General features: G+C 44.4%; 4 protein-coding genes across 5 annotated transcripts in view; all 4 read right to left on the bottom strand.

The window, feature by feature from the left end:
* Positions 1–10,055, bottom strand: part of LOC120707060 — an 11,940-nt gene extending 1,885 nt beyond the window's left edge. Inside the window, exons 1-7 of one of the 2 annotated variants that reach the window (XM_039991831.1) lie at positions 9,785–10,055; positions 8,804–9,151; positions 8,408–8,623; positions 1,743–2,392; positions 1,008–1,104; positions 871–924; positions 678–790 (exon numbers count right to left, since the gene is read on the bottom strand). In XM_039991831.1, the coding sequence (XP_039847765.1) occupies positions 678–790; positions 871–924; positions 1,008–1,104; positions 1,743–2,392; positions 8,408–8,623; positions 8,804–9,151; positions 9,785–9,967 (1,661 nt within the window). In that variant the 5' untranslated portion in view covers positions 9,968–10,055. The remainder of the gene's footprint in view (positions 1–677; positions 791–870; positions 925–1,007; positions 1,105–1,742; positions 2,393–8,407; positions 8,624–8,803; positions 9,152–9,784) is intronic. The other variant, XM_039991832.1, reaches the window with a different exon arrangement.
* A 16,440-nt stretch (positions 10,056–26,495) lies between these two features.
* Positions 26,496–29,005, bottom strand: LOC120707059 (transcription factor MYBS1-like). Its single transcript, XM_039991830.1, has 2 exons — positions 27,557–29,005; positions 26,496–27,358 (listed from the first exon to the last, which is right to left on the bottom strand). Exons 1-2 carry the CDS (start codon positions 27,979–27,981, stop codon positions 26,911–26,913), a joined length of 873 nt encoding a protein of 290 aa, XP_039847764.1. The 5' UTR covers positions 27,982–29,005; the 3' UTR covers positions 26,496–26,910.
* Positions 29,006–30,945: 1,940 nt separating this feature from the next.
* Positions 30,946–44,770, bottom strand: LOC120707058 (transcriptional regulator ATRX homolog). Its single transcript, XM_039991829.1, has 11 exons — positions 44,188–44,770; positions 42,445–42,785; positions 41,648–41,722; positions 41,450–41,552; positions 36,742–36,830; positions 35,757–35,868; positions 35,398–35,451; positions 35,020–35,068; positions 34,043–34,143; positions 33,819–33,934; positions 30,946–31,622 (listed from the first exon to the last, which is right to left on the bottom strand). The coding sequence occupies exons 1-11, from the start codon at positions 44,713–44,715 to the stop codon at positions 31,295–31,297; spliced, it is 1,896 nt and encodes a 631-aa protein (XP_039847763.1). The 5' UTR covers positions 44,716–44,770; the 3' UTR covers positions 30,946–31,294.
* A 4,036-nt stretch (positions 44,771–48,806) lies between these two features.
* LOC120707057 lies at positions 48,807–55,242 on the bottom strand. The gene is made up of 9 exons (XM_039991828.1): positions 55,063–55,242; positions 53,351–53,524; positions 52,400–52,805; positions 52,007–52,272; positions 51,649–51,717; positions 51,515–51,571; positions 50,485–50,537; positions 50,332–50,407; positions 48,807–50,212 (listed from the first exon to the last, which is right to left on the bottom strand). Exons 1-9 carry the CDS (start codon positions 55,104–55,106, stop codon positions 49,153–49,155), a joined length of 2,205 nt encoding a protein of 734 aa, XP_039847762.1. The 5' UTR covers positions 55,107–55,242; the 3' UTR covers positions 48,807–49,152.
* Between the last annotated feature and the right edge of the window lie 16,395 nt (positions 55,243–71,637).

The raw sequence follows: 71,637 nt of genomic DNA, 5'->3' as shown, positions 1-71,637 counted from the left end.
ACATAATTGTTATTTTAGGAAGAAACTCTTGTCCCTGGATAACTATACCATATATTGAGTTCCCTCATGTGTTGAGTGATTCGAAGGACTAAAATAGTTTTACGAATATTAATCAATTTAGACATACTAACACAATAGGGTAGTTTCCTAATTGCAGACCTATTCTATTTGCAACATGTATGCATAAGACTTAAATATTACATATAGACCAATGGAAGAAGACCCAATGGTATTTTTATGAAGGTTTTTTGGTGTTCTTACCCCTACTTTGAAGTGCAATTGTGATTTTGCCCTCATTTTTTTAACTTTGTGATTTTACCCTTCATTTTTCACAAGTTGTTGCGGTTTTGCCCTTAATCTCTGCATATTTGCCCCTGTTTTGACCATTGATTAGGGGTAAAATTGCACTGATTTGTAAATAGTAAAGGAAAAAATCACAAAGTTAAAAAAATAAAGGCAAAATCACAATTACACTTCAAAGTAGGGGTAAGAACACAAATGCCCTGAACTATATAAATTCAAGAAGATGTAAAATAGGTAATCTTACACCAATTTCTAATATGTACGTGTAAACTTAAAAAGGCACTAGCTTAAATGAGAGTAGGAACTAAAGATTTTCTATGAACTAATAAAGTGAAAAAAAATGTCAGAAGCATAGCCATAAGGCTGTGATGAACCTGGCCATCTCTTGGTTTACAAATGTATGGGAAATGACACTGTTTCCTGTAGCTGTATCACCTTGAATACTCCTCTCAGCACTGGTTACATCCTCATGAGCATAGCTCTCCGGCTAACAAATTGAGTGTATTAGACTGCAGTGTTTCAATAAGCACCATAAGTACTGCTGATGTGCAAAGAAGCCTAACTCACCGCAGCAACCATGTTAATCCCCATGTCAAACATTCGAGAAAGTACACAAATCATCTGCATGGAATCTGTAAAGTTAGAACCCTAACCATGATAATGTAACAATGAAAAGTAAAACAGGTCATGTTGCTGCCCAATACCTTCTCTAGTTGTTTCACTGGGGTATTTGGATCCTTCACTGTATTTACAAGCAGTTCAAGTCCACCATCTGCTTTGATTTTCTGACATATGGTGGCACTAAAAAAGGACAGCAAGGAACATATAATAGTCAAAAACGAAGCCAGCAACTAACAAAAAACATACTAAACAGGGTTAAATAGCATCCCCACTATATCTGTGATAATATCATAAAAGCATTTTTTGGCTGTATACTATCACATGCAAAATACTTCACCACTATCCATATATGAAACAGTATACACTATTATTTGTTAGTATAGAACCAACATTACAGATAGCTAGGCTTTATTATCTGTTTCATCAGCTAGCCTGAACAAATATTAGCACAAAGTGCACTCAAAACAATCGAAAATCTTAGACTATTGTCAAAATGAACTTTATGAAATCCATATGGCTCCTAAAATTCTCAACATGCTTTGAAACACGCAGACTTTCTACCATTAGCCAAATGAGTAGATGCAAACAGACAGAAATGTATCTGTAGTTTCTAGATAGATACCTACATAATTAGAATGTGAAACTCAAGAAGATGATTCATAGTTTAACATGATAAGTCCATAACCTAGAGAAATGTATTACTGCATTATAAATTACAGCATCCAAAACAGAGTCTAATTACCATCTATATTTATACTAAACAATGTTATGCAGTATGATTGTGTTGATTAAAGAAGAACAAATGGATAATAATATACCTGACACTTAATTTTTCCAATGCATAAGCAGCAGCTTCTCTGACAGACACATCACCGTGTTTCAGCAGCTGAAGTAGAGGTTTAACAGCCCCAGCTTCCTTGAATGAGGTGCGCATATGTTCATTTATTGATGCATCACCTATCGCTCTAGCAGCTTTTTTAATTGCAGATACATCTTCAAGACCACCAAGAATCAAAACTAGCCTTGCAACACCATCAACCCATGGCAAAATGGTATAGAGGTCACTCTTTTCAGATCCAGATTGCTCATTTCCTTCATCATCCAACTCAATAGCTCCAACACGTGCAAGAAATTGCTGATTAGAGCGCCCTATCATAGCATTAATTTTAGCTTCGTCTGGCTTTGTATCCTTCTCATTGACACTCAAGCCAAGGAGCAGTTCAGTAGCACCGTATTTTGAGGGGCGAGAACTCCGTTGAATCTCAGATCCATCAGGAAAAGTGGGCCACGAATGAGGGAGAGGTTTAAAAGCTTTATATGCAGCTGAGCCAACCAAAGGAACCCGAATAAGACCCTCCTCTATTATAAGGCTGAGGTAATGATCATCATGGGCTAGCAGAATCAGCGAACTTCGAGCTTCCTTTCTAATAATCTTATAGTCATCTTCTTTGGTTTGCAAAAGATGAACCTATAAAAACAACCATAATGATTATTTTGAATGAATTTCAGGAAGTGCATAACACCAGGTGAAAGATACACTCTGTAGTCCGCCAAAACATTCCTAGACAATCGATCGAATACAGAAGTTAAAATTAGGCACATTTTAAAATATGAGCCTACATACTTAGATATTGCTGAAGTTCTGAGCAACATATCATCAGATGTTCAGAAGCCACGCATCATGGTGCTTTGATTAAAATGGCATATTAGGATTTAGGACCTCATTTACTCCAAGAGATTGATTATATATGTGACTCTAAGTGTACCAACCCTTATCATGGCTAATACTCAACTTCCCTCCCTAAAAGGAACGATCAAATTACGCTACGGCCACCCAATCTCGCGCCTCCCGCTGAGATGCCCACCACCCACTGCACCAATAAAAACGTACCCCAAATTTCGCCTGTGTAGAAATCAATGGCTCTGGATCATCCAAACACCATCCAACGGACCGAGATCATCCGCTTGAAGCGGAGACCCCATCGCCCGCGCGTCGCCCGCCCCTCCGCCGCGCCCCGCGTTCGAATCCCGCGCGCCGACCCGCCCGCGGCCGTCTTCCAACTCCTGCTCCGCCTCCGGGTCCCCCGCAGCCTTCTGCGCCGCAGCAGCCGCGCCGGCCTCCTAGACGCGCCGGCCTCCCGCTCCGCCTCCGGCCTCCCGCGGGATCTGGATCTGGCGCGGCGCGGGGCACGGAGGGAGGGTTCAGCCCGACCTGCGCCGCCGCCCCGCCCTGCGCCGGCTGCGGGCTCAGGCCGCCGCCGCCGGGATGCGCGCGGGCAGCGGGCTCCGGCTGCCGACGCCGCGAGCCCTCCTGCCGCCCCCCGCGTCGTCCGCGCCGGCCGCGGACTCCTCCGGCCGCCGCGCCGGACCCTGACTCCGCGCGCCGCCGCCGGGCCGCACCTCCACGCGCGCGGCTCCAACACCCGCGGGTTGAGGCCACGGCGGGCAGGGTGCCGTCGCTACTTGGCGAGGCCGCGTGGGTTCGCTGCCGAGCCACGCGCTCCTCCATTGCACATCCACATCCACATGCAGTTCTTCTCATTTTTGGCTCGATTTCTTAAATCCAAGCGTTTGGGGAGTTTTTTGTTGGTTTGATTCGTGCAAAGACATGTGTTGACGCTACTCCATGAGTTAATTTGATTGAATCAACACGAGCACGAAGAATCGAACCAATTTCATTTTGGGGAGAAAAACTGCATTCTTGCACGTGATCTGAAATTCCCAGAGTTTGAGTTCGATTTGAGACATGACTCTTTCGAGATAGTTTACCAACTCCATGGAGATCACCTATGCAAAGTTTGGGAGCGATTCGTTTTGATTCGGTCGAGTTTCGGGCGTTTTTCTCTTGCACCCGTCATCCTTCTCTTGCCGCTTCCTCCTCTGTTTGTTGCTCGCGGTTCCTCCGCTTCTTCCTCTGATGATTCTCATGCTGTCTTGGGAGCAGGGGGGCAGGAGGAGCGGGCTGCGACTTTGCCGGCCAAGGGCGCCGAGTGCGCGTGCGACGCCAAGGCACTGATGGTGTAGGTCTTCGATACGGTGGTCGCCCTCACAATCCTGGTGCTTATCGCAGGTATTGTACCAAACCTAGAGTGCTTCTTGCACTGCATTGAGCGCTGAGGCTTCGAATGTTTTATCGTTAACATCCTCGGGAGGTGTAGGATTGTTCAGTTCTGCGGTAGGGGACTGCTTGGGGACTGGGGTCCTAAAAGCGTCTGAGTTATTGGTTAAGTTTCTTTTGTTGTTGTTGATTCACGGCTGTAGAATAAACTAGCTGTGGACATTGACTTCCACATTTAGCTATAGTGTGTGGTCTGGTTCACATATATTAGTTTTGAAACTTTTAGTTGTACTGAGGAAGGAAGCAAAGAGAGCACAATTTTCAGATTGGTTAATTCAGAAATCAGATTATATATGCTCTGAGGTGTCGCTGCCTTTCTGCCCCACAAGTTTCCAACACGGTAGTTATGAAGTGCTACTTTATAGAACAATAAAAGATTAGGACCATGATTTTTTTAACATTTGTTAGAGTGATCTTGCAGATGCTTACATATCTAAAATAATTTAATATTTATGAGTTGCTGCACGATGTGGTGTAGTATGCCCTTGTCTGCTTCCTCACCTCATGGATTCAAGCATGTCATTCAGTTCAAGCTCCTAGCAATTGTGAAGACTAGGAACAGGAGTGATTTGTCTAACACTCTAACGTGATGTCTTTGCTCGAGGCAAATGTTGTGGTGATTAATCAGGTATTTTCATCAGTTTTAGGGGTTTCTGTGGTTGGAAAGAAAGGTTGATGGAAATGCTTCTTGTCTTCCCTAAGAATGTAATATGTGAATGGTTCCACCTGAGCATCAGCAATCCATCACTCAACTGATTGGTAAAAAATGTAATATGTACATGTGGTCATTGTATTATTTTTTTTGTTTTTGCATATTTCTTCCATGCATGTGATGTTAGTTCCAGTTAATTTATCAACATATTACATTGACATCTAAATTAAAACATATTCAATGTGTGGAATTGTATAGATGGACTTGTAAGAGAAGAGATGCAAGCTATTTGCTCGGGCTCCTGGTTTTATCACAACCCTGTATGCATTCTTTCTGAGTAGAATTATGTGATGCTGCACTTACATATGTTTGTTTTTTTCTCATTGCAAGAATCGTTGCCACATCACACCACCCTGCTGCAGATCCACGCCGGGGCCGCCGCAGATTGATGCCGAGATCCACCCTGCTGCGGATCCGGCCGGGGCCGCCGTCGTCCGCGCCACGCCGTCCTTCGGCTGCCGGAGCTCCACGCGTCGTCGGGACACGCAGCAGCACGCCCCGACGCACAAAATCCTAGAGGTCGTGGGTGCGGCTTCCAGGTCCAAGTCAGGTTAGAGAAACTTATGGTGTTGATATTAAAAACATGAGCAACTTATGCGAACCAAAATTTATACATTTGATACACCGATGCAGAACTTACACTAACCTGAAGATACCATGTTCTGGAACTATACTAACAAATACATACGTGATCCAGGGGATCATACTTGATATTTGTTTAACACAGTGCTAATGCCCGTTTCATCCATAAATCAATTTTGTTCCCTGATGAATGTAGTGATGCACTTTGCTTTCTCTCTATTTTTCAAATCCTGTATAATGCTCCTCTCCTTTTAATCTAATTGATTGATAAATGAATATATGTTTCCTGATTTGGAGGGCAGAGGTGTATATGCCTCGAATAATAGTTAAGATGCGGGGATCAGATTAGCTCATCACCCATGAAGATAATTTTGTTTTGGTTGATTGGTATGACAGGCCTACATCCAGAATCTTGAGATGATCCGGATGAAGTTGGAGTAGCTGGAGCACAAGCTCCATCGAGCCAGACAACAACAGGTGATAAGCGAGGCTTCCATTACTGAATTCCCAGTCATATGTTTGTTTGTTTTATGGGTCAGGTGATAATTCGGAAACGCGGGTCAGTTGCAGTTCCAAATATGAAATATTTGTCAATGTTTGCCTTACAGTGTTGTAAATAGGGAACTTTAGCTAATGTTTCAGTTGTGCAGAAGCTTTTTATGTTAAGATTGTTCTTCTAGCGGTGATTGGGTTCATATGTTCATTCAATTTCTGTAAAAACAAAGACTGAACAAAACTGGTTTACAAGTTCAGAGTTCAGATGCGGTTCAGTTTTAGTCCCTATTTCAGTTTCTTCCTCTTCAGTTAGATTAGTTTGTTCCTTCGTGATGTCACGGTGATGGAATTTCAGTTTCTGCGGTAGGACTGAGGGTTTGATACTTAATTTTACCTGTGGCAATCGTTCCATTGTTTTTCTTGTCTGTAAAATTGTGTCTTTTATGGTTCGCCACGCAAACAGTTGCATATCCTCAGCTACCATTAGCAGTTTACACAGTTAGAACACCCATGGTGGTGTTCTACGCTGATCTTTCTAATATCCTGCATTTGAGGAGTGCCTAAACGTTGGTTTATTAGTATCCTGAAACCGTTCAGATTCGGCCCTATTACTCTGTAGCTATTTTTTAATGTTTTATGCGTGCTTTATGGATAAGTGAGATGCCGACTCTTTTTTTCTGGATTTGGTCAGGTTAGGGAAATTCTCAGCCACATTAACAAAAGGGTGAAGCACATGCCTGAGATTCCACTGCTGATGCTGGATTTACAGAATCTGCTTCCTTAGCAATTGAATGGAACTTTTGCATATATATTGAGATGGAGTTTGAACGCCTGCCAACTGAGGTATTCTCTTTTCCTTTGTTAACCTCTAATTTTCTCTAGAGCTGCTTCACCATTTCTGGAAAAGTTAGCTGTATCACCTGATATCTTGACCAATATATCAAATGGTGCAGCTCGGCATCAAGGGATCATCTTGAGACTTGTGACAAAAGGTCAGTCATGTCCCTACTGGAGTGATCGCATTCTAACAAGCTGTGAAGTATTTTATCTGCCATTTTGTACTGCTGTGCGTACATTCTATAACACTTGAACGTTTTTCCCTTCTAAATTTGCTTCTATTGTCGGCCAGGCTATCCATAAGGTGGATGGCAATATTGCTTCAAAATATCAAGCAATAAGTAATAACTGAATCCAATGATGGTTTAATATTTCCTGACTTTTGCTTCCATACATTATTGTATCAAACACCACCTCAGTGGTATGTATTCCTTGCTGAATTAAGTAAAATGTATAGAACAAATTTTGAGACTTGGACATTTGAATGCTGTCAAATTCTACAGTATTGGATGTCCATCAGGACTTTCAGTTGCACAATCAGATCATGTTACTGGAAAACTACCACTAAAAGACGACATACTTGCATCAAGAAAGGAAATACAGAAAATGTGTAATCATGTCTGCACTGGACAAGCGCACACACACATTTTAGTTGTTGAGTGTACTGCCTGCATAATGCACCTGGCCTTCTCATGGTTTAATTTTTTGTTCAACCTCTTCAGCTAGGAATCTTGAATGTCATTCAAGCTATGAACTTTGCACCTGAGATTGTCTACCCTCTTTATTTATCTGCTGCTTCAGATAGGTATTCCATTTCAGAATTTTGTCTAAAATATATTGGAATTTTTATGTGGATTGACAATGATGCTAACCACTGTTTCAACGTAGTCAAAGAATCAGTTTCTAAGAAAGGAGAGGAGTTGTTAAAGCGCAAAGCATCAACTGTGAATTTAGAAGATCCCAACCTCATCAAGAAATTGTTCACGGTGTTTAGTGGTATGCATTTTCTATTTTTAGGATCTAGATCGATGTAGTTTGAATTTCAACCCCTTCGGTTTTGCTCTCTCAATTTGTGTATAAATATTTTGTTTCAAGCCTTGCTCTCTGATAGTGTTCTCTGTTGAGGCAGGTACTGTGGGTGCAGAAAATATAGCAATAATTTGAGTTTCATGATAGTGCTCTCTGTTTTTCTTCTTTTTTCAGCTTGATTTATGCTATTTTGTATGGCCTGGTTTCATGATGCACGTGAAAACTCGAGTTCTGGATGGGGGTTGGTGTCCTTCACTAAAGATGAATAAAGTAACTACAGGATCGATCTTGCTCTGCCATAAATATGTGGAAACAAGAAATGACATTGCTCCACCATAATTAATATATCTCAAACATAATTCTGATGTATGTCAACTGAATTTACGTGACTCTTTCCACCATAACTTATACTTTTCTGTCTATTTTACTCCTCACCGCTCTATGGACTTTACCCTATGGATGTGTTTGTGTTATCAACATAATACTATTTTCTTTGTGTGAAATTTGTGTAATCAACATAATGCTATTTTCTTTGTGTGAAACATATATTTGTCAGTTTGGACTATGGATCATGTGTATGTGTTGTTTGGTGTATGTTTAATTTACCCGTGGCGTTAGCACGGGCACCTAACTATCAACATTAAAGCAACAGCATAAATTGCAATTATTTGCACTGGGTCTTTGCTAACGTGGAACACAATACAACTTACCAATTTTGGAATCACTCCTGCTTCTACCAAAGCTCCATGATTAGAGGGACTCAAAGCTAAATTTGATATGATACCACCAGCAGCTTCTTTGACTTTTATATCTTCTTCATCTAGGTATCTAACAATCTTTGTCAGGACATCACTCCTCAGAATCTTGTATCTCCAGTTTTCATCAATAGAAAAGTTCCAAATGGTACACAAACACTGCTCCATCATCTGCAAGAGAACAGTATGTGCATAATACATTAGGTAATTCAGTACTCTCCCGACATGTAGCCTGGCTATCAACTATTTACCACACATGCCAAACATGGTAAGAGTCAGCTATACCATTTTACAGCAAACAGAGCAGGGAGAAGAGAATCTTGGAGTGTTGGTGATTGTATTTGCAGTTACCTCGGGGCTTATTGTAGATTTACACAGAAGACTAATGACTTCTTCCATTGCTCCACTTTCAATGGCCATCTTCCTGTATATTTGAACTGACGTTATGTTACGCAGAAGACCAGCAGCTGCTTCACGGGCTCGAGTGGACTCTGACTTCAGGAGGCTAATGATTATGACAATGCAACCAGGGAATTGCATTATCTCATCAATGCTCTTCCGGCCACCAAGAGAGTATTGATAAAGTGTGCAGACAGCATGCTCCCTATCACGAGTGTCATTGTCCAAACCAAGCAATCGAACAAAGAGACCAAGGTATGCAGATCCAGAACTCGTAGTACCAGTAGAGTAATCAACATCCTAACAAAATCAAGCAATGTATTGAGACAACAACTCTAAAAGAAATTGCAACTCAAGAAAGTTCATGCTGAATTCGCTATCAAAACTGCTAACAAACATGAGATTTTAAAAGGGGAAAGTCCATATGATTTTCACAAATTTGTTAGTTGCATTTCAACACATTCTCAAAATTACTGGAACACTCCATTTCTTGCTCAAATGGAGCAACAAATAGTCTGCTCTATATGAATATTAAGCTGATGGATAAGCATCTAGCATGGAGACACCGAACCGAGCCTAGCCATCATTGTAGAATAAATATCCTCATCAACATGCACAGCCTCAAAAATGAATTCAGAACGGAATCAAATATGCAGACATGAAGTATTATGAACATTAGAGTTCAGAATAGACAAACATACAGTTTTTTTATCCAAGACCATCAGGTAGGTTAAATTCTTCTTCCAGCTTAATGGGCGCTATGGAGTTTTTATTTATTTATTTATTTATCTGTTTCTTCCAGGAGATGGACACTACCCTACCCAATGTTCCTCACCAATTAGTCAATTATCACGGCCCAAAATGGCAAAATCATGAGGCCGGAATTTGAGCAAACACCTCCAAGGCGTGTGAGGACGGCCGCCGAAAGCTTACCTGTCCCGAAGGACCATCGCCGGCTGCGAACGCGCCTGCTAGGAGCCGGCGGCGGGCGCCACACGAGGCCTTGGCGGGAGTAGCAGGGAGGCGGTGGCACCGGAGGTGGAAGCGACGGCGAAGGTGTTGGTAGCGCGGCAGATGGGAGAGTGCAGGGGATGCGGCGGCGACAGCCGGCAGCATGGCGAACGACAGAGTGTTCGGGAAACAGAACACTGAGCTCCGCCCTCCGCGGCGTTGTGCCGTGGGTGGCGATAGGATTCCTAGGGCCTTCTAGAACAACAAACATTTCTCCCTGCCTCTAGAATACGTTAGAAATGGCCCGGAAGTCCTCCTATCTTGCGGCCCAAGTACGGCCCATATCCATGGACATACGACAACCAAGAATACTATGGAGGAGGACCGAGAAATTAGAGTTAAATATTAAGGTGGGTAATTTGATTTCAGCTGGCCGTATAGCATGGCTGCATCGCACGGCCGCTCTCGCTATCCTTGTCTTCTTATCTCTCACGTCTCTTCCTCAATGTTAACTCCTCTCTTTCCACCTCGACCTCAAGTGCTGCACAGGCGAGTGGCACCTGCGTGGCGCGGCGCCATGTGCTCGCGCCATCAGCCGTGGCGCTCCTTGTCATCGGCATCGTCGGTGGTGTTGACGCTTAGTAACAGCCTATTCTAAACATCAATTTGATCAAAAAATTATGAGAATTTATATTTCTTACACGCATTATCTATTAAATAAATCTCAAAATACACTTTACTCTTAAAGAATTGCAAGTTATATTTTTAAGGTGAAATGCAGGTTGTAAGCACACTTTAATTCGATATAAAATAACAGATAAAATCTGAGCACAGATTCAAACTCAAATGGACCAAAAGTAGCCTAACTACTCAAGTAAACCGGCTTAGGACAAAGTATGACACGTGCTTTGGACAAGAGGCGGGCCAGAACAGCCCACCAGAGGCAGTTGGGGGCGGTTGGCGCCATGGGCAGGCCAGCTCGACCACCCTTGTTGGCCGACCAGACCCATGGGCCCCACCGCCTTAACTTTACCACGTGGCTGCTCCTCACTGGCTCCCAAAGGTGGTTCTGTAAGGATTAGCTGTTGCTCGGTCGTGGCTTCCTCCTATAAATATGAGAGGGGGTGAGAATATGGACACACACAACTCAAGTGAAGCTCAACTCACTTCTTGCTTTAGCTCTATAAGTTAGTGAAGTTTAAGTCTAGGAGTCATCGAGTCCCCGGAGCTGCTCAAGAGTTCTGGTATGGGTTCTTCTCTAGCTCTCTTGTGTAATTCCCGGTCATTTGTAGTATATTTAAACTATGGTTACCGATATCCGTTCGATTTATACTCTGAATATTCAGAGTTATACTTCTTGATCTAGTTGCGTTATCGCTCAATGCTTGCATTGTGTTATCGCCATGTACTTGCGATGGTTAACATATTAGCTCTAGAACTTTGTCAACTGCTTCAGTATTTGTATGTTAGCTCTAACTAGAGTATCGCTTACTAATGTACATGTGGTCTCTAGACTAGTTAAGTGTTGCTAGACGTCGCTCTTTCCCACGGTTTGTAGAGGTGGGCGACAGGTGGTGACAGCCCTATTCGTGCCCAGTAATCCTCCACGTTCAGATTGGGGGTAGGAGTTGCATAAAGCCGTATGGTGTGGCCGGGATACTGCCGACCAGCTAGTAGTAGTCTCCCTCTTCCCTGTTGTACCAGTTTAATTTTCTGTTGATCTAAACATAAGATAGCAAAGATATAACTAACCTAGTACCTTTGACTTGAGCTGCTAACTTCTTCATTTCTCCCTGCCTATAGAATATATTTAGAGTTGAGTGCAACTTGTGTGTGTCACACTACCTCCTATTCAATCATTTATCTTACCCCTGTTTATGCATTTGAATATCCAATATAGATCAGTTCATTAACTAGCCTATGTACTTTCTATAGCCATCTTCCCTGCTGAAATATAAATGGCACCCCGGTATACTTTTGGATTAAATGCTACAATAGTATTCCGTGCGCTTGCGGATTCATTCGTGGTTCATGGAATACCTGTCACCCCCTTGGCGTCTGCGTCATCGCTAGACAACAGTGGTAGCATTGGTAGGCGCCAACAGGTGGCAAGTAGGGGGCGTTGGTGCCCCACCTTCGTTGCATCCCTCCCAGCGTGCAGGTCCTTCGACCTCTGACCCTTCATATCCTACAACAGTCGCTGCGTTGGCTCCAATGCACCTGGGTCGCGCTCTCTATCACCTCCTACCTCGTGCACCATGCCACCTCATGCTTCCAACCCTGTCATCACCTTGGAGGTTGTCTTGTTGCTGATCTACCAATGTCTAGGTGGCATTCAAGGTCGCTGACGATGGGTGAGTACCGTAAGCAGAGGTTTGTAGAAAACCCATCTAGATATTCGGCCAAGGATGTAACACGCAGTAGAGATCCCTCCCATGAAACGAATGGTGGACAAGAGGGTTTAAACAAGTTCGGGCCGCTGAGAAGTATAACATCTTACGTCCTGTGTGATCTTAATTGTTGTCTTTGGTTAAGCAAAGCGAGGGAGTCTGTCTCCCTTACATCTTGCCTATCTATTCTACTTATAGCATGTCTCTCCACCTTTGGATAGGGGCATTACCACCTTTGGTGTGAATGCGGCACCCTAGGATGGCGCCGGCATGCATGCGAATGCCCAGGCTTTGTGGGGCAGGCCTATTGCCGCCCAAGATCGTTCCTTAAGGAACTGTTTGGTTCGGTGGGTAGCACAGGTAGCATTGGCTCGCACACCTAGCATTGCTAGCATGCTACAAGTGCAACTGCGTGAATTCGTTTGGTTTGTGCTAGAGGTTAGCACAAAACAAAAAATTTTGCTACATGCACACACGCTTCCCTACCTAAATAGTGCACACATAACATTTATTGGCCTGTCAAAAATATGTTTGAGTAATTATTATACATGGACAACAAATCATAAGATTTCAATTACACTACCTAGCAGCAGCACAACTAAATTATTGCAACCCAGAGTCATGCAAACACAACCTTATTGCGGTAATAAAATAAATGCCTACACATGCAAAAGCACCGTTATTGATGTATTATAGAAATAGACCCACACATGACATACGGAACAAACATATGCTCATAAACGTGGTGCCAAGAGGCACCCTACTGCTATTTCATCATGCAGTGCATTCATGTCTTCATCTTCTTCGAGTGGCGATGTAGTAGCATGCACCTCTTCTTCAGCATCATCTTCATCCGGTACTGGCAATGTCACCTCTGCCTCATCCATATTGAAGTCTACATCATCGCTATCATTCTCTAAAATGAAGTTATGAAGCTGTAGGATCAAGAACACCGACTAGAGGGGGGTGAATAGTCGGTTTAAAATCTAAAACCAACAACACTAGAGAAATTTAATTAGTAACAAAGAAAAGCCATATGTCATGCTACTACTATCTCTAGATGAGTTTGCAACCTAGGGTGACAAGATACAAATCAAGCTCTAGTAAAGTAAATTGCTCAAAGTAAAAATAAGAATTAAAGTGAGCAAGAGAGGTAACCAAGCTTGACACAGGAATTTATCCCATGGTGTCGATGACTTGCCGATCACCCCTAATCCACGTTGAGGTGGATTCCAAGAATCAACCGCTCCTCTATCAAGAACCTCTTGATCTTGAGCCGGCTTGAATCAAGGAACCGCTCCACACCTCGATTCCACTAGAGTTGCTCTTCACCACTCCGGTGAGGTGAGCACAAGACCTCTCACAACCGAAATCGGGGCTCCTCAATAATCTCCTTGGAGGAGCTCCACGAAATCCTCTTCTCCAAGCCGTCTAGGGAGCGGCAACTCCCAAGAGTAACAAGTCGATGACGCTTGCTTGAAGTTTCCCTAGTGCCACAAAGCTCAAACTCTTGATGCAATGCACTAGGAAGCCCTCACACTCTCAAGAATGCAATCTCTAACCAAAGTGTGTGTGAGAGAGGGATGCCTTACCTCTATAGTGTCAAGTATGCAGTCCAAATGGCCAAGAGAGCCTCTCAATGGCCGGGCATTGGGTATATATAGACATCCCCTCAAAAACCAGCCATTACACTCTTTTCTGCGAAGTCGCGGACCGTCCGCAGTTCAAAAACCGGACCGTCCGCCGTTATAAACCAGTGAGTCAGAGTGCATTTAATGCGTGTCAGAACTATCCGTTATAACCCTGGCGTACCGTCCGTGCCCCAGGGGTGGACCGTCCGCAGTTATGTGTTCCACACCACCAGAGACAAACATCGTCTCTGGTACAACTTTGAAATTAGCTGGCGGACCGTCCGCTCCCCAGGTGCGGACTGTCCGCCGTTCATCCTTGAAAACCACCAGAGACAACAATGTCTCTGGTACAAATTGTCAAATAGCCGGCGGACCGTCCTCACCCCAGGGGCGGACCGTCCTCACCCCAGGGGCGGACCGTCCTCACCCCAGGGGCGGACCGTCCGCCACACAGATCATCGCCTCAACCAGAGAAAACACCCTCTCTGCTACAATTTGAGTTAGATCAGCGGACCGTCTGCCCACCTGGGCCGGACTGTCCGCCAGTCACATCTAATTTCCACCAGAGCCAAACATGCTCTCTGGTACGGGTGCGGACCGTCCGCGCTCCAGGGAGCGGACTGTCCGCGCTTGTGCTGTCAGCTCTCAAACTTGTTCTTTTTCAAATCTTGTCAAAGCGTCGTTAGCCCTCATGCATGCACCTAGACATTTTGAGCAAAATGGCACTAAAGACCCGTCAAGCACGAGTACACAATTCCTCTTGATAGTACGGCTATCTATCCAACAAATCCGGTCACTTTTCATCCACTAAATGCCTTGTGACCGGTAAAATACAAAAGCCATATTTTATACCTTTGCCTTGAGCCCGAGCTTTGCATATCATCTCCAAACTTCACACGTTCACAACCAAATCCCTTTCATCCGTGGATCAACCTATGCTCATTATCTCGAATGAAATTGTTAATCCACAAATTGTTGTCATTAATTACCAAAACTCGAATTAGGGGCCTAGATGCTTTCAGAAGCCCACAACAAGCCAAAATGATTTGTGTCTGTTTGCGTACAGAATAGTGAGGGAGACCCAATAATATGCGCCACTTCATCTTTAACACACCAAAAGATCGCTCTATGACCGATCGAATGGAGGAATGAGCTTGGTTGAAAATTTCTTTTCTACCTCGTGCTCGTGGCGCCTATTTCCAGTCATCTTGATGGTACCTCACTCCCTTGTAAGGTCTTGATGGTACCTCACTCCCTTGTAAGGTGCTAGATATCCTGAGCGGTTCGGGTATCCCGAGTCCACCAGGTAAAACTTGCCTACAAAAATTTTCCATTATTCACAAAACATATGTAACAGTTTACCGCAGCAATGACAACCCGAGCAAAACCATGGCCACATACCTGGGGGAGGACGAGGAAAATTGTCACTATACCTCTGCATCACCTCTTGTAGGACACTCCAATCATGTGCCGAACCAGGAATCCCAACTGCGACAAATGTGAACCTCCTGTCGAAGTCACATATTGCCTGCACATTTTGACTCTTCTCCTTGCTCCTATTGAAATATGGTCCAACCTTCTTGCCGGGCACGATCACTTTGACATGTGTTCCATCGATTGCTCTAATTGCATTGTTGAAGAAAGGCGCATACTTGTGGTCTACTATCTTGGGATGTACTGTACTGAAATTAGGGTCACTTGGTCGGATGATATCTTTAGCTAGGTTGCAAACACACTCTAACACATGCTCAAATTTCTGGCTTATCGTCTCCATTGACCGTGTAAATTTGTCCTCAGCTTGCCTAACAGGTTCAGGTGGCCGAATCATCCACAGGAACATTCCTAAGGCCTCTCTAGATGACATCCTACTTGTTGACAGTAACCCATAAGATTGGACAAATACATCATGAAGCATCTCAAATACTGGAGGATTCATCCTAAACATGTTGTAGCAAGATGTCTCATTGCGTAATGTCTTCTCTACCCACTCAATTCCATTTTCTTTGGCTACCCGATGGGGTTTTTTTTTCAAATACGTGTAATAGTACATACCCAGTAGTAACGCCTGGTGCATGATTTGCCTCTTCCTCTCGCTTTCCTCCAATAGTTCCTTCATGACCGGAATTACTTCATCGTCACTTCCAAACAAGTCAGCAAGAGCCTCCGAAACCGGATCAGGAGGCCCTGATTCAGCTGCATTTGCATAAAATAAATGAAATCAGAATGTTACAGTTGCACCATTTGGTACTGTTGCGCAGAAAATAAATGAAATCAGGATCCATGCTGTCAGAAAATATATGAAATCTGGAGCCATGCTGGCAGAAAATATATGAAATCAAAACTTGACTGACTATCAACAATTCACAATGCTTACTACTTGCTGGTGCAGGTTCGTTCCCCATCTCTGCCGCACCGTGAGTCCTTGCTCCGACTCCGTTCAACCCTCCATTGTCTGCTGTACTTGACGCCTGCACCGTCAACAAAAAGCCACAATTAGACATGCATAATAGGACATCAAATTGCATTTAAACTTAAGCAAGTAACAGCACAATATGCAGCAAGCACAAGTTCCAGTGGAATGAAACAAACATCATGACAGGAAACCCAACACAAGTTTTATAGGCATACATGACGATGACTAGGTTCAGTCACATCTACAAGCTTCATAACATAGTTGCCACCGCTAACATTACACAAAAGAACATATGAGTGCAACAGGTTCATAGGCACACATGGTCCCACATGATAGTGGACATAGTAGAACATAAACATTATTTAGGACGACATAAATAGCTACTCCGCATGCATCGTAGGATCAGCAAATGCTTTGTAGATCCACGCAAGATGCTCATCCGGCGTTTGCAAGTAGCAAAACACTCCTCGCCAATGTTCAGATTTAAACAGCTTGCTCAAGAAAAAGAATTCATCGCTGGTTCTTGAGATGCCACTTTGAACTACCAAATCCAAGCAATATTTGAGTGCATCAGCTTTTTCCTTTTCCTTGGTGTAAGGATCACCGGGGTGTCCGACCCTAGAGGGGGGAGGGGGTGAATAGGGTCTTTAATCGCTTTCTCTCCTAGGGCTCAATCTATTTGCATAAGATAAACCTAACACGTCCTACACATGCTAGTTATGACTAAGATTTATCTATGCTACTCTCTACTTACCCCAAAAGACTTGCAACCTATAGCCAATCCTAATCAAACTAACTAGGAAAGTAAAGGCACGCAAGATAGAGTAAATGCGGAAACGTAATATGGTTAGTAAAGAGGTAAGGGAGAGAATATGCAAACTCCCGTGAAGACACCAAGACACACGATTTAATGTGGTTCGGTTAGGACACCAAGTCCCTCCCTACGTCCACGGCCACTTGTCCAACAAGAACAAGTGTGATGCCGAGTCTCTTCGCTTGATCATCGTCTTGCGTTTGCCACCAAGGCTTCTGGCAAGCAAAGGCTAAGTGGCGCCAAGTCACCATGACAAGGCCACCGCCACCGTCTCTCTCAAAGCGTCACCAACGGCACCATCTTCACTATCGGAGCTTCTCACCAAGAGGGGTCTCCTTCCCCGCACAAAATGTCGTTGCCGCTCCACACCAAGTCGGAGGGTCACACGATGAGTACACAAGATGCTTGCCACAGCAAGGCTTTCACTCAAGCTTACTCTCTCAAGAGCTAAGCCTAACCAAGCACTAAGCACTCTCACAAGTGTGCTTAAGCCTATATGATGTACAATGAAGCTCTATGGTGGTTGGAGGTGTTCTTCAAGTGTAGTAGACTTCTCTATCTCTTCAGCAACTCCAGCACACACCAAATGAGGCGTGGGGTGGCATATATATAGCCCAAACCCCCCAAACTAGCCGTTGGAGGAAAGCTGACAGAAAAAGCTCGTAATGCCGGTTAATCCGATGCTCCTCCAATGGCCATCGTCGATTCAATCGATGAAGGTAATCTGCCCACTTGAAAAACTAGCCGTTAGTTGTACGGGCAATTAACCGACGTACCGTCGGTTTAACCGGTGAATGTAACTGTCCTATGATTCCTGAAAAACTAACTCTCTGGACAATTACACCGACGTTCACTTTGCCTTCATCGCCGGTTTAACCGGTGTCAGTAAAACTCCTGCTGCTTCTTCGGCCTCCAAGTCCATTACACCGCTGAGTGTAAAACACCCAACGCCTGTTAATCCGGTGCCAAACCCTAGCTCGCAGCTTTTGTGTTCATTGCACCGATGAATGCAATTTGCTCATCATCGGTTTAACCGGTGATAGCAAATTGTCTTTGTTTTGATCTTTTCGACTTGGATTTCTTCACGGTCTCTTCAATTCTTGTCCTTTGGAACCACCGTAGGGGTGGCCCTTCGGGCCTAGCTACGCCTATCTTCTCTTTGTCATCACTTGAACCTAAAAGCCTGAGAATGGTCATCTTAACAATCATATATTAGTCCAAGTGTTGTGTGTGTCATTAATCACCAAAACATTATATTGAAATATGGCATGAGATGCCATTTTCGCTACACTTGGCCTTCTTCAGCTCATGATCTTGGTCCAGAACCTGCTTTGCCTCTTCAGCTGGCTTCTTCATTTCAAGAAACATGGACTGCAAGAGGGATCTAACTTTCAAATTTTCCTTCTTCGCGGATGGTGCCTTGGGGCGTTTGTTCTTCTTCGATGGACTTTCAGCGGTTGAGGAAGTTCCACCACTGCTTGCCCTCTTTCGGCTGCCAGAAGTGGTTGTGGGACTGGTGCCATCACCATCTGAGGTTCCATAGTCACCAGTCACTTCCATTTTGCTCCAATCAATTGTACATTCCTTGAACATGTCATATAGTTTCGCAGTCCATGTGGGAAAACCCCTCTTGAGTTTGTGGACCTCGTCTGGCCATCTCTGCGAATGCAACCAAATGAGTATAATGAAAAAAAATTTATACTCAGAAATATGTCACAGAGGTATGGCACATAAAAGCAAATGACTAGAAACATGTAAGTACCTTGTGCAGTCTATTCCACACATGGTCGGGGATAGAGTACCCACCACCAGGAAGTTCTGAAACACCCGATTGGTTAGCCAATGCGAGAATTAAGTAGTGAAATCTTTTGAGTTTCCTTGACTCATTCTGCATCTGCTTCAAATTATGGTTCAAGCCAGTCTTGTGCCTGTACTCCCTAATTATTTTGCGGTACCCTTTAGTCTTCATTTTACCATGTGGACAGTTGCCTATCATACATTGTTCTATCCAAAGGTCGCAGAAAAGGAGCGTATTTAATTCGGTCCAATTTGCGTCCGACCTAGGGATTCCTCTCTATGAACGAACACAAATGGAACGTCAATGTTAAATAGGATTTATAACAGAATTTATCAAACAATTTTTTCTTAATGTACGATGACACTACCACTACGGAGAAGGAAAGCAACTGTCACGTGTTCTGATTGAACTAAGACTAGGTGCTACTGTCAGACTGTACCCGTAAAGTAAGTATACATTTACACATGGAACCACATTTCGTAAGCAATTTGAATACACACAGTAAGCTAGAGGTATGCTGCAAATAGCAAAAGGTTCAACAAATTGAAACTACCATATGTATATTTGATGACTACCATATGTATATTTGTGAACTACAACTTCCAATTACATGGCAACCGTATCTACCTCATGCTGGAATAAGCAAACTGGGTAGTACAACAATACTTTCAATTGAAACACGGAAGCAGTAATATGTGGAGAATGCAAAAGTAATTACCGAGGAATCATTGTCTGACGTGTAGTCACTGTCATCACCGTCGTCGTCGTTGTCCCTGTCGTCGCCAATGCCGGAGTTGGAGGAGCTACCAATGGTAAGCGTGTTGCAAGTTTGGGAGCGCCCACGGCTGGAACCTCGACTTGGCGACGGCGGTGCAGCACCACTGCAACGAACACGGCCGCGGCATCCACGGCCACGGCCTTCTTGTCCACATAGGGCACCCTCGTCGTGTGCACCGCGACCTGGCGGAACAGGAGGGGGGTACTGCTGCGACGAACCGCCCCAGCCAGCTTGTGGCGCCCACGGGTACTGGTGTCTCCCGTACCCCATGGAAGCAGGACTACCCCCAATCGTGGAGCTCGAAGCGTTGAGGTCGAAGCCGGTGTCTGGATGTGGCGCCGAATGGAGTCCCGCGTAGACCGGCTGCGGCGGAAGGTGGCCGTATCCGCCTGGCGTCGGCGGATGGAACCCGCTGAGGATAGGTGCCGGCGGCGGCAGCTCGATGATGGGACGAGTCGTCGGCGCTTGCCCTGCCCCATACGTGGCGTTGGCGTTGGTCGAGGAAACGAAGTCCCCGCCGGCGGCATGGTGGGTGTCCCCCAGGGACAAGAAATCCCACATGTTGCCCTCTTCAGATCCGGCCATGAAATCGGGCCGAAAGTTGATGTAGGTGCTGGTTCAGCCTAGATGAGATCGGCGTCGGTGTGGAACGAGGCGGGGCATCATCGGCGGTGGCGCATCTAGTGTGCTGGGGGGAGGAGGGGGTCGTCGACGCGCCGCTGGGGGAGCCGAGGCCTCGAGATGCGGCGCTGGGGGCAGGGAGCCTCGATTCGGCGCTTGGTTGCACGATACGGCGGGGGAGGAGGGGAATGGTGTGGAGGTCGATGCGGCGCGGGGGAGGGGCGATGCGGCACTGTGGGGAGGGGCGTGAGTGGAGGGGGATTGCGGTGCTGTGGGGAGGGGGTCTTGTTGGGTAGCCCTAACCGGGGATGCAATGGCCGCGTATGGTGTGGGCCTCATCCGCGCAAAAGTAGCCTATCTAGCACGTTCCGGCCTTTTCTTCTCGTTTGGTTTACTAGCACATTTTCAGCCCGTGATAGGTGTGCTACCCCTTAACCAAACAGGGCCTAAGAGATCTCAGGATGCTCCGGAGTCACCCAGGGATCCTTGCTTTGCCCGACGTCTAAAACGCTCTTCTCCATGTCTACTTGATGTGATGGGAGGCAATGGATGGTAGAGAACCACCCCACCATCCATCGTCAGTTGACGCAACGTGACCCAGAGGGGGGAAGCCACCCTCGGTATGGTTATGGCGTCATCTGCGGGCACATGTCTCTTGTAGTCGTGCTATTTTACGGAGTAGGTGTGCCGTCCTCGGGCTTCCCCAGCCGCAGCAGGGCGAAGCATTAAAAATGCGCTGCCAGGCCATTCTTTCTCCACTAAAGGGAACGCCTCAGCTCTGAGGGGTGCATGACCTTCCCCTGTGTTGAGCCTTCCCGGGGGAGTCCCGTGCTGGTGTCTCGGTCTAGCCTTTTATCAGATGACAGGCCGGAACGGCCTTTGGGCCCATTTACTCCCAATTTGTCTAAGGCTAAGGGGGCACGTTCTTGTTGCGCTGACAGACGTCTTGATGCCCAGCCCCGCCAAGGACCATTTCGCAGCCGTTGCCATCTGCACCAGCACCAGAGGTGGGCTGTCCTTGGTCCTGTCACTGTCGTCGCCGAGGACCATTTCACCGATCTTGTCTGTCTATGGACTTTTTCACTATTGGTGAGGGCGCTGGCTATGTGGAGGGATTCTAGATATGCATATGAAAGCCAGGCCAGCAAACTATCACGACAATGGCGACACTTTCAAGCATCGTTTAGGAGGTGTTGTCACAACATTCTCCCACCTTCAATGTCTCCTGCAGCTATCAGTGGTTCTCCGGGTGAAAACCCAATTCTAACTTGCCAGATGAGGCGGCGACGACATCTTGGAGGTCCTTCGGTTTGGCTTTGTACCGTAGCCCGGCACCTTGGAGGTCCTTCGGTTTGCCTTTGTAATGCAGCGGCATCCAACAATTAGAATAAATGTCTAAGAAGACGATTGATGTGATGTTTTGGTGCTACGATAAGACTTCGTAAGGATGAAATGTGAACGAAGAAGAAAAACGAAGCTTAGTTTGTTTTAGAGTTTTTTTCTTATATTTCCGAGGCATACATTGAGAACACTGTGTCTGCGCTCTGCGGTCACTAGTGCTAACTGCTAAGAACTTGGGATCTGCTAGGGTAGTTTGCACCAAGTCTCGAGGAACACAAGCTGCACAATTACTCTTAACTCCGGAGGGGGGTTGTCGTCGCACCTTGGAGCACGAGATATTTGTTCTCAGATCCATACATCAATAGGGGCAAGGTGGGCACTCGCACAGGGCCCCAAATTCTGTAATTACTTAGCTAACTAAGAGCATCCTCGGTAGTGGAGGGCATCCTCCCCGGCGGAGCTGGTGGCGATGGGCAGTCGGACGCCGTCGCCCAAGACGAGGGCCTCAGAGTTGGTGACCTGCTTCCTGGGGAGCTCGGAGCCGGCCGTGTCCATACAGTTCGCCGAAGGAGGGCACCTCGCCGATGGAGCTCGGAGCTAGCCCTATCCATGCTAGGAGCGGAGGGCAACGCGTTGTCGAGGAATCGAGGGTGAAGTCCCTCCACGCCGCGTCGATCTCTTGCAAGTGAGGGCGCCGCAGGCTCGCCGCCCACGACCGGCCGAGGTAGAGGAGCGCCGCGGGGACGCGGCGGAGGGCGCAGGAGAGGAGCTCGATTTGGGGAGGGGAGAGGGAGGGGGAGGGGAAGGAAGAAGATAAGAAAAGAGGATGACATGTGGTGCCCATTAACAGTATAACAAATGGAGAGTCTGGTTTTAGAGATTCTGTTGGGAGGCTTGACAGTTTGGGAAGATTTTTATTGTTTAGCTAGCCTCCAAATCTCTAAACTTAGCTAATGTTATTGCTAATTTCTTGGAGATGCTCTAAGTGCTTAACTATAGAAAAAAAAATAAAAGATCCACTATAGCCCATACAAGTATTTTCCGCCTGTTCATCTCCCATACCCCGAGACTCTTGAACTTGGTATAGACAACGTGAGATGATGCTTTTTAGTAGAAAATGAAGGTTAGTTTATTGCTTTGGTACTACCTTTTACCATTTTAGCTCTAATATTTGATATGTTCCTATTTAATGTAAGAAATAATGTATACTAAAGTTAAAAGTATGCTTTGTTTGTATTGCATTTCAATTTTTTTGAGAGCCCATTATGTATTTCGCATTGGAGTCCTAATTTGTAGGTACACTGCTATCACATACCATCCTTAGCACCAGCCTTGCTGGGATGTAGTGAAGGACTGGGGGGGGGGGGGGGGGGCGCTACTCCTTTTCTATTGGGAAGAACAATGTGATGCCAATGTATGTAGAGGGTGTGCCGGGAATTGGGACCTACTGTGTGTACTGGATTGGTGGGAATGGTAAGGACCAGGGCATGGTCTTTGACATGGAAACTAGGAGGTCTACATCTTTTGGAACTCCAAAGTCATCATTGTACCTAGGCATCCGCATCGTACAGTCTACTGGCACTTCTTGAACAATATGGTTAGCAGCAGCAACAATGGAGGAAGAAGGAATACTCGACAGCAGCAAAAGAATAAGGGATCTTAGTCTTTCTGGATATAAGCTTTCTACTGTGGGGCAGATTGTTTGGATATATTACTTAATATGTCTAAGTTTCATACTTGCATCTGTTACTGGTTATTGGCCAATCCAAACTATATGTTGCTATGATTTTTGATTTTTGAGAAGTCTAGTTTTGTGTAGCACAAAAAATTACGGCCGGACAAATGATCCAAATGACTAGGTGGCTTAGCCAAATGATCCAAATGACTAGGTCCTCCTCTTTCGTCGGTAATATTGCTTTCTCTCTTTTACTTTATTAGTACTTGAATAATTGGTCTCTCTAGTTGTGGGATCCCTTGTCTGCGTGGGTAGCAAGTTCTATCCATTTGGGGTTTCTTCTATCCTTAGCGCGAGGTGAAAGTCAGTAACTTGATAGCGTAGGTACAGTGCCTAAGCTAAGCTGAATAGTTAACTTGGGTTGTGTTCCACCCCACGGAACCGTAGTGGTAGGCGGCAGGTGGTGACAGCCATATCCGTCCTTCGTAGTCCACCATGTTCGGTTATTTTCATAGCAGTAGTTGCAGGTTGTCGTTGGGCTCCCCTCTCACCCCCTTTCTGAAGTCCTTCATCTTCCAGCCGCCGAAGCAACTAGAGAATTAAGTCAAGTATTTTTGATAGGAGTAGTTAGCAAGACAATGTTATACCACCTCTACCTATATTATGTGGACCACTTCACTCTGTCATATCCCCTGAATAAACAAGAGTCACTACAAGTATACTTCTCATTCCTTGTAGATTCGATAGAATACTACAAGGTGAAAGCTACATCGGTATCCGTATACTTGCGTATTTATTCTGTTAGGCTAAGGACTGCCAACACCCACGCGACCCCTGGGATGGCGGTGGCGGGAAACGTTTTGCCCTGGACCTGCTGCGTGCTCTGGATCTGGGTGGGCACATGGCACTAAGGACCACCAACACCCGCGCGGCCCTTGGGATGGCGGCAGTGGGAACTTTTTTTTTTGCCCTAGGCCTGCTGTGTGCTCTGGATATGGGTGGGCACGGGGCACGGTGACGGACTCAGCAACATTGCGCGTCGGCGGGCAGTGGCTACGGCTGCGTACGGAGATGGCATCTTGCCAGACCCGCCGCGAGCGGGGTGGCAATCGGGCTTGCACACGCGGCTGATGAGGTGGCCTTTGGCGGCGCGGTTTTGTGGATCTCATGCAGCGGCATTCAGCGTTCGGGATGGCGGCTGGGCAAGCGGCAGCGGTTGGTGGGCCGACTTGGAGGGCCTCTGTCGATATGTCTGGGCAGCGCATCCAAGGAGCGCGCGTGCAATGTCTAGCGATGGAATGGGCCCCATCGGCGGAGCAGAGCGGAGGTCCAGGGTCCGTGGTCGGCACGGCGCAGCGCGAGGCCGTGTAGACAGACCAGCAAGGCGCAGGATTGCACTGGTGAGGTCCGTCGCGTGAAGGGTTTGACTGCGCGCGCGCCGGGGGGGTGTGGGCATGCCTGTGTGGGCAGTGGCGTGGGTGGCACTCATCGCACCGTGCCCACGCGGCTCCTCTCAGCACGGCGGTGGCTCGAGGATACTGCGGCGGTGGCCACTTGCGAGGAGTGGCAGTCATGTGCTCGCACAGTTGGCGGCGTGCAAAGTGAAGGTGGAGCTATAGCGGCATGGACATATAGGCATGGAGGCGGTGTTTCCCCGGAAGGGCCGCCGTAGCTGTGCTGCGGAATGTCACATCGTGCGCATATAGCATGGGGTTGGATGCTCCAGGCGAAAGCCCTTGCCGGCGTCCTTGCTGGTGGGATGGCAGCAGTGTCCTTGTATGTCGTTTTCCTTATTAAGGGCGTCATTTAGGAGCTACAACATTGTTGCACGGGGTTCTTTGGGTCAAAACCCTATGCAAATCTTGGACGAGCGATGGTGGCGCTTTTGGCATCGTGCCCTCCTTGGAGGCATTGTCTCTAGAGACCCAGCTCAGTTTGTGGTGCTGCTGATCCATTGTCCATGGCGGCTTCAGCCAGTGACGATAATTCCATCGCGTGGCAAGCTGGAAAGGTGTTGCTGAGCCTGCACGGAGGCGATCATGGTCTTGGTGGCGGCTAGAGGTTGTCACATAGTTGCCGGTTGGCTACTTGCAGCAGACCGCGGCGGCTAGTGTTGCTTGGCAATGGTCCGTGCGTCATGGGACTGCATCAAAGGATGGTGCTTGCGTCACCGGCATTGTGGGATGACTAGACTTGCAGCAGATTGTGGCGGTTGCTCAACTTGGCTGGGGCCACCTGGTACGGCACAATGTCAGAAGATGGCACAAGCGACTTCCTTGGCCCGCTGCTTTGGCGGCGGTCGCTAGGTGCGACGGTGAAGCAACGAGGCGAAGTCGACTTGTGGCGATGGCTTGGCTGTTTGCTAGAGCTCATAGGGAGCAAGGCATCTTTGCTCTCCACCCCAACGGTGAGATAAGAAATGGATCCAGAGCATGGAGTACTGTGGGGGGCGTGGCAAGGCCTTCGTGCACAGTGTTTTCCTCGAGGCGACGAGAGAGAGGTGAAGTCCAACGATAGATGCGGCGAGGCCCCCCACGCATTGTGTTGTCGTGGTGGCGCCTGCAAGGTAGCCTGCGAGTGGCCTGGATCTGGTGTTTTTCACCCCGCCGGGTGTAGAGTGATGTTGCAGCGGCATCGCGGCGAAGGCTCCTGCATGGCGGTGGCCCTCTTGGTTCACGCCCGAGGTTTCGACGACTACAAGAGTGTGGGCTGTGGTGGTGCTTCGGTTTTGCTCCCGTCATCGAGTGGAGCGGTGGTTTTATAGAGTAGAGCTTGAGTGGAGTTGTGTGGCCGTGTTGATGTCCCAATCCAACCAACCAGTGTCGTATTTGTTCGTTGTTTGGTGTGCCCAGTTTGGACGTTGTTCATTCTTTTTAATATAATTGGCAGCTCTCCTGCCTTTTTAGTTTAAAAAAAAAACTAGATGTACTGATGTCTTAAAAAACGCAAACGTTTCAATTCGGTTAGTTGATTACGTTGTTAGAACACGGCCACCATTTTTGGTGAACTTCAACACAAACACATACAAGTGAATCTTGTCATAGTATGCCTTCTACTCCAGAATGATAAGAGAAGGTTTCAAAAAAAGAAAAGGAACATTTAATCCATCTCAACTGAGTGTCAAAACATATCATCAGTGAAACTGAAACCACACGAGTTCAATCTCAAACTCAAACACTGTTTGTAAACAGTGGCGGCTGAAGGGAACTTGAGATGCTCAAGAAGGGAAAAAGGTAAATGTAATGTGGCGATCAATATATCTTTCTGCACAAATGAGATATATGCAATCAATTTACATCCACTAAATGGAATCCATCAATCCCCAACTCTGCACAAATGATAGACCAATGCACCCTGGAAGGCTGCTGCTAAATGCTAATTACACGTTTCTGGAGCCTCCCTGGGTGTGATTATAAGTAGCTCTTGCAACAGTCAGCAGATACTTATTATTCGCCTGCCTACCCTGCACTCTCTCAAGTCATCTATGTTACATCAATGGGAGATCAGGGAAGGATGGGTGGATGGCTTTGGCTACACAAGATGAACAGAAATCAAGAAAGAACAAAGGCAAACAATTGCAGCTTTGCAGATGTGCAAAAGCATGAGCAAGAAGAAGTGCATCGAGATCGTGCAGGTAAGGGCCGGGATCATTGGTGCATCTTGGCCGGTGGCGCCGGGTAGCCCACCGGCACGACGTATGGCGAGTGACCCGGCGGGAACATGACGGGCGTGCCGACGGCCGCGGGCGCCACCATGTGGCCGGCGACGGGGTGGCCCATGGGCGCGTGCCCGTACATGCCCATCGGCGGCCCCGGCGGGTGGTGGTGCTTCATGCCTGCTGGCCCCATCGGCATCGCGCCTGCGGCGGCGGGGCCGCCCGTGATCGGGGCGCCGGCCGCCGCGACCTCGCCCGCGGTGACGCTGGTGATGTCGTGAATGCTTGAGCGGCGCCGGTCGCGGTTCATGGAGTTGAGGCGGATGAAGTACTTCTGCGCGTGGCTCGCCACCTGCGTCGGCGTCCGCGACATGACGAAATTGCGCGAGATGCTCCGCCAGTCGCCCTTGCCGAACTTGTCCAGCCCCAGCAAGAATAACCTGCGCCACCGCATCATTACGAGTCCAAATTAGCAGCCATGAACGCAAGAACGTCGCCAGCATCAGCATGTGCTAGTTACGATTGGAATTGGAATCATTTTGTGCGAATCATTGAGTCTGCTCTGTGCTTCCATATCCAGAGATGACACAAAAGATGCAAGCTTCGAATTCAAGAACTCCAAGAGATTCTCTACGAACCTGTGCTCTTCCTCCGTCCACGGGATGCCCTTGCGCCGCTCCTGCTCCGCCTTGGAGCAGCTCTTCCCCACGTCGACGCCGCTCTTCCGCTCCTCGCGCCGGTGCCCCCCTCCGCCGCCGCCGTCCTTCGGCGTGGACGCAGCACCGGCGGCGCTGTCGGGCGCCGCGGCGGCGGACTCCTCCCCGGCGTAGCGCGGGAGCGGGACGCGGCCGGCCTCTATGGAGGCCACGTCCTCCAACAGCGCCTCGTAGTGCCGCCGCACCTCCTCCGCCGTCCGCGCCGGCACGCTCGCGGCGAGCGCCGTGAACCAGCCGTCGTCAGGCGGCCCGTCCCCGGGCGGCGCCGCGGTGGCCGCGACCGCGTTCTCGAACGCCTTGTCCTCCTCCCTGGTCCACGCCGCCGCGGTCGTTGCCAGATTGGTCATCGTGGGACGTCTGGTTCGCCGCGTGGCGCGCGTGCTCCTGCGATGATATGGCTGTGGTGGTACCGTGGTAGTGGCGGAGCGGCGTACGTTTGCGGCGGCGGCGGCCGGCGGCGCGGTACGATTAGTAGTAGTAATTAACTAGCGCACGGACAGAGCCTTATCCACAATGGTGGTGCTGCGTGTAGGGATATATACTGGTGGTTAGTAATCGTTTTTCGGCTGGGTTTAGGGGCAAAGATGGCCGTCAAAATCATTTTTATCTTGTGAATTTCGGGCCCAAAAGAAAAGTATACTTTTCCGTTCTTTCAGACAGAGGAGAAATTCATGCTTTTAGGAGCACAAAAGAAAAGCACAGCTTTGTTCCAAATCCTGAAGAAAGCTGCTTTGGCCTTTATTGTGTTTAAAAAATTATTCTTGAGGTTTAAAGATATAAGAAATTGTGCACGGTGTCCTTTGCTTAATATTTCAGTCTTCATCCACTTGATCATCTCACGATGTGCAAATATAAAGAAAATTATAGAGCATGTAACGTGGGCAGTCGGATTGCTTAGCTATCATAAGAGAAAATGTCACTGCCACTCCATCCTATGAACTGCAAAATATAATGAAAATGAAATCAACAGCGAGCATCACCGACAGCCCTAAATGGCCTAAAAAAATAAGCAAACAATAATGGAAAATACAGTAGTAAGAATTTTTTTTTTTAAAAAAGACGACACCAGCATCAGCAAAGGCACTTTGAGAGGGATACAGACGCAAGGTTCCAGTCCGGCGTCCCTGTCACCCGTTGTTGGGTGTGCCGGTACCTTGGAAAAGAAAAGGGGCGAGGGAGAAAGAGAGGAGGGAATCAAATGATCATTGTCTGAATAGGAACTTAGGAAGCAAGCGGCTCCAAGGCCCTCCCTTTGGGGTCATCTGCGCTGTGTGAGGCGCTGGGATTTGGGCCTGGATACGCTGACAGCTTCGCCTCCGTCCTCTCTCTGCTCGCTCTCCACTGGGACTGAAGGTGAAAGGTCCACTGGCGCAAGATTCCTTGGCATGCTGAGCGCTTGATTTGGACTCCGGAACCGTGTTGTTCGCGGACAAATATGGCAATGTCATGCCGCCCATCATTAGTTGGACTGCTGAGAGTTTAAACAGAGAGATATTTCCAGAGTTTAAACTGTTTGCCAACATCGCAAGGGGAAGAATCAAATTCATACTAATCGCTACTCCCTCCATTTCAAATTATAGATTATTTTAGTATTCATGTGTGTATAATTTTGCTATGCATCTTTATACAGAATATGTCTAGATACATAATAAAAACTATGTATCCAAAATTGTCAAAACAACCTATAATTTGGAACAAAGGGAGTAGATTTCAACAGCTAGCTTATTTGAATTTTTAAAGTGTCAACCAAGATTTCCATAAAAGAAGTGTCAACCAAGATGAAGAATCAAATTCATACTGATTTCTCTAGCGAAAACAGCAAAGAGAACCGTATGTTAGGAACGCAATGGCACACACACCTATGCATGGAGTATATATGATTGGAGAGAGGAGGATGGGTAGTAGCGGACTAGCAGGTTGGTATTGGTGGATGGCGGGCGGGGTGGCGGCAAACGTGGGCGATTCTCCATTTCTCATTCGGCGAGGGCGCGCAATCCGCAGGCGCGCGCCATGATTGGCCCCTCAGGCCCTCCCTTTTTGGACGCTTGCGTCTGGTTGCCAGGCCCAGGCCGATCCACCGCCGGCCCCACACCTCGCGCCGCGTCGCTCTCCGATCCCGACGTGAACCCGCCTGGCCGGCCGGCCGCCCTTTCGGCCAGCCCCAGCAGGCAGCAGCCACCAGCCGCCCGCGCCCGGTAAAAATAGTCTCTTCTCTGCGCCCAGGCAACGGGGGAGCTAGCTAGCCCGTTTACTGTTTTATACTGCCCGCGTTGCTGCTCTGATCGACTCTGTGACTGGCGGTGAAGGAGTGACTTTGTGGCCCGGCGAACATCCCAATCCAGCTTCGACGACTTCTTTGATCTGCTGTCCACATATTGCGATGTTTTTTTCTTTCGTTCGGTTTCCTTTCGCTACACCGAGCGACTAGCTACGATTGACACAAAAGGACTCCCGGTTTTTTCGTCTGAAACTTTATCATCCCTGTATAATCCGAAAAAACAGAAATGAATTTAAATCCTTTTTTCTTCAGAAAAGCCCCGTGCGATATATTAATAAAAGTGAAAGCAAGTATATGGGTACTTAATTCTTATATTAAAGATTATGCATTAAGAATTTGTTACATCAAGCCCTGGAGGAATGAATCTACTGAACTTCTTGATCTTCCATTCTCCCTTGACAAAGATCCTAGATCTCACAAGTTACAACGGACTATCAATACCCAGTCGTTGTTTTAGTTTATAAACTTCCAAGGACTTTGCTATGTTACCCTTCATATGTAGTGATGCTGCTACGACCACATTAAATCATAGATTCTTAAAATTCAAAAAAACTCCCACAGTTGTTCTTAGATTTGTCGGTTGTGTTTAAACTTTTGCTTCTTCTTGATAAAATGTTTGCCCAAACAAGTTCTCAAAAAAGAAATAAAAAATTAAAAAAAAACCTATGTTCTCCGGGCTCCTCCCGCCTCTACATTACTGGGCACGAACAAATAAGACCTGAACTTTGGTAGCGAAGTAGTTCGTTGTAAGGAAAATCAAAGGGGATATATTTGTAACCAGAAGGAATTGATGTTCAATATTATCATCGGCATGGTCTTCCAACAAACAATAGTTTAATGTTTACTATAGATTTATCCAGCCTAACAAGTTAATTGAACAGCTTGCAAGTGGCTCGTTCTGAGCTCGTTAGCTCACAAGAACTGGTTAGGGTTGCTATGGCGGCACAGGCATCAGCATGTCACGGTTGACACACGTACATAGACTATCTAAGACATAAGGTACCGAGACAACTCCTATCGAGTACAAAAGACATGAATAAACTTCTTACTAAAGTTCCAGACCAGTTCAGAGTATACTCATCTTAATGTGAGACAATGCGATCTGGAGTATTCTTAGCTACAAAGAATACTGACAATTCTAGCAAAACAATGTGATTAATTGATTGCTTGTTCTCATTGTGAATATAGATTTCTATAATGTTTACTATAATAATCTGAAGACCTCTGGAAGAGTTAATATACAGTTCTAAACAAATCCAGAACTACTCATTTTACCAACTTACCGCATCGTTTCCCTTATAACCTATCCTGTCTAACGGTTTTATCTCTCTAGCATTTTTGGCAGCTCATGACAAGGACACAAATAACATATCCAGCAATGCTCACAGGAAGTTCCTCTGCACTGCCCCAGATGAGAAACGGGAAGACAGTCCTTGTGACATGTTCTCCGGATCTAACGCAACCTTTTGCCTCCCAGCGGAGAGATCCTTCTCACGGTCCCATGGCTTCCAAGGGTGGTTTCCCTCCCATTCTTCTTTCTCGTGTTGCTTTTGTTTCTTTTTCTCCTTTTTGCTTTCTCGGTGCTTCTGCACAAGAGACACTGATCTTTTGGAGGTATTATATTTATCTACGATTGAGGCATCCGGGTTTTTGCTCTTTACGTCATCTCCTTCTGCAATCGCCTTTGTTTTATTGTAGGCTTCTAAATAGCTGCATCAGAAAGAGTAATCCATTAGCCCATGTACATATATAAAGAAGTAATGAGGCCGATAAGTAATAACTTCAAAAAAATGGAAATGTCAGCAATATAGTGCCTTAATAGCAAAGGAAACAAATGACTTAATTATAGAAGTTACCAGGCTTCCATGTTGTATGCCAGCCAACTCTTGGTATGGCACATCAAAACATGATTTCCAAGCTTCCTAGGGTTTAATTAGTTAGCTGCGTAAAACAGATGGCAATCATATCTGGTTTACATCAAGTTTGTGACATCCAAGTATCCATGCCATTACATTTTCATCTTACTAAGAGTAAGAGCAAAATACATTATCTCATTATCCATGCCCTTAAATTTCTATAAGTTGCAAGCCATCGATGAGTTTACAACTAAAAGTGTTAGCGCGCCCCACCTAGCCAACCCGACCATAAAACCCAGGTGTTATAGTGGGAGGGGTGGGGGCTTTTATCCATAGTCCATCATTCTCCCTACGGCGTGCGAGCCCGGCATAGCCCGCAGCAGGTTCTAGTGCCCGGCGTAGCCCGCAGCAGGTCTCAACACACGAGAGGCGCAGGGGAAATCGCGCAGCGGAAATGCGTGGCCGGGTGGGTTCGAACCCGGGACCTCAGCTCTGGTACCATGTTAGCGCGCCCCACCTAGCCAACCCGACCATAAAACCCAGGTGTTATAGTGGGAGGGGTGGGGGCTTTTATCCATAGTCCATCAAAAAGCATGGTAATAAGTTAGAACTTAGAACCATATGCACATTCTAATGTGGTTATTGGTTCAAACTATATGTAACATGGTATACAAATGGGATATAACACATACAAAATTTTAAATTTTCAACCTTGCTTACTCGGTTACAATGATCAAATAAATTTTTGCTTTACAAAAAGGATGATTCAATTTCTTTACTCAGATCGATGCATCTCATGACTCGTTATTAAATTATTTTTCTAGAATTTAGGCCAATCATAATGGGAGGCTTCATTTTGTGTTTCCAAGAATGCCACATAAGCACTATTGCTGATTTACTAACCTCTATACGAAACTAAGAAACACAGACATGAATAAAAAAGGAACTATTCGAGTAGTATCCACAAACATTACCGAAAACATTGTTAAAATATGTCTAAGAGAGGGTTTTATTGAAAGTGTTCGGAAACATCAGGAAAATAACAGATATTTCTTGGTTTCAATTTTGCGACATCAAAAGAGAAAGACTAGAAAGGGAATATATAGAACTAGAACCTTTTTAAAGCGTATCAGCCGACCTGGCTTACGAATTTATGTCAACTATCAAGGAATTCCTAAGGTTTTGGGCAGAATGGGAATTGCTATTCTTTCTACCTCTCAAGCGTACATGTATTTGGTTGATGGTTGAAATGGTGCACTATAATGTATTTTTTAATTTTGTTGTTTCATAGATAACACATGCAAGAGGGTAAATGTGTTGGAAACAGTGCCCATGTGGTCTCATCAAGATGAAATCCGTCTTTTCTCTCTTCATTATTTCTTTCCACAACATCACAAATCCTGACATGGAAATGAAACTCCATTGGGAGTATCCTAGAAGAACTAGCATGTATACCGACACAACAATGTGCAATAATTGTGTGTGAGATAATTATCTATACAAAACAATGTTCCACATGAGCTTGTAACGTGCGTGCCTGGTGTTAGCCGCCAGGGGAAAACTCTTCATAGTTCAAATTTCCAACAACACTTTACCTAGTTCCAGAGGATGAACCAGTCCAAAAAGTGCCAGCCTACACAGCTTGTTCAGAAACTGCAACCAGCAAAGCCACTATTTTCGCATCGTGCTTGCGTACAGTCATGCAAGTCCAACACACCCAAATAAGCACCCATTACATATTTACTGCATTAATTTGCCTGGTAGTTTGCAATTTTTCATCACTTCTAAACGAGATTTAGACAACTTCTATATGGTGTAAAAGCATCTCTCATTGATTTATCTTTTTTGCAGCACCCAGACTTAAGAATTTGAATATTACTTTTTGTGGTGGTTCTACATATTGGTTGCAACACACAAATCAAACTATGCTATATGGGTTCTTTTGTCCTGTACTATGCACAAGATGACAATTAATTCCAACGCACTAGCAGGTATGAAGAATGTCAAACAAGCGATCATAGTCAGAACTAAATACTATCATAATACTGACCTTTGTTGTGCTTTCTGTGCTCTATCAAGCGGAGTATCAGTCCAGACACTTGTGTCTCCTCGTCCTTCTTTACCATTCATACTAAATGATGTAGTAGAGTGCATTGGCACTCCTGCCTGTGTGAAGAAAAATAATTTGTTTATACATGTAAGATAAACACATAAAGTAAACATACATTGGTGAATTGTAAAACAATTGAACAAGTTATTATTTTTATCATTTACTTTTCTCTCAGGTGGCAACGTGGTCATCCATTCATCTCTCTTAGGTGCCTGTGCCTCTTTAGGACCTGCTAAAAGTTCCTCATCACCAGCAAGTGATATACCTGCAAGCAAAAAGATGCAATATGTCATCACATTTACCCCTTACGATTACCATTACCAGCTGTGTCAAATTTGAACAAAACTAATCCACAAAATCAGAAGTCACTAGATCTAAGCGCGAACCCTCATAAAAAACAAGAGTTTACAACATCCTATGGTGGGTAAAGTACATTACTGCACAGGACTGTAGGCTATCAAACTGCAGGTATCAAGTCAAGGGACTACCAAGTAGCACATCTAAAGTTTACAGTACCACAGTAAACATCATCAAAGTATGTGCATAAGAGGGTAGTATGTGCAATATCAATATCTTACAGTACAAGCTTGTGTAGAAGCCAAAGGTCAATTCAACAATATTTGAGTTGGAAGCTAATATGTATTTAGAGATTAAAGTCACTTTTATTATTATGTTGCTTAATTTGATAATATGTGTGTCGTTTGCCAAAGTGAACCGTGACCAGGACTTCATAGCAAGCAATTGGACCTTTGCCCTTCAAAGTCCAAACGTTGATTGAAATTTGGAAAAAAGAGCATCATGTTAATTCCACAAAACTACAACTATTTGCAACAATGTAACAAGGAACTACATTGTCTAGTGATTATTTCAAGAAAACCACACTACTTCGGTCCTCAATAACAAGGAACCACGACTAAAAAAATGGTCATGGCCCCACTTGTAAGATGGGGTCCAAAGTTGTAATTTTGTGAAATGGTCCGTCCCTATATGTTGCAGTTGTTAGAATGTTACACAGTAGAAAGTTTTGCAAAACCAACTCTTTCTTTTTTTTTTTTTGCTACATTGCTACAATACATAGCATCAAATTTTGTTTAAATTAATTTTTCGGAATATTTGTTGTAGATATAATATCACAACTTACCTTGTAATCGTCTCCATTCGGCAGCCTCACGCATTGCTTTGAGCTCAATCTAAACAGTACAGGAATGCAATAATCAGCATAAAATACTTATCTTTTTAGCATCACTAATCATGCAGCGAGCAGTGGTGCCAGATAGGTACTCCAACCATCCCAAAATACAAGTCATTCTGGAAAATTCTAGGATAGATTAAAATGACCATGTTTGCCCCTATTTATTACCCATATTTGGCAGTAGTTGATTCTTACATGCACATGCACTTTCTAAATAGGGTAAAGTGAGTTGTTTTCTGGGACAAATTTTGAACACTACAATGACTTGTTTTTCGGGACGGAGGGAGTAATCTTGAATAAACATTGTACAGAACAGCAGAAGTTTACCTCAAATTGTTCCATCTCCTCTTTCTTCTTTATCTTCTCATCTATTGCACCTCTCTGCAAAGAAAAAAATACAAATAACTAAAATTTAAGCTAGAAGAAGGGGTGGGGAGTTTATTAATCAACAAGTGTGACATGAATTATCAACTAAATGCAAGTAGAAGCAAGCTTCATCACACAAAGATGAACTCTACTCATAATAATATCTTATTTAGCTACCACAGTATAAATGCACCATTTTCTCCATAATACCAAAATAAAAGGTTATTTTGGTACTTGGCAAAATTCTGTACGTGAAACTTTGACAGAATGATGAACCTAGTTTCAGCTTATGAAAGGAGTGAATTTTCCAGTTCATATACCTTATCAGGGTCTTGTAAGTCTTTGAAGGCATTGTTCAGTTTCACAAACACCTCTTGTGCTGAAGGATGAGGACATTTGTCTGGGTGCACTAAAAGAGACAACTTCCAATACCTACAGTGTAAGATAGGAGGATTTATCACTCAAGCAGAAAAAAGATAAACATAATTAATGTGGCATTGTGTGACAAGTGTTCAACATTGTTATTAACATGGGGCCACAATTTTCATGGGCACAATAGTGAAAAGATGCTGCAACAATTTTTTGTCATCTGTGTCAAAAATAGTCCCAACAACCCTTCTTAATGCAATGACACTCAGTTCTGTTTTATAGTCCCAACAGCCTACGGAATAAATACTGTATGAACACCTCAAGGCATTATTAATCATGAATTATGTTACCACACCAAATTATTGAGGTAATACGAATAATTAGATGAACATGTTCGTAGATACCACTGTTCCAAAACCGGCTGTTTAATCAGCAGTTAACACTTTTTTGAATAACTGATAGAAATCAATGAGAAAACAGTTTCAGAAACCCTTGAAGCACAACAGATTTTGATAAGTTTGTGTCAGGATAAAATTTTAATCTACATCAGACAAACACCTAGCTAAAACTATTATGATGTCAAAACAGTAGAGAAGATAAATTGGAAGTGAACAGCAATAGAATAAAATGTTTGATTCCAACTGTTTCGTTGTTTCCATATTGTTAAGTTGAACATAGTAATTCATTTGGTCTTCAATAGTTCAATTTTTTTGAAATAGTGCTGACAAGAATTAATAAGTTTAATATATCATGTATCTCATATCTATCAACAGGCTTTAAAATTTTAGCTTGGTCTGCATTATGACACGCAATATGATTGTCTACAAATACCAATCCAATACAAAATTAGACGACTTAACCATTTTGAAGAGAATATTTTTATCATAAAAGCATGTTAGTATCAACTGGAAAAATGAAGAGTATACAAGTCGCCACCTTTTCTTCATGTTATCAGTTGACATCTTCCAATTTACCCCCAGAACATCATATGGTGAATTCGTATCAGCAGCCAATATTCGAGTAACCTTCAAACAAACAACCAAAAAGAAAGGTCAACAAATTGACTTGAGCACATTGAAAAAAAAAGATAGTCGCAATCACCATGTCATGCAGTTATAAGAAACAGCTTCTAGAATAACCAAATAGAAAGTTTCGCATTCAACAACAGATGCCCAAAGGCAGAGAAGAATTATACAAAGTATTTCTTGACTGCTTATAAGCATAACAATCACTTTTCTGTACGGATGCTCAGAGAGAGAAAAATAGGATTCAGATAATAACCATATGTAATCCGCAGGCACAAACTAGGATAAAGGAAGATCACGTTCTAAACATCGAAGGAGTGTTCAAGGGTAATGTTTGATCCTAATACCAACAGGCCCTAAAGGCCGTTTAGAATGTTGATCAGATTTATAAGAAAACTGACTAACAAATATTGCTGCATGGTTTGAGCCAGGTACTAAATATTAAAATATATCTGATATTATCCAGAATAACAACTAACCCCGTAAGTAGCTGAGAGCTGCTCATTGCAAGTTGCAAGGAAAATAAACAAAGCAAAAAGTTGCTGAGGACAGAAATTTTCTACTATTCTGTTTTTAGCACGTAATGGAAAGGATTAGCAAAGGCAATATACTTAATGACAGGGTACTCCTAACATACAGAACTGATGCAAAATTACCCATGATTTAAATAGCGGGCTATAGCGGCGATTTAGCGCCGCTATAGCGGCTGGAAAGCGGCGCCGCTACGATATCCCATATATAGCCGATATTACCGCTATGAGCGCTATTCCACGCTAAATCGGCGCTAATTTGAGTAGCGGAGCGTAGCGTTTAGCGACGCTAAAATCATCAGGTTGTCCGTGGGCTGAATGTGAAGGAGAGTTAAATTCTAGGGATGGATTCGGCCCATATCGGTTTGGCCTTGGCATAAAAGACTCGCCTGAAACCCTAGCTCTCCCGATTCCCCTCTCTGTTCCCTGATTCAACGAAAAATCGAGGGCTGCGAGCCTGCGACGGCGACGGAGACCAGGGAGGCGACGACTGCTTGTTGGCGTTGCATCGATCCGACGAACTCGCGGCTGCACGGCACCACCGGCCGGCGGCAACAATGTCTCAGTCTGATGCTCAACCAATACCACCGAATTCAGCAGGCAAGTGCTTCTGATTCACCTACTCTGTTCCCTGTAATATTGTGATGAATGTGCGATCTGCATTCATAAATCTGAATTTTTGCTTCTCTACTCTCTAGTGAATGTCTCAAGCACTGCACAAACAAATCCACAAAATGTTGATTCGGCAGACCCTGCTTGGAATCACTGCACAATGCCAGATCCGAGCAAGAAACATTCACTGAAGTGCGACTATTGCGGCAAGTCTTATAGTGGTGGGATTACTCGCATCAAGTACCATCTTGGAAAGGTGCCCAGGTCTAATGTTGCTAAATGTCAGAAAGTTCCATCTGATGTTAAGGAAGAGATGATTAAGTTGCTGACAAAGATGACTGATTCCAAGCAAAGGAAGGCTAAGGATGTGGAGGATGAAAGGGCTATAGTGGACTTGAGCCATTCAGAAGGAGAAGAAGCAAGTGATGATGGTGGCAATGCTGTTGTTGTACTAAAGAAAGTGAGAGGCACAAGTAGATCTTCAGGTGGTCCCATTGAGAAGTACTGCAAATTAACTCCAGAAGAGGTAGCAGCTGCAAGGAAGGGCAAAGGGCTTGCTGAGAAGGTTCAGTCAAAGTTATCAACTGAGAAACGAGAAGAGAAGAGGGACAGAGCGTGTGAGTATATCTGTCAGTTCTTCTATGAAGCAGGCATTCCACACAATACAGTCACACTTCCAAGTTTTGATCTTATGCTTGAAGCAATCGGCGACTATGGAAGGAACTTGAGAGGGCCTAGTCCATTTGAGATGAGTGGGAAGTTCTTGCAGAAAAGGAAGAGGGTGATAGAGGGATTCAAGCCACACCAACAATCTTGGGAGCTCTATGGATGTACTGTGATGACAGATGCTTGGACAGACCAAAGAGGTAGGGGGGTGATGAATTTGGTAGTTCATAGTGCATATGGTGTCTGCTTTCTTGATTCTGTTGACTGCTCTTCTGCGAGGAAAGATGGCAAGTACATCTTTGAACTTGTTGATGGGTGTATAGAAGACATCGGAGAGAAAAATGTTGTTCAAGTGGTGACTGACAATGCAAGAGTAAATGAGACAGCATCTAGTTTATTGAGAGCAAAGCGGCCCTCGATATTTTGGAATGGTTGTGCAGCCCATTGTCTTGATCTTATGCTGGAAGATATTGGAAAGCTTCCATCAGTTGATCAAACCATTACTAAAGCTAAGTCTTTGACTGTGTTTCTTTATGCACATACAAGGGTTCTCGACCTGATGAGGCAATTCCTTGGGAAAGACTTGGTTAGGTGTGGAATTACAAGGTTTGCTACTTGCTACTTGAACTTGAAGAGCCAAAGGGTGCTTAGCCTAGCGGTTAAGACACTCGAGCGGCACTCCACAGGTCCTGAGTTCGAATCCCCATGGGAGCGAATTTCAGGTTGTGGTTAAAAAAATCCTCTCGCCGGTCCTGTGTGCCAAAGCACTGGTTAAGAGCCGGCCCAGGTCGGCCTGAGGACCGTGTATGGCCCAGGCAATTCCCAGGGGTTGCGATTCCCAGTGTCAGGGCGGGGCTGGGGTTCGGGGATTTTCTCAGTCGGGGTTCTTAGCTTAATACCGGTGGGGCGGTCTTTCCCCACCCGGCCGAGTTTTTTTACTTGAACTTGAAGAGTTTGCAGGACAACAAGAAACAATTAATGAGGCTCTTTAGGTCCGATGAACTCAATGACATGGGGTACCTGAACAAGGTGAAGGGGAAGGCAGCTAGCAAATTAGTACGCTCTGACACATTTTGGAAAGGAGTTGACATTGCTATCAATTTTTTTGAACCATTGGTTAATGTGTTGAGAAGAATGGATAGTGATGTACCGGCCATGGGGTTTTTATATGGCTATTTGTTGGCAGCAAAGAATGAGATCTCAGAGAGGTTTGGCAATGACCAGAGTAAGTATAAGGAGGTGTTTGATATCATTGACAAAAGATGGGACAGCAAGTTAAAGACTCCTCTTCATAGGGCTGGCTACTACTTGAACCCACATTATTATTATCCAAACAAGATGGAGATTGAGCTAGATGAGTCATTCAGAGAAGGATTAATTACATGTATTACAAAGTTGGAGCATAATGTTAATATTCAGGACCAGATCATTAGTGAGCTGCAGCAGTACCAAGATGGAGAAGGAACATTTGGCAAGGAAATTGCCAAAAGGCAATGGAAAAATAAGAACTTTGATCCAGGTCTGTTTGCTTCAACCATTTATTTATTGTTCATTGTTCTACTGATCTTCTCTGATTTTTCAACTAAATTACCATCTGTCCTATGTTTGTTTTGTTTTTGTAATAAGGCTAAATGGTGGCTGAATCATGGAACTAGCTCACCGAACCTTAGGAAATTGGCTGCAAGAATTCTAAGTTTGACATGCAGGTCCTCTGCATGTGAGAGAAACTGGAGTATATTTGAGCAAGTGAGCTCCTTTGTTCTTAATCAAGTCTGCATTGCCATTGCAATAACCATTAAGTCACTGATGCAATTATTTTTTTCTCACCTATGTCTATAGATCCACACAAAGAGACGCAATAAGCTCCTTCATGAGAGGATGAGGGACCTTGTCTTTGTCAAATTCAATTCTAAACTGAGACAAAAGAGAGATGACAAGTCAAGGGACCCCATTGAGATGGCTGTTGCTGATGTTGTAGAAGATGAAGACAATGAGTGGATCACAGGCATTGTGCAAAAGGAAAATGCAAATGAAGGAGAAGAACTTGAAGGTGCTCAAGGTGGATCATCACAAGGAGGAACATCAACAACAGCTCTGTCACAGAACAAAAGGAAGAGAGGTAACCAGAACCTTAGGAATAGGAAGAGAAAGAAGATGATCCCTATTCCAGATGAAGAGCCATCCGCCACCTCTTCTTCTGAAGGAGAAGATGACAATGCCATTGACATGGCATCTCCATCAAATTCATCCAGTGATGAACATTCCATATCTTTTAATTCAGATTAGATCAGTGAAGAAGTCAAGAATAAATGTTGCTAGCTGGCAGTGAACTTGTGATGTCGTCCATGAACTTGTGATGTTCTCTGTGAACTTGTGATGTTCTCTTTGACTCTGTCATCTCTATGACTTATTTACTTATTTGCAGTTTGATTTATGGCCTGGAATAATAGTCAGAACAAGTATTTGTTAAACATCTACTGGAATTGTTCAAATTAGTAATATTTTGAGCCATATCTTGCATGTTTTATTGAAAAATGCTAAATGCCATAGCGGCGCTATAGCGCCCATAGCGTTTCAGTCTTGCCTCCGCTAAATTCTATAGCCCGCGATTTAAAACATGGAAAATTACAAATAAGATGACTTGAGATATGTGCACAGAAAAAGCATGCAACAAGATGAAGCAAAAAGTAATCTAGACCCAATTTTGAAAACATTTGACTTGACTTCAAAATTATAGGTACTTGGTCCTGCATTGCTCCAAACTTATCAAGAGTAAACAAACAAATCATGACTGACAATGTAACAATTTACCTCTTCAAATCGCTCAGCTTCATTTGCAGATGCAGCTTCTGCAACTACTGCAGGTGGTGGGGGCCCTATAAGCAAATCATCATCAGCTTCCAATTCAGCATCCCTAGAGAAGGAACATTAAAGATATGCTCAGTGAGAAACCATTGGTTAACACATAACTCTGCTAAATATATCAGACTGCAAAGAACAAATCATTACCGGCACCTAAGAGCCTCTGTCATTTCAGCTGCTGCAGCCAGTAACTCACGAGATGGCATTGCAGGGCCAATTATCCTGCGCATATATTGGGTAATAAATTGGGTTTTAATCAGATAAAAAAGAATCTTATTGTGTAGGGTAACAATATGAGAAGGAAATGAGTGTTCCATAATAACATTCCACCACATTAGGCATCACAATGGCAAACATACTAATAAAAAACATTGTAACTCAGAATTATTATGCCAAGAGAAAAGACAACAGTCAGAGGCATCTTGACTGCATGCAGCGAAGAACTGATAGCCACCACCACACTATACCTATAAGGAAATGAAGCCTTCAATGCCCTTTGTACGGACTTACTGATACGTATAATCATTGGCAACGGTATGGACATGAGACATCATTCTAGTGCTAAAATGAAATATGACAAATCAAGCTACCACATGAGTATTTGTCGTTGTTGCTTGCAGGAATGCCAATATACCATCAATCAAAACCTATAGGCACTGATTATAAAGGATGATAAATTAGTCATTTATCTGTCTGAAACAAAAGGGGCTGGCAACCATAGATGGTTTTTGACTAAAAGATGATCTTGCTATTTGTTACTATTAAGTTAATAGTGTTTGAACACCAGCATCGAGAAGATATGCAAGCTGTGGGATAACCTGATACCAATCAATATATTAATCTAAGTACATAGCCAAGAATACCTGTAGCATATTAACAGGTATGTAGTGAAAATTGAATGGAAATAATTTGCAGCAAGATAACTTGTGACAGACAAGTGTTACCTTCTTTTAGGAGGTTCATCTTCCACCCCAACAATTTTCGGCTCTTCAGCCATAGTATCATCTTTATCTTTATTTTGCACATCAAAGTTGGATGATGGTAATTCTTCTCTATTAGGTGATACTGACTTCCCATTTTTGTCGCCTGTAAGTTTAGAACTTGCTAATAATAATGGTCCAACAATATCAAGTGTAGGAACATTTTTTGGGGGCAGCAAGTAAGCCCCAGTTGCACTTTCTTTCAGTCTCAGAGATCTGAAAAGCTTCTTCAAGCGCTTCACCAATGGCTTGTCGGAGATTCCAGAAATGTCAATGCCTTCACCACTGTCTATCATTTGGAGAAGCTGAAAGTTAAGCAAATGTCATGAGAAATCTTGGGGACATAGAACATAAAGTTACTCTCAGAAAGTGCATGAGGGACAGAAACACAAGTTAAATACATTCAGACCAAAGGAAAAAGGTATAATATTACTGCACAACACACTGCAGTAACGTACTTTTGGACAAATGAAGCCACCACGGAAATAAAGAGTGTAAAGATTGTTGCTAGAATAATGTCAGTAGCTTTATTTTTAATGTAATTATGTAATCCTAAAAACTTGAACAGAGTTAAGTAGCTTTATTCACATTATATCCGAAGTTAAAAACCCAATAATTTTTGACAAATGAAGCCACCACAGAAAATAAAGAGTGTAAAGATTATTGCTAGAATAATAGTATCATTTCACATAACCTATTTTACATTGGTCTTACATATCATGCTATTATGTAACTTTAATCTTTTTTATACCAATTAGATGCCTAAAAAGGGTAGTATAAATACAATTGTTGCTAGAACTTTCAAAGATACAGCTCGATGGAAGATAGAAAAATGTGCAACTTGGACATGCAAATTTATCACAAGGACAAAAGATATCTCCACAAGCCACAGTTGTTGATTTTCAGCATGATGACTGCTAATAGAAATGGACAAAGTTCAAATAACTCCAACAGTGAATGTTGTCCCTCATATAATTTCAGGAGAAAAAAGGTTAATTAACATGGATTAAGTTTACAGTTAAAAAACTTGAATTAAGTTTACTTCCATAGTTCACCAGTACCAGTGGTACCTCCAAGATGTTGTTTTTCATTACATCTTGCTTGTGCATTCATAAGCAAGCTGCAATTTTGTCAAACTCTAGATAATATAGTTACCTGAAACAGTACCAGTAGTAGTTGAGTTCATATGTACATAATAGCATCAACATATCAAAGTTGTGTACTAGACTCCATGTAATCTACGTGAGTTAGGCAGTTAGCTCCGCCGCAGAGAGTGAGTTGTGCTCACTGCTTGCTTGTGCATTCGAGAGGGCCCGAGTTTAGTGAGTTTGCTCTGGTTCTGGGTGTAACTTCTGTGTATGTTTACTGGTGAGGATTGAGAGGCAATATTTCCAACGGAAATCAGTTCAGACTCATATCTCTCCCATTCCCCTAGAGTGAAACATCTGATTCTCCTTCACCTGATAGCACATGCATGCTTTCACACAGAATAACCAACCCACCCTAACTGAACATAATCAAAAACCATATCCTTACAGATAGTATTGTAGGTTAGCTATGGCAGAGTAGCTGAATATGAATTAATTTTTCTTGCAGTTCAATTGTGGAGGGCTAGCCTTCGACGGTCCCTCATCTATCCTACAATGTAAACTGTCTCTGCACAATTTTATTATAAAAAAAAGAGACAAAAATGATAAGAAACCCTACCTGACGGAGCTCTCCGGCGACGGCCGGGAATTCCCCGAGGATATCTCGGACGATCTCCAGCGCCTCCTCCTCGGCCGCCGCCCTATCTTCCTCCCCCTCGGACCCCGAGCCGGAGGACCCGCCATCATCGCCCCCGCGCCGCCTACGCTCCTCGTCCCGCCTTCTCCGACGCCGCCGCCTGCGCTCCTCGTCGCGGGAACTCCGCGACCGGCCACTGCTCTTGCGGCTGTGGCGGTGGCGGTGCGACGAGGAGGAGGACCTCTTCCGCTTGCTGCTGCGGCTGCGGCGCTCGGGGCGGCTGCTCGGGGAGGAGGCGGAGGAAGGCGAATCGGAGGTATCGGAGTCCGAGGAGGGGGATGCGTCGCGGGATCTTTTACGGCTGCGGCGCCTGGTCTCCTTCCCGTCTCTTCCCATCTCTTTCTCCCTTCTCGTTCCTCTTCTTGGCTGGGATGCTGGGATTCCGGGAGGGAGCGCAAGGTGCGCGAGTTTGAGCCCGGCGGTGAGTGAGGCGCCCGGCGGGGAGGCCATATCCGGCGATGCGTGTACTTGGTCGTGTGGGACAGGGATAGCAGCAGGGATTTTTTTTCCCGACCGGAACCGGTCCGGTTATCGCGGTAAACGGTCCGGACCGGTTCCGGTCGGTTTCAAACCGGCCCAAATTCAAATTTCAAATTTGAATTCAAAAAAATGAAAAAAATTTAAAAAATTCCTAAAAATACTTCAAGTTACGATGAATCTAATGGTGTCAAATTTTTTTCAAATATTCGTTCATTTAGTATACTTTGCGAGCATTTGAAGTTAAAAAAAAAGTGCATACAAAAGTATACAAATATAATATAAAACATGTTATATATTGTATTAATGTAAAAGTAGTACAAAAGAGGGTTGGAGGGTTCATTTAGGCTAAAACATGTTATACAAACATTCATTTAGTATCCTTTGCGAGCATTTGAATTTAAACCAAAAAAGAAAAAAAATTGAATTTGGCCGGTTACCACTCAAACCGACCGGTTACCATTCAAACCGGACCGGTTTACCAGTCTAACCGGTCGGCTAACCGGTAGAAACCATTTGAACTGCGGGTTTTGGTTTGAAATTTGAATTTGACCGATTTAAACCGATAACCGGTCAAACTGGACCGATAAACCGGAACCGGGCGGCGGCGGTTTGAAAAACCCCTGGATAGCAGTCCCAAAGTGGATCTACATTCCAGAGATCAACGGCATAAGTACATTTGTTGAGTGAGATTTATTGTATCACCCAACTTTTGTCTCACTCCCAGTTCAAAATTGGATTCCGAATGCACACATCCATGTATTCATGCCTTGTTTAGATCTCAAAATGTTTTCAGTGCTACAGTACTTCAAATATTTGACCACTAATTAGGAGTATTAAATGTGGATAATTGACAAAACTCATTCCATAACCCCAGGTGTAATTGCGTGACGAATCTTTTAAGCCTAATTGGACCATGATTAGACAATGTCGTGCTATAGTAAACAACCTCTAATGACAGATTAATTAGCCTTAATTGATTCATCTCGTGATTTCCCATCCATACGTATAATTAGTTTTATAATTAAATTATGTCTAGTCCTTCTAATCTTCGGTTGAGAATTGCTACAGTCAATTTCGTCCAAATTTTTACAAGATCTAAGGGGTTGTTTGGTTCCAGGGGCTAAATTTTAGTCCATGTCACATCAAAGAGAATCTTAGTATTTAGAAATATTAAATAAAGGTTAATTATAAAACTAACTGCTGAACCCTGGGGCTAAATTGAGAGACAAATCTAATGAGGTATATTAATCTATGATTAGAGGATGGTACTGTAGCATCACTGTAGAAAATTATGAATTAATTAGACTCATTATATTTGTCTCACGAATTAGCACTCAGCTGTCAGAAAAAAATTTATAAATAGATTTTATTTGATACTCTAAAGTAGTAAGATTCTTTTTGATGTGACAGGGAGTTAAAAAAAAGTCTCTTAAACACACCCTCAGAGTAGTAATAATCCGTTGGTGGTTCAATTTCAAATCAACGATAGAGGCTGCAGTTAATATGATTGCGGCACGTCTGCACCCTGTGTTCTAAGTGCAATCTTTAAGCCATGTTTGCATTAAAGGATTCTCAAAGGAATGTTTCAATTCCTTTGGAGAGGATTCTTCTATGAACTAGTGGATCAAGTTCTCTTGTTTTACACATGTTACTTTCTTTTTCTCATTCCAAACTTCTGTTGCTTGCTAGATGGTAGTGTGTATTGAGCAAGGCAATAAATATAGGGTCTGTTAGTTCCATGTGGTTTTGATTTTTTATGGGAGTTGATTCTCTAAGAGAAGTGATTTTATAGCTGAAAGTGATTCTCTTTAATTCTCTAGCATAACTTTTAAAATCAACTTTTAAAATTAGGATGGAGAATCACCTCACAAAATCAAGAAGCTACTTTTTCTAGCTCCTAGCCTCTTAATTCATTTTAAAAAATCACTTTATTGTAAACTTCAAAAGAAAAGGTTTGTGTTGAAGCTAAGCGATGAAGATCAATTTATTGCACTATTAGAAGACAACATGATGTGGTAAATTCTGGCTACACAAAATGTACGGAGTTAAGCGGATTTAGCATAAAACTTTCCTGCATTTTTCCTTGCGCTTCACCCCCTGCGTTTGCAATTCCTGTTTTCCACTTCCAAACATGCCCTCATTGGCTGGTCCAGAGATATTTCCTCAATTAGCAGGGACTTTCCCTAAGCCCTTAGTTCAAAGGGAAAATTGGTCCCATACCATCGAAAGATCGCCGTTTTCATAAAATGCCATTAAAATATCTCCGTTCCGTAAAATAGCATCGAAAGAATGAACGTTACCCTAAACTAGCAGTCTGTCACGTTTTCCGCTAACTTCCGTCACGACGTCCATTCTTCCTTCTTCCTCGCTGCCCCATCACGCCAGCTCGAGCAGGAGCACGGCCACCCCGGACGCCGGCGCTGACGAGGGCCCCGCCGCGGTGTGTGTGGACAGGCGCTGCAGCCCTAGGATCCTGGAAGGTGGAGGAAAACATGACAACAGTGGGGGAACAAAGCCCGCACACGCCTACTTCATCGACTCGGCTTCTCCTCCTCTGCTCCCCGCTCGCTCGCTCGCCATGCCGCCGAAGCGCGCGTGAGGGGTGGCGGCGGGTGGAAGGGTGGAGCGGTGGCGGCAGCCCGGGGGATTCCGCAACAAGCCGAAGCACGTCGAAGAGCAGCGCAGCGCAAAATATTTGGCAGTGGGATTCCTCGCGCCATTCATCCGCCTTACCGAGCTCACAGTTCTTCGCCAAAATTCATCATCCTCACAGCATCTCCCGTCAATTCCTTGAGCCAGCACCATCAGTGAGCAATCATGATTTCGTTTGAGCAGAACCCAACCCAAACCACCCTTTGTCGCCTCCGGTCACCATGTGTTCCCTGTTTCTGTCTGCCTCCGCGCTGAGGTGAGGTCACCGGGGAATCGAGCCCTCCCAAGTTTCTAGGCTAGTTTTAGGTGGGAACGGAGTGTTTGTGCAATGCATACATGGTGTAGGAGGTACTTGTTGGCCGGCTTTGGGCCTAGCTTGGATGGAACGCGAGCTCACCGCGAGCCGCGGCAATGGGGGTCGCCGTTGAGCCCTGTGCTCCGGTGCTTCCAGGACCAGGCTGGCATGCTCCTAGGGGTGCTGTGGTGCCGGTTGGACGGCTGGTTGTTGCCGGGGGGCCTCGGTATAGTCGGCCGCCGTGCACTGTGGCCGTCCGACCGCCGGCGAGCATGTTCTCGTCGGTGTCGGGCAGGGCCGCAGGGTTTTAGGGGTCTAGGGAGCGCAGGGGGCTGGGGAGTAGGACGTGGGCCGGGCTGGTTGTCGTCTCCACTGCGTCGCCGCAGCACGCGCACGCCATCGCCACGCACCGCGTCCGCCGCCGCGAGCTAGCTCGAGGCGGCAGCCTCCGCGTCCGCATCCTCCCCGCTCCGCCAGCACAAGAGCGCCTTTGCCACGCCGCGCCTGCACAAGAGGGGAGCAGAGGGAGGTGAGGTGGAAAAGGAGATGTTTGCCGTGGTGAGGCATGGGAGGAAGCGCTCCTGGAACTGCTTGCCTGTCGCCTGAGCAAAGCAGAAGAGAGAGGAAGTTCACAGAGGAGATGGCATTTGCACGGAACGTGACATAATGCTATTTCTAGAGGACGTTGCATTCTTTCGATGCTATTTTACGGAACGGAGGTCTTTCAATGGTATTTTGCGGAAACGGCAATCTTTCGATGCTATAGAACCAATTTTCCCTAGTTCAAATGTACAATGTTTTATACAGGCAATTTAAATCATAAGCATCATACGAGACACGTATCTATACACAAACTCACGGATATAACACACATACCGAAAGGTGCACAGTAGTCACACCTCACACGCATACAAATTAACACCGCAGTTACTTGCATGTATAAAACTTGAGCCTCAGAACGTGAATATTGCCAACAACATGGAGCAGATGTTATGAACTCTAGCGCCATATCTGGTCCCCTAATTACTAGGCTCTGTCTTCCGGCTCTTCGCGTCCATGCTTCTACGCATGCATGGCCGTTATTCGAGACTCTCTATCAACATTCTTGGAACGGTTTTGTGTGACTGATTGCTACAAAACAGCATTCAGAACATCCAGACAATCCACAAAAGAAAAGTCTCAAAACTACAGAGCACGCGCCAAGTACAACATATGTTCTCTTTCTCGGTATCCTTTAAAAACAGCAGTAAAGTAACAGCACTAAAGATGCTATGCATATTTAGCTCTACTGTTTCCTACAGGGATACAAAAAATTGATCCCCATGAACACAACCACTAGAAGCAGAAAACCATTCATCCCCAGATCTTCCACAAGGTGTAGAAGGTATAGAGACGGGTAGACGGCGTGAGTATCCTATTCACAAACTTACATACAACATACCCTCAACCTGCGCTCCACATCAGGCAGTACGTCGAGATAATTCATCGGCTTCCTCCTTGGCTCTACACTCCACGTTTTCCTCGATTTCTGGCTGAACTTTCTTCGGCTTCCTGAGGCGCAAACTTGTCTGCTTGATTTGGGCTTTACCTGGATCAGTTACTAAGAGTAGGCGGGACATAACATAGGACAAAAGTTCCTCCCTATGCGAGAATGTGAAATCCAAGTGAGCATACTCAAATTCATTATATGAAACCTCCACTCCAGATTTCCGCATCAGCTTGTAGTGCTTCTTTACCATGGATGGTGAGATAACTCTGTCCCTCCGCCCAGCAACCAAATCCACAGGGATGTCAATGAGACCATAGTGAGCTCCCAGGTCCAATGGCTCTGGGGTTCCATACGCTTCAATATTTGCTGCAGGGCTGCCATAGTCATACATTTGGAACTTCTTCACTCTCTTTATCTGGGCAAGGTGAAGTGCAACATGAAATGATACACCAGGCATATCATCCATGTTGTAGTGGGGCAGACCGAGTACTCCCACCCAATTTGAACTGTCGCCACCAACAACATAGCCCATAAGGGTTTGGACGAGTCCACCCAAAGCTGGATAGTTGTGGAAATCCCTAGCTAATTTATTCAGAAGCATCCGAAAGAATCGAGTTGGTATGTAAAGCCCAGGTATTATCGGTGCAAGTACTGGACCAACAAACAGAATGAGCTTCTCCACCATACTGAACACCACATTTGAATCCTCATGGAAACCTGCCGGAGATAGCAGGACTAGTCTTGACAACCTATGGGGCTTCTGTGCGATCCTTGACGTCACCACATACATCAACATAACTGCACCTCCCAAGCTGTGGCATACAGCACAAAGTTTGTAAGGTTGATCTTCTGCACTGTCTTCCTGCGAAGTGTGTACTTCCAAATTTTTTATCTTATCATTTTGATCTTCTGTCTCCTGTCCTGATAAAGGCCGACTTGTGCCAAGTTCTGAAGTTTTAATCTTGTGGATTTCCTCAATTATTGCAGGCATATCTTTTGTTCCATGCTCGTTAACAGAATACTTCCAGTATCTGACAAAGGTTCAGGAATGATGAACATGCACAATTAACAAAATAACTATTCACAGGATAGATTGATTTCCTGATTGTGATAAAACCAGATACACACAGAAGGCCTACTTAGTACTTACTTGTAAGAAGAAATACTTTTATCTATATGCTCTCTTGAAACCAAGCCTCGGAGATTTCCAAGAAAAACATCATAACCTACATTCAGAAAAAAAATACATATGAGCACTTACTGCACAGCACAATAATGCACTACATCAAGTTTTATTTCTGACCTTGATCATAAGCTGCAAATGCTGGCGAGCCAACAACACCATTAGACACCCAACTGTACGGTAAATAACACGACATCAGATAAGGCTCAAATAGCATTAAGAAGAATATCATATGCATCAGGTAAACTGCTTCCATATAAAGCTTAAACAGGTTTAACTAAATTCTTTTCCTAACCCCAAATCACCTAATCATCACAGCAGCCCTTTTTTATTAGGACCCTATATTCAGTAGCATAAAAAATTTTAACTATAAAAAGTAGTCTTAGCATTACGATGTTCTGATTGTCTGTAGGAAAAACACTTGACACGCAAATTCAGTTATAAACAAAAGTTTCGAATAGCAAACATAAAAAAAAAAGATCATTGATGCCCATGTCTAACCTTAACAAATTCATGTTTTGAAACCAAACACCCATGGATCTACATCACCAGAGTGAGTGATAAAAAAGAACTATTTTACAAGTATAACTCTTGGTTAAGAATAGTTATCAAAATACTAGTTTCTGCATTGGAGATCACTACTGATTAACAATGATTAATTGATTATAATACCAGTGTCAGCTTATAGATCAGAAGTGCTGCATGGTAATCCCCAGGGATGTTATAAGACAAGGGTGGAGGCATGACAACACAACACTCTTGATTAATCAGTGCGCTGATTTCAACTAAAAAATCTACTCACCGCCTAATAGCTTTAGCTACTTGCCACTCACAATGGAAAAACATGGAAACAACTGTATTATCAGCTTATTTCCGTAGATGATCTTGCAATTTGTTTAAATTCTCACACTGTCCAAAAGGTTCAAACAACTCAAACCAAGTACAACTTTCTTTTTTGAAAGACTTGATGATGCTTGGGAAGTGGCGAAACTGTTCAGATTGTAAAGATGCAAACAAAGATACAACGAAAATCAGAAAAAAGATAAAACTAATGAAGAAAACATGATTTCATAGAGCATGACTGGCAATTGGCGAATGCCCTAAGCTGTACAGAATGCCAATAACATCACTAGATTTGGTTGGTACTCACCCCATAGACGAGTCCAGTATTCCATGTTGTAACAAGACAACCTTCCGTGAATCACGCCTAAAAAAGGTAATGTATCAAATTTCTAGCCGCAAACACCATGAAAGACAAGAACATGAGACAGTTATGGTTTTCACCTTGGAATTCTCTCCAATAACAGAACATACCCATCTGAAGTAACAACCTTTATAGCCTCAAATGGATAACTGAAAAAAAAGGCCAACAAAAAAAGAAAGATATCTATCACTGAGCATATAATACCAATGAGAAATAAGTTAGACTAAATAAACTCCTGAGTTCTTTATATTCGATGAAGTTAGCTATATCAATTACCTACTATATGACAACAGTGCTATATGTAGCATATTTTAGCGCAAATACAGGGAATAACTTACGGCAGTACCAGAAGCCACAGCATACAGGTCTATGATGCTATTGCTATCCCAAATCTCGGCTTTAATCATTTGCACAAATAAAAGGGACAGAGGTGCTCACCCAAGCTCAGTAATAACATCCTCACATGTTCGAGAATCTGTATTCAAAGAATGACGATACACAGTTTTCCTCTCAGTTGGAATTGGATTATCACTGCCAACATTAGCTGTTGGTACATCAACAACAGGACTATTGTCACGGCCGCTTCCATGAATCCAGCAAAATAACTTCTGCCACACCTCTGTAGGAGAGAGAACATAATGTGCTCCTTTGTGAACAATGTCAAAGACTGATTCAATGAAAATCTCAATTGCCAGATGGAGATCCTATGTCAAAAGAAGTAACCAAGTAGGTGGATGAATACTAGATGTGTGTAGGAGAATTTGAACAAAGGTTCAAATCATCATAACTTGCCAAAGTAAATAAACTGACAAACAGAAATTCAAATACTACCTCAAAAACTCCACGCCTCCTATCAGTTGTGCGTTGGAGAAACTGATCCCTTATATGAAACGATCTTTTTGCAGGACTATTTCTTGAAAGATGAGGGCTTTCTGCACTTTTAGCAGATGATCTTACGATCCGATACTTAATGGCATTGAACAGTATAAGTAGCAAAGATATGAAGAATCTCAATGGCCAAAGAATCCAGGAAATTGCATATATGATATGCCTCCTCAATCGGCGATCACGTCTACTGAAGCTGCTCGCATGTGATAGTCGTGAACTTTGGGATAATGGAGAGGGAGGGCACACAAACTCTTCATTGTCATCATCTCCAGTGATAGAATCAGCAACTGATTCAGTATCAGAATCAACAGAAAGTTCATGGATGAACTCATTAAATGAAGAGACCCCACTGAGCTAAAAAATAATTAAGTCATCAGAAAAGAGTAAAACTCTGTTCCCAAAGAAGAGAGGAATACAGCCCTCAAAAAAAAAGAAAAAAAAAGAGGAATACACATACTACATTGCAATAGTTAAAGTAAATAGGAATATGCATAATGTGGTATATATCACAAGGCTCAAAAGCTGGTATTAATAGTTCTCATAGAAATTAAGAAAAAGTGGACCAAGTCATTTACAATTACATGGCACATAATCTATCGAGCAACCTAAGTCATCAAACATAGGTCTCAATGGGCAGACACACTGCTTCATATAGTCGTTATAAAATATACGTAATAAAAAATAACAGGTTATGGAGATTCAAATTGCTCATACAGAAGTTAAGATTACAGAACAGGTACGGATTCAATCAATACTTGCTATTTTCCTACTGAGTTCTGAGAATAGAATGTTCCTCATCATCGCAACCAGATAGGAGTACAGCATAACATCATATATCAACAATCATAAATTTCCACTATAATTTAAGTCATATATGGAGAGTGTTAACATTACCTTTCCATCCAACGAGGGAGACGTGGCCCACGAAGAGCTGGCTTAAGTTCCCAGCCACTGATCCCTTCTAAAATGTTGCCTTTTCCAGGTAATAGAGTCAATAAGAGTGCTGATATTCCATTTATGAACCTTGCGATGTTGTTCAGTGACTCATATGTGAATGTCTTTACAGATCTGCCCATTTTAAGCACCAGAAGTCAAATACTGCATGCTGTATGTATTGAAGGTAGGGCAAATAAAAAGATAAACTAAATGGTACTTTATGCTCATTGTATTAAGAACTGTATACAAATGAAATAAAAAATTTCTAAAGTCTCAAAATACCATGGAGCACATCTGTCAAATGCAGATCAGAGGCTTAGGCAGAATTGTGCAGCAGGGCTAAAACAAGTCAACTTAACTGACACTTTCCATTCCTGGTTTAAAAAGCAGCATGCAGATGAATCCAATAATTTTTATGAAATCAATTAGTTTAGTTCAAGTTCCTGGAATTGTCCCACAGCGATACAAATAAGTTGTATGGAATGGGAGCCCTTTGCAACAAAAGTTTTCAAGTCAGAAAGCATAGTTCTCCACGAGAAGGTCAAATAAGTATTTGGTTCGTTAAGGTCATATGTTAAAATCCACAATTTCATCAAATGTCAGAGATGCTTATAGTCCACACTTCATCATCAGCTTTACAAAGGAGATCCAAATATCAGATAAACTTGTATTTAGAAAAGTCCACCCGGTAGCCTGGATAGACAGCTGGTTATGCATACTAGAACCCCTAGTATTGCAAAAACTGGCAGTTGACAGGTTCGACGGACTTTATAACTGCATGAGTTACCATATACAAGACTCTATGACTGGTCCAGCAGCACAAGAATGGAGCCTGGCCACTTGGCCCATTAATTAGTGCTAACTATCCATCTCATGACTTTATGTTTTGATCCTTCCACAAGCCATTGTTTAGGATTACTAATAAATACATCAGATAGAAATATAGAAGCATTGCATGCTCAACTATAGAAGCATTGCATGCTCACGCTTTATATTCTCATGGATTGAGCGTTTGCCTCTGCAATTCTAGGCTTGTGCTAGGGCACACTTGCATTCATCCTGGTGCGTTAATCTACCAGTGTAATCTCAGGTGGGGAAAACTACTTTCATGGACATTAATGGGCAAATATATTTGAAGTTCAGAATCCTTGCACCAAAAAAACATCATCATCTATTTAGAATTAGATGTGGCAACCATGCCCTGTTTTTTTTTAAAAAAAATTATTCAGACCAACCATGCCCTGTTTTTGCGCATCCCCCTTCAAGCTACTTCTGTTAGGAAATCTTCAGACACCAGCTTCATAATCAGGAGCTCCCACAACCACTTGCTATTCTTACAAGTACGCATTCTCATCAGCGCTAATCCTACAACAACCGTGTCTTACCGCAATCATCACTAGGGAGGCTACCATCGTACAGGATCTCCAAAGATAAACGTTAACCCAACTCGAAATTCCACTAGCAACACGCAGCTCGTCGCCCCAAATCCCTTCAGCAAACAACGCAACCCTCAACCCAACCGGACCATCCCGTCCTGGCCACACGAACCCTCCGAGCTCGACGACTCCCCGCGCCCTGACAAACCATTCGCTACCGCATCACGCCACCGTTACAGGAACGCACATCCAGCGAAATCGCGGAGGGGCGATGGGGGGAGGCGGGCTGCTTACTCCTTGGTGATGGCGATGACGTTGTCGACGAACTCCTGCAGCATTGCTGACCGTGGATTGGCGCGGCGAGCCGCGGATTGGAGGCAGCCACCACCAGCTCCTTCTGGAAACCACGCAGAGGCGACGAGAGGGAAGAGGCGACGCGAGCGAGGGGCAACGAATCCACGAATCCAGAGGGCGGAAAAGAGAGATTGGGGAGAGAACGGAAAGGAGGACTTGGTATACAGTACTTGGTTTTTCCGTTCAATTCTTTTGGAGAAATCGAAAACCTCTATTCCTGCGGGAATTCGGGCCCTGGAGCGCGTGTACGTGGCCTCTTTTCGCGTTCCGTCCGATCCGCGCGGATCCGTCCGTCCAGGCGCGTTAAATTTTGCAAAAAAACCCTCCAGTTTTAATGGGATCAACCCGCGGTCTAGGGAGGCCCTCCGTGAATAGTGAACACGCTCGTATTTTTGGCGATCAAGTCCCTGTACTCGACGATATTTCAACAGAAAAAAGAGAAAATTCGATAAACACGTCGATTTTGCAGAAAACCGCCCGCCAGTCGCTTTTGCGGAAACACCCTTGCCGCATACGCTCGTGCCGCGGTTCGAATCCCGCTCCCATATTCCATTTTGAGGTTTTTAACTATGTACCATCGCAAATGTTACATATTACCTATGTACCATAAAAAATTTCTGAAGTTCTTCGGTGCCATCGAATGAAAATTTCTTTCCCTACGTGCCACTGCCGTCCGCTTCCGTTGATTCTCGCCGTTTGCCCATCCTGACATGTGGGCCCTGTCCGTGAATCCCTCTCTACTCTGCCGGGCGGCGCTCGCGACGCAGCGACCGGGGCGGCGCTCGCGTCCCCATGCGACCGGGGCGCCCGGAACGGAGCTCGCGCCCCCTGGGCCGCGGCGGCCAGAGTGGGGCCAGGCTTGCGCCAGCCATATGATGCGTCTCATCTCACCCTATGTGCGCCCACTGCCTTGACCTTATCCCTCGCTCCCCTCGCAGCGCTCCCATGGCGGCTGCCGGAGCCCCACGCGCAGCCCGCGATGCGCCTCGACGCGGCCGACTCCTCCACGCGGTGCCTGCTGGCTGCCGCCACCGGTCCACCATCCTTGCTGTCGCTGCTCGACCGAGTCCCCGCCGCGGCGAGGAGCTCGGACCCGCTGGTGCAGTGGCGTACCCGTCCGCCGTCCGCGCCGCACCCGGCGCACACCACGGCAGGTGCGGGAGCAGGAGTCGGAGTCGACACGGCCGGCGGCACCACATCCGCGGCCGGGAGCGGAACCCTTGCCGCCGCCGGCCAGCCCCTCGCGGCCTCGCCCCTGCCCTGCTTCCCTTCCCGCCATGGCTACGTCTGCTGCCTCGCGCTGTGCGCTCGCCGCGCTGCCGGTCTGATTCATGGAGGGGAGGCGGAAGAGCAAGGGGGCGGCGGCGGCGGCGACCCGCGTCAGCGACCTGAAGCGTCCCCACATAAGTGGAGACTAAATGTGATACAAATATCAGTCCCAGGAGGCTGATAACACATTTATTCAACAGATGGTACAGTCACCGTACAAACCTCCGAGGAGGCGGACACTCGATACAAACGATAATAAGTAATAAAACAACTACGGTGATACACCAAAGCACGACCCAGACAGTCTCCAGCTCGGGCTCAGAGTGATGCGATAGCAGAATCATCTTGCAGAGGGCCAACACCACAGGCAAGGTTGGGGTTCGGACGCAACCTCTACTCGACGTCTTCAACAACAAAGTCTGGATCTTCTTCTGGAGAAAAACCACAAAGATATATCGGGTGAGTACAAAAGTACTCAACGAGTCCAACCCCATCCATGGAGGGGGTAACACAGATATGCGCAGGATAAATCAAGGATAGGGCTGAGGTTTATTTGCGGTAAAGCTAGATTTTACACATGCAGGGTTTTAGTTTTGAAAAAGGTTTTCTTAAAGCGGTTTCTTCTTAACCGAATCATGAGTGGGGTTGATCCTACACAAAGAATCCAAGTTTTAATGCTACTGGACTCCTCATCCGCAGTAGCTCACGGCACAACTGCCGTACACCTTTCCAAAACAACTCATACCGTGAAAACATCCCTCCCAAAAGTCTAGTTGTGTGACCAAACCGTAACCCGCTCAATACCGTGAGCACGGCTATTCGAATAGGTTTTACACTCTGCAGAGGTGTGCAACTTTACCCACAAGTGGGGTACCACAGCACGATCACCTTAGTGTCGGTGCAGATCCCATCAAAGCCATTACCCACCTTAGCTAGATCTGACTAGCCAACAAGGGCTCCACCAAGGGGCCATTGACATGACACCGAGGTTTAACCGGGGCATAAGTCACCACGACCTTATCCCTTCTTCTTGATCACCCGTTGCTCTCAGCTCTCCTGATGGCTATCAGACTAACTAGTGGGGTTTATGCTATGCCATTGCCACATACAACGGTCGAATGGTTTGCACGATAGTTGAGTCAAGCAAGATGACACATCAACTCGGTCCTTAATTGTGACAGGATGACTATCTCCCAACCTCCTTGCTCTACCACAATGGTACGAGCCTCCAACGCATGACAATTCACCCAGGGAATGCCATTCATCCATCCCATCTTAACATTTTATTCTTTATAACCCAATTTCCCTTTTCTCAATACTCATGCATTTTCCTTTTTATAAAGCATGTTGCAACCATTTTAGAGTGTAATAAAACGAGTACCGGGTCCTAAGCGGCGCTTGTTGGCTCTCCTTAAGTACCCATTTTATTATATGATTAGGAGTGATTTTGGTAATTTCTTCGGAATGATTCATGTACTAACCCGCCACTTGGCACCCGAACTTGACCGTTTTCGATTTTGTCCTGGATTTTGGAGCATGTTGTATTTTGGTAGGAAATTGGACATTTTCGGAGATGTTTTGACGCATGGTCACAACTGGGCTAAGATGAGGAATAAGGAGAAGAGGCCGCACGCGAAAGATGGAACTGAAAGGGGCCAAAAAGGACCCAGGCCGGCCGGCCTGGGGCCCTCTGAGCCGGCCGGCCTAGCCCATTTCCAGGCCCAATCGGCCTCAATTTTCTTCAGCGCGAAGTATTCGTCAACCCTATCCTGTGTTTTACCAAAACCACCGACCAGAACTGCCTATATATACCCCGAAGCCGCCGTCAAAGAGGGGGAGATTCGGAATAGAGCATCCAGAGACGAGTTTCAGAGATCCATTCGAGTTAGACACAAGAGAAAGGCGACACCGGAGGCCTCATCGTCCCTCGGCGCCGCTGCAAGTTGGAGGATAGCAAGGGATCCATCCCTTGCCGGAGATTTCGTCACCATGATCGACTACGCTTCACCTAGCTTCATGGGGTAAAGTCCTCGTTTGTTCATGGGGTTGTAAGGAGATCTTGAGTTGTAATTGCCGAATCCTTTATGAGATTGATCTATCATGATTGTTGTTGATGATGCTTTGATGCTTAATGGTTCGCGACTTGGCTTTGGGTTTGCTTTGCTCTTGCATGGTTTACTTAGATTACATCAACTATCGTGTTCTTGTTGATTCGTTACCGATTATCCTCGTGTAGTGACAGTATGCGGGAGGGAAATGTTTTGATCTTGGAACACATCTTTGGTAGATTAGATCCGTTCTTCGTTAATTGGCGATTACATCTCTAGTGATCCTAGACCCTATGGACAAATGCTCTTCATATCTTGTGCACACACCTATCATTGCTCACTAGTCTAGATTAGATTAGATTGGTTAGATTAGATCTATTTCACACTCAATCACTCAATATAGATCTTTTACCAACATCTTTAGTGCTTAGTTAAGCATAGTAATACACTTGTTCCGTGGATTGATAAACCTTGGGGGAATACTCTGAGGGAAAAGCTACACGATCCGTGCGCTTGCGGTACATAAATTGGCACTCTAAGGAGCGTCAACAAGCTTTTCTGTCGCCGTTGCTGGGGAACATGCGATTTTGCTACGTTTAACTTTGTATTAATTTTGTTGGTTACTAACACCTAACCTTTTCCCTAGAAAATTTTTGTTTTTTTATTTTTGTTTTGATTGTCTAGATGGCCCATCTCATTCAACACGTGGAGGAAGGAGAAAAATCACTAAGGGATTATGCAAGCCCGCGATCGGAGGACTTCGACATGCAAAAATCAGATTCGGTGTTGCGAGCCACCGAGTACGAGATCAAGCCTCAAATCATTAAGATGGCGGCGGCAAACCCCTTTAGAGGAGATGAGACGGACAACCCATATAGACATATCAAGTGGTTCACAATGCTATGCAACACGGTACAACACGACGGAGTTCCGCTAGCTTGGTTTAGATGGAATCTTTTCCCATACTCACTTGCGGAAGAAGCGAGAAGATGGTTTGCACTTGCATCCTTCGAGGTAAAAGGAAATTGGGATGACTTGATGAAGAAATTTTGCGAGCGATTATTTCCGTTAAGCAAGGTTCAACATATTCGGAAGCAAGTGATCAACTTCGCGCAAGGAGAAGAAGAAGGGATAGATCAAGCATGGGATAGATTCAATGGATTCATTGAACAAGGACCGAAGCTCGGATTTTCCGGTGATGTACTCTTGCATACCTTTTATTTTTTCCTAACCCCCGAGTGCATGCAATTTGTTCAAATGTGTGCAGGAGGAGATCTCATGGAGAAAACACTCACGGAAGCCGCCCAACTCCTACAAAAAATCAGCAAGGGTGCGGCCATGCGAAGAGATTGGGAAAAACGATGTTCGGCAAGCTCCGAGGAAGAATCTCAAGTGCGGGTGCTTGCTGGAATTTTCAGAAAAGAGACATCGGAAGTGAGGGAAGAACAACCGAAGCATAGGAAAGTCATAGAGACAAACCACAATGAAGAAGCATCGATCCGGAGTGCAACGAAAGACGACCCGGAAAAGAAAGGAAGAAACTTGGGCACCGCCAAATCGCTAAGGGAATTCGAGCAAATGGATTGGATACCAATTGACTTCGGAAGATTGTTCAACAAAGCAAGACCGCATCCAAATAGCGAGGAATGGCGAAGGTGATAGCGGAAGACTTTCCGCCGAATAATCACACGGGATATACATTTGGCAAGAAATCGGCCGGTGATATTATTCGGAAACTTTTTGAAGAAAAAGAGGAAGAGATTGACTTGGACGAAGTGCTGGAGGTCAAAAGGATCATGGGAGTAAAATCGGAATCATCACCCTACGCGCACATAGCCCAAGTATATGCGATTGGAAGCGATCAAGGCGAAGGTAATCCATCACCCACACCTCGTGTTGATTGCAAGATATACGGAATAAAATGTTGCAATGTTTTATGTGACGTTGGCGCCCATGTTAGTGTGATGAGTTCCAAGGTTTATGTTGAGCTTTTTAATGAAACACCGAACCTAGATGCTACAATCATTAAATTGATCATGGGAGATGGTAGATTAATCAAACCGCTAGGAGTGCTTAGAAATCTAAATGTTGCTATAGCGGGTAAAGAAATTTCTACCGACTTTTTTGTGATTAATGCTAGTGATGATGAACATGAAAGCATAATCCTTGGAAAACCCTTTCTAAAATTAGTAAATGCTATTCTAGATGTTGGAAAAGGAATTGTCACTTTTGATCTAGATGGAGAGAAGCACACTTTCAAATTTCATTCAAAACCATCTCGTGCTTTACCTCTACCTCTTGATAACGAGGGGGTAGAGAGCATTCGTTTCATTGATTCTTTCAGGGATCCTCTCCAACGTGATTTGGAGAATGGGGACGGTCAAGATAATCAAGATGGAGAACTAGTGGACACAATGGAAGAGTTGAAGCTAATCAACACGGGAATTTGGAGGAAGAAAAATTTGAAGACATCGGAGAATTAGATCAAGAAGAGGATGGTGCGCCCGATGTTGAGATGAAGCCGCTCCCCAAGGGATTGAAATATGAATTTTTGGGAGATGGCAAGACTTTTCCGGTGATTGTTAGCGACGAATTGAGCCCGGAAGAGACGGAGAAGTTGCTGAATTTATTAAAGAAGCACAAAAAGGTGATCGGCTACTCGATTAATGACTTGAAAGGTATTAGCCCCGCTTTTTGCACACATCGTATACAACTCGAGGAGCAATACAAGTCGGTCGTAGAGCATCAAAGAAGGTTAAGCCATGCTATGTGTGATGTGGTGAAGAAGGAGGTCATCAAATTGTTGAATGCCGGAATAATATACCCCGTGCCACATAGTGAATGGGTAAGCCCCATGCATTGCGTTCCGAAGAAAGGAGGACTCACGGTTGTGAAAAATGAGAAGGAGCAATTGATACCGCAAAGAACCATCACGGGATGGAGGATGTACATCGATTATAGAAAATTGAATAAGGCAACGAGGAAGGATCATTTTCCACTACCATTCATTGACGAGATGCTAGAAAGGTTGGCAAAGCATTCACACTTTTGTTACCTTGATGGATACTCGGGATTCTTCAAAATACCTATTCATCCGGATGATCAACATAAGACCACATTTACTTGCCCGTATGGAACTTTTGCATATCGGAGGATGCCTTTTGGATTGTGCAATGCGCCCGCTTCTTTTCAAAGGTGCATGATGGCTATATTTTCAGATTTCATAGAAGAGATTATGGAGGTATTCATGGATGATTTCTCAGTGCATGGTACTAGCTTTCAAAATTGCTTGGCAAATTTGAGAAAGTTCTTAAAAGATGTGGAGAGGTTGATCTTGTGCTCAATTGGGAGAAATGTCATTTCATGGTGAAAGAAGGAATTGTCCTCGGTCATGTTATCTCCGAGAGAGGGATAAAGGTGGACAAAGCAAAGATAGAAACCGTGGAGAAATTGCCACCACCTACGGACACCAAATCTTTGAGGAGCTTCCTCGGTCATGCCGGATTCTATAGGAGGTTCATAAAGGATTTTTCAAAAATCACCAAGCCATTGACACAACTTCTCCAAAAAGATATGGAATACACCTTCGATAGTGATTGTCTTCATGCCTTTCGAACACTCAAGCAATCTCTTATAAGTGCTCCTATCATGCAACCTCCGGATTGGAATCTACCTTTTGAAATCATGTGTGATGCAAGCGACTACGCCGTAGGAGCCGTTCTTGGACAAAGGAAAGAGGGGAATGTAAATGCTATCTACTACGCAAGCAAGACTCTCATTGAAGCCCAAGTCAATTATGCAACAACGGAGAAAGAATTGCTTGCCGTGGTATTCGCCTTCGAAAAATTCAGATCATACATAGTAAATTCAAAGGTGATAGTTTATACCGACCATGCGGCAATCAAGTATCTCTTGTCCAAGAAAGATGCTAAGCCACGCTTGATTCGATGGATCCTATTACTACAAGAATTCGATGTGGAGATAAGGGACAAGAAAGGGTCAGAGAACGTTGTGGCCGACCACCTATCAAGGATGAACCATGGAGATGATGGAAAAGAACCTATCGAGGACCAAATGAGAGATGATCACCTATATAGAATTCTCGACCAAGATAGTTGGATGAATGATATAATAAGGGCAATAAAAGGGATGCCCTTGGATCACTTGGATAAGAATGCAAGGAGAAGAGTGATTGCGGAAAGAAGAAAATACTATTGGGATCCACCATACTTATATAGATATGGAGAAGATGGAGTCCTAAGAAGATGCATACCGAGGGAGGAACGTGAAGAAGTTCTAAGAAAGTATCACTCGTCCGGATATGGAGGACATTATGGGCACTTTAGAACTCAAGCTAAGGTATGGGCTAGTGGATTCTATTGGCCCGAGATGCATGAAGACACAAAAAGATTTGTTTCGACTTGTCCGGAATGCCAAAGGACGGGGAATATCTCACAAAGGAATGCCATGCCGTTGAACTACAACTTGCAAATAGATCTATTTGATGTCTGGGGAATCGATTTCATGGGACCATTTGTGAACTCACATGAGTTTGAGCATATATTGGTGATGGTGGACTATGTTTCAAAGTGGGTTGAAGCTATGCCATGTCGAAAGGCATCAACGGAGGAGTCCATAAACATGATTAAATCGATTATCTTCCCTCGATATGGCGTCCCGAGAATCTTGATAAGCGATGGTGGAACACACTTCATGGGCAAAGACTTTGGTAAATGCTTGAAGAAATTGGGAATTGAACATAAAGTGTCCACGGCTTATCACCCCTAAACAAACGGACAAGCGGAAACTTCGAACAAGCAATTGAATGACATTTTAAAGAAGACCGTGATAAAAGGAGGAAAAGATTGGTTGAAGAGACTAGATGATGCACTATGGGCGTATCGTACGGCACACAAAACCCCGATTGGTATGACTCCTTATCAATTTGTTTATGGAAAAATATGCCACTTGCCGGTTGAGCTAGAACATAAGGCGTATTGGGCAATGAAGGAGATGAACTTTGATGCGGAAGCCGCTGGAATTAAAAGGAGAATCCAAATAAGCGAATTGGAGGAGTTAAGATTGAAAGCGTACAATAGTGCAACAATTTACAAAGAAAGGATGAAGAGATGGTACGACAAGCGATTACAAAATAAGGAATTCAAAGAAAGAGACAAGGTCCTACTCTACAATTCAAGATTCAAACTCTTTGGCAAAGGAAAATTGCAAAGCAAATGGGATGGACCATACGTCGTACACTCGGTTTCACCCACGGGAGTGGTGACAATCATGGATGTGAAAGGCGACCTATATGTGGTGAACGGACAGGGACTAAAGGTATTCTTGGAGCCCGACGTCGTGCCCCTTCATTACATCGTCATATATACCATAGATGAGGAACCAGAACGTCAAGCCTAACGACGTTAAGCAAGGTAAGTTTGTAAATATTCTCTTTTAGAATTTATTTTCGTAGTTTTATTTTTATTCTGGACGAACTTTGAGTAAAACATAGGCTCATAATTTGTTGGTGGGCACCTCGGGAAAAGTTGGAGTCCAGGGGGCCGAAAAACCCCCTGGGCCGGCCGGCCCAACACCCCTAGGCCGGCCGGCTTGAGCCTCCTCGTGCGCGTTTCGGTCTCGATTTTTGGTAGGTACGAGATAAGGAAATTTTAAACTTGTGTCTTATAGATTTCGCATGCCAAATACGCAGAGATATTGGACTTCTCGTCTAAGTCTTTTCAGGACTTAAATAGAGGCGCGGTTTAGATCTATTCTCTCATACTTTTCAATCTACACCACCACCTCGTGAGAGACATCAACAATGGCCGTTCCAGTGAGTGCGAGAGCCATGATTGCAGCAATGGAGATCAAGGAGAGGGGCATGGCACCCAACAGCCCCACGCCAAACCAGCAGACGCCTAGCCCCATCTCGGCAACCGGTGCGCCGCCCCTCCTTGTCGAAGCAAAGCGATGTGAAGCAAAGGCCCCTCCGAAGAAATTTAACACCCAAGCATGGATGAGCGTCGGAGGGAAGGGCCTTCTGTGGTGCAAGAAGAAGCTAGCTCAAGCCCAAAGGGAGGTCGTCATCATCAGCGATGAAGACGAGGGCGAGAAGCGACAAGACAAAGAGCCACCTGCACCTAGGTGTTCCTTGCGCCTTCTCAGAGTTAAAAGGAAAAACTACATCGAGCACACCCCAGAGCCGAAGGACTATGCGGGGGACAGCGATTGGGAGAGCTACATGAGCCCCGGTTCATGGGGCGCCACCAGTCGTGACTACGATGATGATTGGCCGGGGTGGGCCGAAGAGGAGAGAAGGGAGGAAGACAACCCCTCCGGAGGTGACAGCGGCAAAGAGAAGAAGAAGGACGACGACGAGCCCGAGGACGACGACCCCAACCGCGGCGGCCATCACTTCGGGTGCTGTTTCAAGTGCCGCAATGAAATCGCAGATCTCCACACCACCATCGATAGGTGTCACGATCGAATCGTGGCAATGGATCGAAGGATGGACGACATGGAGCGCTTGGTCGAAGGAGATTACAACTCCCTTCTCCGCAACATAAGGAAGTTATTCGGGATGGTCGGAGATCTACAAAAGCAAGAAGGAGGAGGGCGCCCTAGATGCAATTGACCTAGGTTCCGTTGAGAACACCGACGAGCGTCACACCCGTCTTTTATATCGTTGCGACGAGGACGCCGCATAATCTAAGCATGGGGGGAGAGGTGTGATGGCTCGTAGATTGAATTTTGTTAGTCTTTGTTTAGTCGAAAGTTCGTCGTGTGCATGTCTTTAATTTCATTTGTGTGAGAGTCATAGTCTAGCGTTGTGTGCTTTATTTTTCACATGTGTGAGAGTGAGTCTTAAATTAGTGTTGAGTCATGAAAACAAAATAAAAAGAAATCCTAACTCAACTCAATGTACATCCATGCTTAAACCTTGGTATGCAATGCAACACGGGGTGGGTGAATAAAATGATATGACATGATGAGGTGGTCTAAAACAAAACAAAAAGTTAGCCTAAGTTAACTAGCCACAAGTTTAGAATCAAAGGGTGGTGCAACACTTCATATTTCCCTCTAAAAGGACACAAATAAAAAGACTCTAAACACTAATAGTCACACAAAAAGGTCTACAAGTTTCCCAAGATCAAATAACAAAGTGCCCCCTCAATAACATTTAGAATGAACAACATGAAGTTGTGGTTTTTGTTAGAGCAATGGTACAATGTTACTTGATATTCCGATTAAAGAGTGCAATGTAGACGGTCATATTAATATATATAAAATAAAAGATCGGGTTGCCTCCCACAAATCACTTCATTTAAAGTCGTAGAGCTCGACTTTCTTACCTTCAAATTGATGCGAAGCCATGGTCCTTCATGCAAAAGGTGAAGGTGTTCCATGCAGCTCTTATTCTACTTCCCGTGTTGGACATGATCAATCACGCTTAATGGAAAATTTGTCCAATCGTCTCTCACATCATCGTCACCTCCTTCTTTGTTGTCCTTCGTCGCTACCTTTCTTTTCACGGATTTTCCTCTCTGTCTAGATTCGGAGTTGCGCCAACCAATTGATCCAATGCAAGGTGCACGAAATCTTCTTTCCAACAAGTCTTCATTTGCCCAAAACGCATTCCAATTGAGGGAGTTATGCCCCTTTTTCCCGTCACTACAATCTGCCCCGTGCTGATTTCAGCACGTGCATCTCCGATGTTTGAACCGAGGACATAGCTCCTCCCGTGGGTCTTCAATTGTATCGATTATGGATGCGTTGAACCGAGGACTTGATGGAAATCCTGAATATTCAACTTTCTTGCATTGTAAATCTCTGAACTTGTGCACAAAATTGATGAGGCTTAGCGACGTCCGTTCTTGAAACTTGAAGATGTTGATGATGGTGTTCAAAATTTTGGGCACGGTTTTCCTCCTCATCATTTGAGTTTCATGTCCTGCATGATTAGTGAAATTCGGGGCTTCTCCTGACATGTGCTCTTTTAGGGTCATGAGCTTGACGAAGCGCAAAGCAAGATCGAAATTTGCAATTATTTGTAAACATATGCAACATAATCACATCCTCAATTAAATTTCATCAACAAGTCATGGTGTAATTAAATGCAGCATGCGTTTCTTGCATAGTGCGAAGCTCATTATTAAGCAGAGGTTCTTTAAGCATAAAATCAACATTCTCAAGAAACTCTAGCCTATCATCAAAAGAATAAGGCATAGAATTTAAACTTTCATTCCGACTATCGGTTCGAGCATGAGATTTTTTAAAGATTATCAACAAAACCAATAGAAGCTCGAGAATTCAATGTATACCTTAGCCTCAGAGCTTTTTTATACTCATTGGAGTCGTGGTGCTTTGTGCGAGATGTCATCTTGATGCACTCTTCGTGGTCCGTCGTGGTTTGCTTCTCACGTCTCCATGTGTTGAATGTTGCGCTCTTGTAATCCGTCGTGGTTTGTTTGCAACATCTTCGTTTGTCGAAGGTCGACCGCTTGTGCCTTCATTTACCAATGTCATTGGGGTTCTTCCTCTGCTCCAAGCCTCTGAATTTTATCATGTACGCTTGATGAAAGCATCGCCCAAGCTCCCCTTCATTGTTGTCATTGTCATCTTCTCTATCTTGTTCTCATCGCGTTGCTCCTTCCTCTTCTTCGTGGAATCTCTCCTGTATACTCAACAGAACATATACCAAAATATAGATCTATTCAAATGTTTATGAAATTACCTTTCCAATGAGTAGCCATTCATCTTAAACCGATTCCAAACGAGGGAGTTATGCCCGTTTCACTTTTGGCGCTGCGTGCTGTCTAGAAATTTTCAGACTGCACACCCTTCAATGTTTTGGCCATAATTGCTTGTAGGAATCTCCGATGGACTTGGTTCTTGATTCGTTGGAACGGGAACTTCGTGGAGCTTTTGAATATCCAAAAATATGCTGCTATTTGCTTCTGATGTCGAGCTGGACATTGATGAGAACAATATCTTCTTGTGAATTCATCCGAAGACGTCAATGATCTCGATCATGTGGTCTTTGGAACGTAGTGTCGTGCGTCCCTAGGCTTCAAGTTCATCACCATTGATTACCAGCAATATCATGACTTCAATGATGTGTCTTCTCCTTTGTTCTTGCTCTACCCAAGGTGTCGGGATTGGAAGATGCTCCTGTGCTTTGTGTTGATGATCCGAACGGTTTCCTTCGTTGATAGCATCACTCGATTAGAAGTATATCGAGCATCCCACTGGAGAAGATATGTGGTGTTGTGGTTCTTCTAATCTTGTTGCTTCTAGCTTTGGTCAACTTCAAATCATCATCTTTTGCGTACACAGCCTTTCAATCATCCTTTGACATCATCATCACCTTCTTCGTCGGTTGCTACTGCCTCTGATTTCGTTGAATTCCCCTTCATCCAGTGCAGAACATGTACCAAACTTCTACTCCATTGCAAGGTGCATCAAATGATCTTTCCAACAAGTGGTTATTTGCCCAAATTGGACTCCGGATAAAGAAGTTATGCTTGTTTTATTACGGCGCTGCAATCTGTCCAGAGAGATTTGAGAACGCGCAGCGTTGAAAGATTTTACCATAACTCTCCACACCGATCTCCAAAATTCATGATTCTTGATGTGTTGGAAAGAAGACTTGATGGAGCTTCAAAATAATCTATTATTTGCTCATGGTACTTCTCTGATCTTGGATGAAAAACTCATCACAACAGTAACACTTCATAGATGATGATGATCGCACAATTTTCTTCGCGGGTGTGCTTCATACCTATTGCTTGAACAAACAATTCTTCCCAAAAACATTAGTCTTTAAAATTAATTGACACGGCGGCGCACCTTATTTATCATCTTTTTGTTTGGGGAGTGGGGACTTGATAGCGGATGCTGGGCCACTAACAAAAGTTAGCACCTACCACTAAAGAGCGAATCTTGATGTTGTTGCCGTCATGTCGATGTGGACGTTGTCGATGTTCCATGTCGAGGCTCCTCGATCATCTTGTTGCCGATTGCTGAAATTTGTTGAAGTGGATTATGGACTTCTCAAAGTCCAAGTTTGGTGTCTAGCTTTTTCCACTTGCTTTCAAGGACACAAACAAGAAAGTAAGGGTATATGCAATAATAAAAATTAGGGTTACTCCAAAAAACTAGATAGATTGCCCTAGGGTTTGAGTTGCCGATCCCCGGCAACGGCGCTAGAAAAGCTTGTTGACGCTCCTTAGCACCCCAATTTATATACCGCAAGCGCACGGGATCGTGTAGCTTTTCCCTTAGAGTATTCCCCCAAGGTTTATCAATCCGTGGATCGACAAAGCACTACCCAAGGTTTTCCATCTAATCTAACGGATCTATCCTAACATGAAGCATGAATTGCACATATAGAGTAACCTTTAATAGATATGAGTGTTGTTTAAAGGTTGATCTCATCCATGAACATAGGAGTAACCATAGCAAAACCAAAGACATGACTAGGCCTATTGTCATCTAGTTGTAGTTCAAGCTAACGAGCAAATCAATCATGCATCTCAATCAATGGCATCTTTAAACCCAAAATCTCCAATCCAATCCTTTGATACCCCATCTACTTAAAGCAACGCCCTGTCACGACGCCCCCCTTTGGACGAAAGCACCCTGAAGCAAGTCGAACCCCCTTTGGTAGTTCCGCCATGAACCTCTAGCCACCATGACTACAAGATCATGCTAAGCGATCTATCTCGATAATAGATCTAAGATGAAGCAAACCCAAAGAAAAGAACAAAATCGAAAGAGAGAACATGATCGCTAATAGATTCAGAAGACATGATTATCACTACTCACATGATAGGTTCGTTTGGATCGTCACCACCAAGTACATACCATCGACGACTCCAACTAGCTCATGAACTCCACCATGGCACAACCACGCAGGGAGGCCATGGCGGCTAGGGGTGGCCTAAGCCATCTCCTAGACAACTTCGAAGACTTGCGGCGGCCGTCGTCTCCCTCCAGTCATGGTCCTAGGTTTTCGTCGAGTTCTGGGTGGATGGATGCCCCGAGTTGAATAAGGTGCGAGCTATTTATAAGCCGAGGAAGCCACCGGTCGAAGGGGAGGCCGAACCGCCACGGAAACGGGCTAGGCCGGCCGGCTCATGGGCATAGGCCGGCCGGCCTACCCTCTTTCGGGCCCGCCTCGGTCTCATCTTTCGCATGTAGACTCCTCACATCTTCTAGAGTTTATGTCCTTCATGATTGCACCCCTTTGGACGTCGTTATCTTGGAGATATCTTCGAGGAAAGGATAGGATAGGGAATCCTTCCTTAAATCTTCATTTGCTTTGCTTAATCCCGAAGTATCTTGATCTCATCTTCGTGGGCTCGGTCCTTTGGGCTCTCTTGGAGGATGGATATGCATGAATGGGCTTCGAATCAACATGGGATTTGGTCCTTCCTTTGGGCTTTGGCCTTCGTCTTTCTTCGTGTTGGCGCTCGATCACGGGCCTCGTCATTTCATGCTCCAAAATAGGTCAAAAACCTGCAAAAATAAAGTTCCTCCAAAATATATGTGCAAGTGTGAAAATGACCAATAATTAGGCCGGGGTTAGGACGATTAGTGATTTTGATATTAAATTCATGCCATTATCAAGGATAAACAAGGAATAAAATGGGTACTTATGGAGCGCCAACATAGGTGGAGTAAGTGCATTGTGTTGCCAACGGTTCTGAGGAGCAAAAAGAAAGAAAAGAAAAGAAAAAAAGAGAAGAGAGAAGAAAAAAAATGATGATGAAAAGCTCCTCGGTCCCGTTTGCTTCATTAAACTCCAAGTACTTTGAAGATTATTTTATACTCAATTATTCCAACCATGTGCAATCCGATAACAAGGACTTCAGTTGTGCCTTGGGATCAATCGTTGCCATTTGCACATGTCCACCATCTAAAGTGTGTGTTCCATTCTCTCCCTCTCTACAAAGAAATTATTTTCCAATGGTCTTTTTGACGAGTCTCGGTAAATCCATAAGAAGTATTTCTTGTTTTGATAATATCTTGATTATAATATCTTTTGTTAGGACTAACCTTTCCAGAGCTCCAGATAAAGCCTCACACATATATATGAGAGAAAGAAAGGAGAAAGTTCTAGCAAGTTTGAGAGACAAGATGAGCTGAGAGTTTCCATGAGCAAATTTCAATGAGGTTTAAATTATTGATCTTGGTTTAGCATTATTTATGGAACTTACTTTCTTAATTCTGAGACTTGTTTAATTTTGAGAGCATGTGTTTAATAATTGTGGGGAAGCATTTAACTTGTATCTACCTTCCACATTGAAAAAGCTGGTTACAACTTGAACTATTAACTGCGAAATATTTTTGGGAGCATTGTGTTTTCTCGTGTATGATCAAGTGCAGGGATTGGACACCGAAAGGCAACGCTGATTTTTATCAAAGACTTACTCAAGGACGAGCAAGGTTTAAGTATGGGGGAATGTTGGCGCTCCTTAAGTATCCATTTGGAGGGTGGATGTGAAGCAATGATTGGGACCATGACTTAGTACAAGAAGAAGTTGAAGGAAATTGAGGCAACAAAGGTGAAGACACATTGAAGATGATATTCATACACATGAGGGAAAGACTTCAAGAATTGCAAGATGGTCCATCTTCTCCTTCCACGCCTAGCATCATGCTAAGCATGGGGGAGGATTTCGTGGACAAGGAAGAAAGATCTCATGGAGTGTGATAATCACGGTTGCCACAAGATGCTCATGATTCTTCTTACATGCTTTGCACAATGCTTAAGTATGGGGGAGGCCGCACTACACTTCATTACGAGCATCGAGAAGGACGATAATTCTTCCTCAACTCTCTCTTTTTCTAAATGCTTGTACATATATGCCTTCAACCATAGATGCAACCTTTGTATATATCTCTCAACCTATCACATGGCTTCTAGGAGGACAACCTAGTTTTATTTTTGTTTTCAATAAGTATAGGAACACCATAACTTGTGCTCACCACATTGATACATTTTGGCAATGCCTTATGCTTATGAAAAAATGATGAAAGTTGCTGCTTTATTTTACCTACGCTATGTTGTATATGACTTAACCATTTGCTCTCAATTAAATGGAATTAAAATGATTAAATACCGGCTCTTTTATTTGTGGAGGTTAAATGACTAAATTCTAGACCCACATATTCTATGTTGCTCTTTGATTTA

Source organism: Panicum virgatum, chromosome 5K, assembly GCF_016808335.1.
Source record: "Panicum virgatum strain AP13 chromosome 5K, P.virgatum_v5, whole genome shotgun sequence".
NCBI lineage: Eukaryota > Viridiplantae > Streptophyta > Magnoliopsida > Poales > Poaceae > Panicum > Panicum virgatum.
Note: the sequence above shows the minus strand (reverse complement) of the source record. Positions and strands in the feature narration are given on the sequence as shown.

Excerpts from the sequence above, each read along its gene's own strand:
- LOC120707059 (XM_039991830.1), bottom strand. The coding sequence starts at position 27,981 with ATGACCAATCTGGCAACGACCGCGGCGGCGTGGACCAGGGAGGAGGAC. Across the intron at positions 27,359-27,556 it reads TGGACGGAGGAAGAGCACAG|GTTATTCTTGCTGGGGCTGG; the intron begins GTTCGTAGAGAA and ends GCGGTGGCGCAG.
- LOC120707058 (XM_039991829.1), bottom strand. The coding sequence starts at position 44,715 with ATGGCCTCCCCGCCGGGCGCCTCACTCACCGCCGGGCTCAAACTCGCG. Across the intron at positions 35,452-35,756 it reads ACTTACAAGACCCTGATAAG|AGAGGTGCAATAGATGAGAA; the intron begins GTATATGAACTG and ends TTTTCTTTGCAG. Across the intron at positions 31,623-33,818 it reads GCACAGAAAGCACAACAAAG|CTATTTAGAAGCCTACAATA; the intron begins GTCAGTATTATG and ends TTTCTGATGCAG.
- LOC120707057 (XM_039991828.1), bottom strand. The coding sequence starts at position 55,106 with ATGCTGCAGGAGTTCGTCGACAACGTCATCGCCATCACCAAGGA. Across the intron at positions 53,525-55,062 it reads GTCATCGCCATCACCAAGGA|ATCTGTAAAGACATTCACAT; the intron begins GTAAGCAGCCCG and ends TAAAATGGGCAG. Across the intron at positions 50,213-50,331 it reads AAAAGTATTTCTTCTTACAA|ATACTGGAAGTATTCTGTTA; the intron begins GTAAGTACTAAG and ends AACCTTTGTCAG.